The 72,089-nt window shown below is 39.9% G+C and overlaps 2 protein-coding genes across 2 annotated transcripts; both read right to left on the bottom strand.

Annotated features, from left to right (window-relative positions):
- Positions 1-46,794: 46,794 nt before the first annotated feature.
- Positions 46,795-48,450, bottom strand: LOC147887943 (26S proteasome regulatory subunit 10B homolog A-like). Its single transcript, XM_087393931.1, has one exon. The coding sequence runs from the start codon at positions 48,365-48,367 to the stop codon at positions 46,940-46,942; it is 1,428 nt and encodes a 475-aa protein (XP_087250057.1). The 5' UTR covers positions 48,368-48,450; the 3' UTR covers positions 46,795-46,939.
- An 11-nt stretch (positions 48,451-48,461) lies between these two features.
- LOC147887942 (uncharacterized) lies at positions 48,462-64,357 on the bottom strand. The gene is made up of 8 exons (XM_087393256.1): positions 63,051-64,357; positions 52,538-52,615; positions 52,237-52,334; positions 51,712-51,883; positions 51,207-51,366; positions 50,576-50,707; positions 48,590-48,872; positions 48,462-48,494 (listed from the first exon to the last, which is right to left on the bottom strand). The coding sequence occupies exons 1-8, from the start codon at positions 63,832-63,834 to the stop codon at positions 48,462-48,464; spliced, it is 1,740 nt and encodes a 579-aa protein (XP_087249382.1). The 5' UTR covers positions 63,835-64,357.
- Positions 64,358-72,089: the final 7,732 nt, after the last annotated feature.

The following is a 72,089-nucleotide window of genomic DNA, read 5'->3' as shown; positions in this document are numbered from 1 at the left end:
TATTCCTCCCTCTTTTTCGAATTGAAACCATCTTTTTCAAATCAAAACCACCTATGAGTAAATGCAACATGCCACCTCAACATACCATTGCCCCACACTTCAGAGCACTCTCATTGGTACAACTCAAATCTCTCTCTAATCCCTTAAAATTAGGAAACACTAATTCGAGGCCCTTTTGAGACCCCATTTCTCCCCTAATGGTAGACTCTTCGTCAGCATATCTACAGGGTTATCATCTGTAAAGTCATTGTATGCAACCATTGAAATATTTGAAATGTACTACATATATTTCTATTTCAAAATGTACATTGTTTTTGTCACAAATACACATAAACATAACTAAGACATTCTAAAATGACAGTGTTCTCACAATTCAACCTTACTTCTATCTTGTAAAATATACAATGCCATACAGGCTATCCTTCCAATGGTTTGCCAACTTTTCTTGGAATCTTTCTTGTGACTTTGATTGGAGACCTTTTTTTCTTGAGTTGAGGAGCAGCTGAACTCTTCTCATCTTGTGCAAGAGTTGTTGTGGTCGCAGTTTGCTCTTCAACTAATTTGTCGGGAAGGGCCACCAAAGAAGGCTCTCGATTCCTAATGAGCTTATGCTTTCCATAAGCTTCCAAGGAGAGGGGATACTTTACACCACAAGCTAGTGCCCAGGCAGTATATGTCAAAAAGTAGTCAACTCTTGAGCCTTGCTTTCTAACATAACACCCAAAAATAACTAAAGCAGACCGCTTCTCTATCAATATGATCTTATCTGTTTGCCACGATATAGGATGACCACCCAAAACTTTTGACAAACACTTGAAAAAATAAGTAAGAGCAACTCCATCGTTGTTTTGCTAAGCAATTTGCTAAAAATCAGTATCTTCGCAGCAAATAGGTCTTTAATATAATGAGAAAAGCTTGATAGTTTACCAAGCCTAGGAATTCTACTTCCAGCTTCCCTTAGGAGGAATGTGTCATCTTCAACGAAAAACTGCCATACGCAAAACACACTTAGATTTAAAACAAACCATCAAATTGCATATCTAAACTCTAAATGCAAGAAAGGTAGGTTACGTACCTCAATATTCTCATCTTTCTCTAGTATATCATCGTTAAACAAGTAGATACCCATCTCCTCCTTCCCCTCGGAGCTGTCACTGATATCCAAGCTTGGTGTGAGATTCAGTTGTGCTTGGGTTTTTTGGAAGATTGTCTCATCCACCTCTTCATACATTTTGGCTTGCTCAAAACAGATGGACAATGCTTCCGAAGCGTCGAATTTGTCCTCCAGCTCTAACAAAGGATCGTCCTCAATCCTTACTTCCTTGTCAACCCTACAAGATTGTGCAATAAGGGCGATTGCAAAATCTTCTCTCAAATTAAACAGGCACTATACATCATACAACAAGACATACTCTTTTCCCTCAATATTGAATGAGGGAAGAATGGGCATAGTGAGGTCGGAGCTCTTAGTCTCAACATCATACACTATGACTGCATCTCTTAGGGTCTCATTTTTTAAGGGCACTAGGTCCAATGCTGCAACTGCAACCTCCTCCTCTATTGGGTTGATATTCTCTTCCACTTCTAGTAGGTCTGACTTTTCCTATGTTTCTTCTTCCTCATCGCTATCCCTTGGGTCCTCAACTAGCCCATCAGCATAGTGTACATGCATGGCAAATGCAAGTGACTCTTCAAGTATCCTGCAATTGCCCTTGTGTACAGTGTAGATTCCCTTGTGGCAGTCTTCAAAACTGTCAAACAGCTTGTGCATTTGATACCTCATCCTGTCATTTGTAGCAATGTCCTTGACATGTACAAAAGTCTTGTTGTTGACAACTTTTGATCCTTCAACTGTAAGCTTGTGGAAGGATTCAAAAATCTCTTCAAGAAAATATTTTGCTGTGTCAGAAGAGACTGCAAATCCAGCTCCTTATTGAACATCTCATGGTATTTGTGATAATACATTTGGCATTCTGACTTTTGCAGAAATTCAAAGAGGTGCAGTTGGGGTGACTTCTTTTCCTCCTTCTCCTTTCCCTTAGCAACTGATTGTCCACCTTTGTCTAAACCCTTGTCATTGGGCTTTCTTCTCTTGATTGCATCATACAAAATAAAAAATGAGTCCTGCACATATAGCTAAAAAGAAATAAAAGCACTCATAAAGAAATTCTTACAAGGAGATTCCTCCTCCTTTACAGCATAAGCTGAGAGATCAATGGTCTTCCTGATAGGTCTTGGTGCATCACCTGCATCACCTAGATGGTTAGCTCCTCCTCTTTGAAAGTTTGCAAAAAAACGCAATATGACTGTCTTTATAATTAAATACATTGAAATCGCATTTTCTAGCAAAAAGTCCTATTGATGCAAAAACATCATGTCCAAACAAAATTGAGGTAAATCTGCAAGATATTTGTCTTGATCATTCAAAAGATGAAGCAAATGCCTAATAGCTAATGCAATAGAATTAGATAGATCCAACAGACAATTGGAAAGGTAGATCAAGACTATGGTGTATTTAAGTACCTGTATCCTTTCTCTCCATGGCTTTTGCACAAGTATACCTAGGTAGGTGGGGATGATGATGGGAGAAAAGCAAGGTCGAAAGTATTGTCCAGATGAAGATGAGGAAGAAGATGGAGATTCAAAACTGTTGAATGGATGGAGAAAAGTGAAGATAAGAGGAGATGGCAAAGATATCTATTTAAGTCACACTTGTGAGCCACACATGCCAAAACTGGTCTTCAAGGTACTATATTTAGAGTATCTAGTGATTGCATGTACCTATTTTTAGACCAAGGTGCCAAACTTAATCATTCCCTTTGTCATCTCCATCTCTAGTTTCATCTTCCTCCCTACATGCTTGTGATAGACAACCTCAACAGCTCTATTACACTGACCCAATACAGCTCCAGATCCTTCCCCCAGACCCACTACAGCTCTATCTCAACCCATCAAGCTGACATCCATCCAATTGTTATCCACAAACTCACCAGCTCTATCACACTGACCCACTATAGCTCAAGATACATCAAGATGACAACCATCAAGCTTTCACCCATCAAGCTCTTCTTATCTAGATACTAATAAGGTTAGTACCTTTTGTAAACTGGCCTTTCTCAAACATTCTATAAACTCTTGCAGAACAATCTGCTAAAAAACGCTATATTCATGTTTCTTCAGGAAAATTGCTCCAAATCGCGTTTTTTATCAAATTCTTGCACACCTAGCATGTTTTGCTAATAAACGCGATATAGGGTTTTTGTATGGAAAAGAGCCTCAAATCACATTTTCTAGAAAAAAATGTTATCGTCTATGGACCAAGTACTGGCACCTAAGGAAAGGTGAGGTCTACACAATCACTTTTCGAGAAAACACTACTGCCCACAAATATAGTAGATTCCTAAGTGGTATATATGAGTACCTGGATTTTTTCTGTCCATGGCTGGCCCTAGTGACTTGTCTGTGGCTCTTGCACAGGTGCAGTAAGGGGGGGGGGTGTTGGGGGGATGATGGGAGTAAGGGGGGGGGAGGGATGATGATGGTAGTGATGCAGATAGGGATGTGGTGTAGGGATGGAGGAAAGTGTAGATCAAAACTACTAGAGGGATGGAGAAAAGAGTGGATAAGAGAAAAGGGCACAGTTTTCAATGCATGACACATTTGTTTTGTTAGCCACACGTGTGGAAAACGGTCTTCTAGGTACCTTTGCATTTATTTCCTCATGCATTAGGAAAAAAGGGAGCTCATTTTGGGGCCTTTTAGCCAAGAAAGAAAATAGCCCTCTACCAATCAAAGGAGGGCCAACGTAACATTGAAAATTTTAGAAAAAGAAAAACAAAAGAAAGGCAATCGAGTTTGCATTCAATGAGGATACTTGAACTACTTTATTATATCTGATGTACGGTACAGAATTTGGTATTTTTAAAATCGCCGACGCGTTCAGAGTGGGCCAAAACCCTCGAAAAGGCTTTTGAAATGCTAAAAATGAGCCCCTAGAGGCCCGTAAAAGGACAAAAATGCCTAAAAAGTAACCCGTACAAATTAAAGCGATTTGACAATTGGACCAAGTCCAATTGTCAAACCGTTTTCATTTGTATAGGCCTGGTCCAACGTCAAATTGCTTTCATTTGTACGGATTGCTTTTCGGGCCTTTTTGGCCTTTTATGGGCCTTCGGGGGCCTGTTTTTGATATTTCAAAAGCCTTTCCGAGGGTTTTGGCTTGCTCCGGACGCGCTGGCAATGTCAGAAATATCAAATTTTGCACCGTATATCAGTGGGGTTATGTCATATTTTATTGTTTTATAGGAAAGAAAAGTGAAGAAATCGTGAATTTCTCTCAGGGCCCCAAAATGAGCTCTCTTTTTTCCTAATGATTGCTTACATAGATTTTCAGACAAAACCGCCTTTAAGTAGAGTTACTGTTCATTTCATCCCGATCTCTAGTTTCAGTTGCCTCCAACTACACCACCTCTGGCTCCAACCTCAGTACCTCACCACCTCCATCATAGAGTCAAACTGCAGCTTCAACTCCAACCTCACCAGCTCCACCACCCACTGCAGCTCTAGCCACAAACCTCCCCAGCTCCATCTCACACCTCCCCAGCTCTAGCTCCATCTCCACACACAAGCCCAAGTAAGCAATCTGTCACCAGTCAAATGTTGGTGTATCCTATTGTTAAGGTGAAATGACCATTCCATAGCTTTCTCTCAAAGACACTCTATGAAATGTTTTTTTGAGCACATCTCATCTGCATTCTAGTGTTTAAGAGGATGGTGGAGTCCAACTGATTGATTAAATGAGGCTTTTACAAAATTTTCTCAATAACGCGATTTGAGCTCTTTCTTTGTTTTTCTCCTCCATATCATGTTTTCTAGCAAAAAGTCCTATTGATGCAAAAACATCATGTCTAGACAAGTTCAGGTAAATCTGCAAGATAGTTGTGTTGATCATCCAAAAGATGAAGCAAATGCCTAATAACTGATGTAGTAGAATTAGAAAGATCAAGAAGACACTTGGAAAGGTAGATCAAGACTGTGGTGTATAAGTACCTGTATCATTTCTCTCCATGGCTTTTGCACAAGTATAGTAGGTGGGGATGATGATGGGAAAAAAGCAAGGTCTAAACTATTGTCTAGATGAAGATGAGGAAGAAGATGATGATTCAAAACTGTTGAATGGATGGAGAAAAGTGAAGGTAAGAGGAGATGGCAGAGATATCTATTCAAGTCACACTTGTCAGCCACACATGCCAAAAGTGGTCTTCAAGGTACTATATTTAGAGTATCTTGTGATTGCATGCACCTATTTCTAGACCAAGCTACCAGACATAATCATTCCCTTTGTCATCTCCGTCTCTAGTTTCATCTTCCTCCCTACATGCTTGTGACAGACAACTTCAACAACTCTATTACATTGACCTAATATAGCTCCAACTCCTTCCCTCGGACCTAGTTTTATCTTCCTCCCTACATGCTTGTGACAGAAAACTTCAACAACTCTATTACACTGACCCAATACAGCTCCAGCTCCTTCCCCCGGACCCACAACAGCTCTATCTCAACCCATCAAGGTGAGACCCATCCAACTGTTATCCACAACCTCACCAGCTCTATCAGACTGACCCACTATAGCCCAATATACATTAAGCTGACGACCATCAAGCTGTCCCCAATCAAGCTCTTCTTATCTACATACTAATAAGGTTATTACCTTTTGTAAACTAGTCTTTCTCAAACATTCTACAGACTCTTGTAGAACAATTTGCTAAAAAATGCAATATTCATGTTTCTTCAGGAAAACTGCTCCAAATCGTGTTTTTTATCAAATTCTTGCACACCTAGCATGTTTTGCTAATAAACATGATATAGGGTTTCTATATGGAAAAGAGCCGCCAATCGCGTTTTCTTAAAAAAAAAAGTTATCCTCTATGGACCAAGTACTGGGCACCTAAGGAAAGGTGAGGTCTACACAATCACAGATCAAGAAAACACTAGTGGCCACAAATATAGCAGATTGCTAAGTGGTATATATGAGTACCTGGATTTTTTATGTCCGTGGCTGGCCATGCTGACTTGTCTGTGGCTCTTACACAGGTGTAGTAAGGGGGGGGTGGGGGTGGGGGGGATGATGGGAGTAACGGCTGGGCGGGGGGGGGGGATGATGATGGTAGTGATGCTGATAAGGATGTTGTGTAGGCATTGAGGAAAGTGTAGATCAAAGCTACTAGGGATGGAGAAAAGTGTAGATAAGAGGAAAGGGCACAGTTTTCAATGCATCTCACATCCATCTTGTTTCCTCATTATTGTTTGCACATATTTTTAGACAAAACTCCCTCTAAGTAGAGTTACCCTTCATTTCATCCCTATCTCTAGATTCAGTTGCCTCCAACCTCACCAACTCCAGCTCCAACCTCACTACCTCACCATCACTAGCTTCACCACCCACTGCAGCTCCAGCCACAACCTCCCCAGCTCCATCGCACACCTCCCCAGCTCCAGCACCAACTCTACACACAAGCTCAGGTAAGCAATCCGTCACCAGTCATTAGTGTATCCTATTGTTAAGGTGAAATGACCATTTCATAGCTTTCTCTCAAAAACACTCTATGAAATGTTTTTTTGGGCACATCTCATCTACATTCTGGGGTTTGGGAGGATGGTGGAGTCCAACTGATTGATTAGATTAGGCTTTTATAAAATTTTCTCAAAAACACAATTTGAGCTCTTTCTTTGTTTTTCTCCTCCATATCACATTTTCTAGCAAAAAGTCCTATTGATGCAAAAATATCATGTCCAGACAAGTTCAAGTCAATCTGCAAGATAGTTGTCTTAATCATTCAAAAGATGAAGCAAATGCCTAATAGATGATGCAATAGAATTAGATAGATCAAGAAGACACTTGGAAAGGTAGATGAAGACTGTGGTGTATAAGTACCTGTATCATTTCTCTCCATGGCTTTTGGACAAGTATAGGTAGGTGGGGATGATGATGGGATAAAAGCAAGGACTAAAGTATTGTCCAGATGAAGATGAGAAAGAAGATGAAGATTCAGAACTGTTGAATGGATGGAGAAAAGTGAAGATAAGCGGAGATGGCAGACATATCTATTCAAGTCACACTTGTCAACCACACATGCCAAAACTGGTCTTCAAGGTACTATATTTAGAGTATCTAGTGAGATTGCATGCACCTCTTTTGAGACCAAGTTGCCAGACTTAATCATTCCCTTTGTCATCTCCATCTCTAGTTTCATCTTCCTCCCTACATGCTTGTGACAGACAACCTCAACAGCTCTATTACACTGACCCAATACAGCTCTAGCTCCTTCCCTCGGACCCACAATAGCTGTATCTCAACACATCAAGCTGACACCCATCCAACTGTTATCCACAACCTCACCCGCTCTATCACACTGACCCACTATTGCTCAAGATACATTAAGTTGACTCCCATCAAGCTATCCTTATCTACATACTAATAAGGTTAGTACCTTTTGTAAACTGGTCTTTCTCAAATATTCTATAGACTCTTGCAGAACAATTTGCTAAAAAATGCGATATTCATGTTTCTTCAGGAAAACTGCTCCAAATTGCGTTTTTTATCAAATTCTTGCACATCTAGCATGTTTTACTAGTAATCGCGATATAGGGTTTTTGTATGGAAAAGACCCTCAAATTGCGTTTTCTAGAAAAAAATGTTATCCTCTATGGACCAAGTACTGGCACCTAATCAAGAAAACACTCTTGCCCACAAATATAGTAGATTCCTAAGTGGTATATATGAGTACCTAGATTTTTTATGTCCATTGCTGGCCCTCGTGACTTATCAGTGGCTCTCGCAGAGGTGCAGTAAGGGGGGGGGTGGGTTGGTGGGATGATGGGAGTAAGGGGGGGGGGGGGATGATGATGCCAGTGATGTTGATAAGGATGTGGTGCAGGGATGGAGCAAAGTGTAGATCAGAACTACTAGGGATGGAGAAAAGTGTAGATAAGAGGAAAGGGCACAGTTTTCAATGCATGTCACATCTGTCTTGTCAGCCACACGTGTGGAAAACGGTCTTCTAGGTTCCTGTGCATTTATTTCCTCATTTTGTTTGCACAGATTTTGAGACAGAATCCCCTCTAAGTAGAATTACCCTTCATTTCATCCCTATCTCTAGTTTTAGTTGCCTCTAACCTCGCCACCTCCAACCTCACTACCTCACCAGCTCCATCTCCAACCTCACTACCTCACCACCTCCATCACAAAGTCCCACTTCAGTTCCAACGCCAACCTCACCAGCTCCACCACCCACTGCAGCTCCGACCACAACCTCCCCAACTCCATTGCACACCTCCCCAGCTCACCATCTCGAGCTCTACGTCCAGACAAGTTCAGGTAAATCTGCAAGATATTGTCTTGATCATTCAAAAGATAAAGCAAATGTCTAATAGCTGATGCAATAGGATTAGATAGATCAAGAAGAAACTTGGAAAGGTAGATCAAGATTGTGGTGTATAAGTACCTGCATCATTTCTCTCCATGGCTTTTGCACAAGTATAGATTGGTGGGGATGATGATGGGAGAAAAGCAAGGTCTAAAGTATTGTCCAGATGAAGATGAGGAAGAAGATGAAGACTCAAAACTGTTGAATGGATGGAGAAAAGTGAAGATAAGAGGAGATGGCAGAGATATCTATTCAAGTCACACTTGTCAGCCACACATGCCAAAACTGGTCTTCAAGGTTTAGACCAAGCTGCCAGACTTAATCATTCCCTTTGTCATCTCCATCTCTAGTTTCATCTTCCTCCCTACATGCTTGTGACAGACAACCTCAATAGCTTTATTACACTTACCCAATACAGTTCTAGCTCCTTCCCCTGGACCCACAACAGCTCTATCTCAACCCTTCAAGTTGATGCCTATCCAACTGTTATCCACAACCTCACTAGCTCTATCACACTGACCCACTATTCCTCAAGATACATCAAGCTGACAACCATCAAGATGTCACCCATCAAGCTCTTCTTATCTACATACTAATAAGGTTAGTACCTTTTGTAAACTGGTCTCTCTCAAACATTCTATAGACTCTTGTAGAACAAACTGCTAAAAAACGTGATATTCATGTTTCTTTAGCAAAACTGCTCCAGATCGCATTTTTAATCAAATTCTTGCATACCTAGCATGTTTTACTAATAAACGCGATACAGGGTTTTTGTATGGAAAAGAGCCTCAAATTGTGTTTTCTAGAAAAAAATGTTATCCTCTATGGGCCAAGTACTGGCGCCTAAGGAAAGGTGAGGTCTACACAATCATAGATCAAGAAAACACTACTGCCCACAAATATAGCAGATTCCTAAGTGGTATATATGAGTAGCTGGATTTTTTATGTCCATGGCTAGCCCTGGTGACTTGTCTGTGACTCTTGCATAGGTGTAGTAAGGGGGGGGGTTGGTGGGATGATGGGAGTAAGGGGGGGGGATGATGATGGCAGTGATGCTGATAAGGATGTGGTGTAGGGATGGACTAAAGTGTAGATCAGAACTACTAGGGATGGAGAAAAGTGTAGATAAGAGGAAAGGGCACAGTTTTCAATGCATGTCACATCTGTCGTATCAGCCACACATGTGGAAAACGGTCTTCTAGGTTTCTGTGCATTTATTTCCTCATTATTGTTTGCATAGATTTTGAGACAAAATCACCTCTAAGTAGAGTTACCCTTCATTTCATCCCTATCTCTAGTTTCAGTTGCCTCCAACCTCACCACCTCGAGCTCCAACCTCACTACTTCACCAGCTCTAGCTCCAACGTCACTACCTCACCACCTGCATCAGAGAGTCCCACTGTAGCTCCAACTCTAACCTCACCAGCTCCACCACCCACTACAACTCTGGCCACAACCTTCCCAACTCCATTGCACACCTTCCTAGCTCTAGCTCGACCTCTACACACAATCCGAATTAAGCAATCCATCACCAGTCATTGGTGTATCCTGTTGTTAAGGTGAAATGACCATTGCATAGCTTTCTCTCAAAGACACTCTATGAGTTGTTTTTTTGAGCACATCTCATCTGCATTTTGGGGTTTAGGAGGATGGTGGAGTCCAATTGATTAATTAAATGAGGCTTTTACAAAATTTTCAAAAAAATGGGATTTGAGCTCCTTCTTTGTTTTTCTCCTCCATATCACGTTTTCTAGCAAAAAATCCTATTGATGCAAAAACATCATGTCTAGACAGGTTCAGATAAATATGCAAGATAGTTGTCTTGATCGTTCAAAAGATGACGCAAATGCCTAATAGCTGATGCAGTAGAATTAGATAGATCAAGAAGAGACTTGGAAAGGCAGATCAAGACTACCTTTATCATTTCTCTCCATGGCTTTTGCGCAAGTATAGGTAGGTGGGGATGATGATGTGAGAAAATTAAGGTCTAAAGTATTATCCAAATGAAGATGAGGAAGAAGATGAAGATTCAAAACTGTTGAATGGATTGAGAAAATTGAAGATAAGAGGAGATGGTAGAGATATCTATTCAAGTCACACTTGTCAGCCACACATGCCAAAACTGGTCTTCAAAGTACTATATTTAGAGTATGCTTTTGCACAAGTATAGGTAGGTGGGGATGATGATGGGAGAAAAACAAGGTCTAAAGTATTGTCCAGATGAAGATGAGGAAGAAGATGAAGATTCAAAACTATTGAATTGATGGAGAAAAGTGAAGATAAGAGGAGATGGCAGAGATATCTATTCAAGTCACACTTGTAAGCCACACATGCCAAAACTGGTCTTCAAGGTACTATATTTAGAGTATCTAGTGATTGCATGCACCTATTTCTAGACCAAGCTGCCAGACTTAATCATTCCAATTGTCATCTCCATCTCTAGTTTCATCTTCCTCCCTACATGCTTGTGATAGACAACCTCAACAGCTCTATTACATTGACCCAATATAGCTCCAGCTCCTTCCCCCGAACCCATAACGGTTCTATCTCAACCCTTTAAGTTGACACCGATCCAACTGTTATCCACAACCTCACCAGCTCTATCACACTAACCCATTATTGCTCAAGATACATCAAGCTGACAACCATCAAGATGTCACCGATCAAGCTCTTCTTATCTACATACTAATAAGATTAGTAGCTTTTGTAAACTGGTCTTTCTCAAACATTCTACAGACTCTTGCAGAACATTTTGCTAAAAAATGCCATATTCATGTTTCTTTAGGAAAACTGTGCCAAATCACGTTTTTTATCAAATTCTTGCACACCTAGCATGTTTTGCTAATGAATGCGATATAGGGTTTTTGTATGGAAAAGAGCCTCAAATCACGTTTTCTAGAAAAAAATGTTATCCTCTATGGGCCAAGTACTGGCACCTAAGGAAAGGTGAGGTCTACACAATCACAGATCAAGAAAACAATACTGGCCACAAATATAGTAGATTCTTAAGTGGTATATATGAGTACCTAGATTTTTCATGTCCATGGCTAGCCCTGGTGACTTGTCTGTGGCTCTTGCACGGGTGCAGTAGGGGGGGGTTGGTGGGATGATGGGAGCAAGTATTTCATTACACAAATACACTTAGAATTGGGTCTATGTTGTGGAAGATAAGCAGGATAATCTTGTAATACAAGTTCTCGGTGCATGTAGACATGTTGTATCCAAACCTCTCTGATGCATCTTGTGCCTTCCTTTTTTACTTTAAAATCTTTCACTTTGTCCTTTCAAGAAGCCAAAAAAGTGTTAGTTGATTATTGCTTTCTCCACTTCTTGGGTTGCATTAGAACCCAATCTCCTTTCGCCACTGCTATCCTTTTCCAGCTACCATCCACATTCATAGTATTGGAAACTTCTACACATGATATTAGTGACGTAGGTCTTCGCGGCAAAGAGATACTTTGTACATCCACATCTTCGCGAGGTAGAGCGACAGACTGTTTCCTAGTGGCACGACCAAAGTTTTTAGTTGCCATCTGAAATCCTCACTCTAATACCTACTGCAAAGTCAAAGAAACACACACCAAAATAGTAAGACATTAACAAAAATGAACGAAATTGAGAACAAGCGAATAAAAGGTGAAAGGAGCTTATTGTCTTGAAAGTTTAAGAGCATCACAAGAATAGTGATGCAATGAGGAATGCTTGTCGAAGAGAGAATGGAATGGCTTGTCATGGTTAAAGTAGAGGAATGCTTGTTGAAGAGACTAGAGAACAAGAGAAAGTGGATGGTTGTTTTGGGTCACCACACGGGAAGGTTTCAAAATGGAGCTCTGTTTTGATCTTGGGTCCACATCTTTTGATACGATAGGCGAACCGTAAAAGAATAAAAAACAAATCTTCTCATTAATTCCAGATGCTTGTAACAACATAAAGTACTATTTTCTTTTTCATATTTTTGCCTGTTCTTGTGAAATTTCTACGTTATGTTGGCCTTCTCCTCATTGGTTGAGAGACATTTTTCCAAAACCCTAAAAGGCCCCAAAATGAGCTCCCTTTTTTCCTAATGCCTATGGATAGGTTGATGTATAATAGGTATGTGAATATGTGTTATGCCTACATCACGTCAGTCATTAAGCATGAGGAGCCGACATGCTTTAAGGAGGCAATTAGAAAGAAAATTTGGGAAAAAGAAATGGAAAAAGAGATAGATGCATTGAGTGCAAACAAGACATGGAAACTTGTGCTAGTACCTAAAATGAAGAATGTGATTGGTAGCAAATGGGTGCATGAGATGAAATCAAAGCTGATGGGAGCATTTACCACTACAAAGCTAGACTAGTTGCCATGGGACATTCACAAACATATGGTCTACCATGTTGCATTTCTGTATTCTTTTCCACGTTTCCGCATTCTTTCCCACATTTTTGCACTCTTCGGCTTCCCTTTTTCCATTCTTTTCCTCTCCTCTCCACTCTTCTGCTTTCCTATCCTCTCCTCTCCACTCTTCTTCTTTCCTATCTTCTCCTCTCCACTCTTCTTTCCTGCATTCTTTTCTTCTCCTCTCCTCTTTTCTCTTCCTCTCCTCTCTTTTTTTTCTCTCTTTTCTTTTCTCGTCCTCTCTTCTTTTTCCTTCCTATCGGTTCCTATCTTCTTATTTTTGCATTTCTGCAGTTTTATAAATACTCAGTTTTATTTTTGTGTTTGTGTTTTGCCTATCAAATAAAATAGAGTATATATTCATGATTCTTATCTTCTCCTTCAGACAAATCTTCCCATTTGAGGGGATTCCATGGACTAATGAGTCTAGAGGACTTTGTCTCCAGATGAGATGAGTCGAGCTAGAGGGATATTAGTCTCTTATCCAATATCGGATTGCCTCATCTCGCACCTCTTCTGCCGCATTGGCTCTCCCTAGTGTAGGGCCATCATTTATGCCTACCTGACAGGGGTTTCTTACCACAGTCTACAGTAAGTAAGGCCTCAGGCATGATTCCTAAGAGCTGATGGCATGGATCTAGGAAGTTTTAGAAGGGTAGTTGTTGTGGTTTAGGTGCAATTGTAGATGTAGATAAGACGTAGCTTGCCACTGGCCCCTTGTCCACCCTTGTCACGGAGCACTCTACCACTCCTCACTCCACCACCCCTTGCTCTAGGAAGAGTGCTTGTTGTGGTTTAGGTGCAAGTGGAAATGTAAACGAATCTGTACATTTTTGTCACGATGAGATGTAGGTTGCCACTAGCCCCATGCCCACCTACTCCACCACCCTTGGCTCCACCCTAGCTTGATCCACCACCCCTCGCTCCTCTACTACCCTATCTACTCGGGGGGCTCACTCATCATATGTAACCCTATCACGTGAATTCAACAGAAGGATATTTTTTATTTCTAAAATTTACAGAAATAAATATACATGAGGTAGTATTTAAAATAATTTTGGAAAATTTTTACAGATTTGTATAGAAAAGGGGTACATTTTAATAATGAAAATTTTACAGATAAGGGATTTAAGAAATAGGCCTTGAGAGGGTTTATACATAGTGACCCCCCTGAGCCTATCTAATAGCTTAGGCTTTAGGCAAGGGGAGTGTTTATCGCAGCCGAGAACCTTTATTATAATATTAATAACATGCATGAGATTATCGTAGATGAGAAGGGGCTTAAAGTTCTCTCTCATATGAGGCGCAAGATGAGCACGCATAGGATCTTACAAAAAGAATGTTCTCATAGCGTAGCTCAAGGAGAAATTTCCAAACCCAATGGAATACGAGTTTAATGATGAATACATGTGTGTGTGCATGGGCATTGTACTCAAACATCAACTCAGAAATGAGAGATAGGATCAGGGAGGGTAAGTCTAGGCCCACGTGGGTGCATGAAACAGAGTGGAAGATCACTAGGAGAGAGATTAGACAAATGCCAGACAAGTGGGAGAATCAAACGAGGGTGATGAGGAGGCATCTGGACACCATAGGTTCTTCACACCTTGGGAGTGGTAGAAGACTAGGCAATGAGGCATGGGTAGTAAGTTTATTTCTCTTATAATTTATCGTTCTATTTGTTCAATTATCCATATATAGCAATTCATCTAACTCTCTTCATTTGGGTCCATAGGAATCTGTGATTGATCGACGTCCCACAAACGAGGAGTATAGACACACATGTGACATGGAGAGTAGGAGCAAATTCATTCTTCAAAGAGATGGGGCGTCCAGGACACCACGTAAATTCAATCATCATTATTATCAAGCACTACTACACACAGATCCTATTGCGATGTTTAAGTACCGACGTTTAGCATGCACTAATCGTCGGTATTGGAAGCATGCCTCATAAAGCATCGCTATATAGTGACTTTAGGCAAACATCGCTATATAGCGACAATTTCTAAAGTCGCTATATAGTGACGTTTATCAGAATTGTAAGTGTCGCTATATAGCGACACTGAGATACTTTTTTATAGCGACGTTTTATAGAGAGCTTTTTTTTTCATATCGACCTTAAAAGTTATTTTTCTCCAATGGAATTTTTTTTAAAATTTCCATACATGTTTGATCTTTTGAGAGAATAAAAGTATGAGAGCATGTACATTAAGCCTTTGAAGCTTATATATTCATGTCCAAGTTTGAGATGAAAAAAATCAATGAAGAGCATGTTGGGATATCTCAAGGTGTATGCCTCAGGCACACCTTATGTTTCTATGTGTGAGTGCTAGAGGCACAGTTAGGTGCCCACAAGCACAGTTAGGTGGTGGAGAGCCACATAGGATGATTGAGTGAATCTAGGAGCAGATTGAGGAGATGATTGTGGAGCTTTGAGGTCATCAGTGATGTCAGTGACCTTGTATGAGGTGCCTACTTAAGGACCTCACTCTTCTTCATTCTACAACCAAGTAATGCAAGTATTCTGAGTTTGTGTCTACTCTTTGCTTCCTTTCAGTTTCTCCAACATGGTATCAGAGCCATTTGATCCCCCTTGAGCCCATTTTTGCCACATCATCATCTTCTTCTTCATCTTCTTCTTCTCCATTTTCCTCTTTCTTCCCAAAATCTTTGAGAGCTTGGTTCTCCATCTACAAACGACCATTGCCCAAACCCTCTGAGCTGGAAACTCCTCTAGTATGGGCGAACTTCCACCTGGAAGCAATTGAAGAAAAAACGTCTGTGGTGGCTGCCATTCTCCAAAGAGCGAATTTCTTCTGTTGCTCAATACTCCCTGCCTGCTCCGCCATTGCCTGAGCCCTCTTAGGAGTAGATGGGAGACCTTAAGACGAAGATTTTGAGCCATTTTTCAAGTCATTTGGTTCAGTAACGAGGGAGAAATCGTCAAAACTCAGTTTCAGCTTGTAGCAACTCTCCCGGGCAAAAGTGCGCACCATTTCGTCCAACCTCTGTGCTGGACCTTCTCTGGTATATGAGCTTTCTTTTGCTTCAGAAAGACCTCTTTTCTTTGCTTTGAAGAGTGAGCTACAAGCCCTCCAAGTTCAGCTTTTCATTTTTGACAGTTTTGGACAAGTTTTGAAGATGATGCTACATAAAATGCTACTCTAGCATTTCTGGTCTTTTGAAGTTTTCAATAACTTCACTACAAGTGTTGCTTCAGTTTTGTTTTGACTTGCTAGACCTGGTTTTGATGGGAAAGTGTTTATTTCACCCACTTCTATGAAGCATGTAAGAAGAAGCATCATTGTTTGAAATTTAGTCACAAAACTTTGCTACATTAAATGCTTATATTTTGAAGCATTTCAGTTGTTATTCTAAGCCCTGTAAAGAGAGAAGACACTGCCCAATATCTGGGTTAGACCCTCTCATGGCTTGCTTATGCAAAATATGTGAAAAGCCAAAACATAAAGCAATGTCTTGTTATGCTACAAAGGATGAAAATGCCAACCTGACTTCCTTGTTGAAGATTGCCAAAACAATGGTTGCCAAAAAGGAAGCAACTACAGAGATCTACCCTCTCATGGAACTTTTATTTGACTCCAAGTACAAGAAAAAGATGAAGGTCAGATACCTAAGATATGCTTCTCTACACAACTATGGAGATGACAAGATAATTGTTCTCTTGGAGGATATGATTTTCAGATCCACTTGTTCTATCATAGTACCATCTTATAAGGCACTAGACACTGCCCATGTGGTAAGACCTTGCCTTGACATGGATATTTTGCCTCCACAAGATGAGGCATCCCATGAAGATTATGCATTTTAAATCATCTCTATGTATGCTCCAGATCTCTCTTTTTTTTATGTCAAGGTACTCAGCCTGGATAGTCCTCCAAAATGAATGACAATAAACTATTGTGTTTTAAACACCTCTGGTCACCTTATGATGTAGGCCATGTGTATGTTTTGCTCCATGGTACCTCCTGCAGACATTGTGTGCATGTACATGCAAGGGAGATAACCATTGGAAGGTCTGTTTGTATCCCTTTCTGTTTACCTTACACCCAAGGGAACCCTTGCTAGCATGAGAACCTAGCCATAGATTTATCCTTGACCACCATGAGATGGCATGAGAAACTATGAGACTAGATGTATCCTTGACATAGCCTGAGGCATTTCCTTGAGGGGGGGTTTGTTGGGATATCTCAAGGTGTATGCCTCAGGCACACCTTATGTTTCTATGTGTGAGTGCTAGAGGCACAGTTAGGTGCCCACAAGCACATTTAGGTGGTGGAGAGCCACATAGGATGATTGAGTGAATCTAGGAGCAGATTGAGGAGATGATTGTGGAGCTTTGAGGTCATCAGTGATGTCAGTGACCTTGTATGAGGTGCCTACTTAAGGACCTCACTCTTCTTCATTCTACAACCAAGTAATGCAAGTATTCTGAGTTTGTTTCTACTCTTTGCTTCCTTTCAGTTTCTCCAACAGAGCATTTACATCAACAGTTTCATCTTGAGCCAAGTCTAACGTGCCAAACAAGTCTATCTCTAACTCTATACTGAGTTGATCTCCTATATCATCATCGTACTCTAGCATCGTACGTTCACCTAAAAGTACTTGATCATCTTCTTCAATAAAGTGTGGTGATTCTTGATTATCGTTGTCTTCTTCCTCAATATCGTGATCTCCATCTTCCTCCCGTCCGATGTCATTATGTGCATCTTCCTCTTGGCTCATATTGTGATCTTTATCTTCTTCGCTAGATTCATCTGGATCAATTGGATCCGGCATTGGTAGTGGCATCTCCATATCCACATCTCTATCTTCAAAAATTTGCTTACTTCGTGGTGCAACTTGGATCACATACCACCATCTTGGATCAGAACGATCCGGATGAAAAACCACCTATATTGAAGATGGGTGCCAAATGTCGTCAATTATATATATGAAATTATGCTTAAGTACATGTATCAGTGGATCTTTAAAAACAAAAGCTTTGATTAATTAAATCATTAGTATGCACCCACTCACAGTGCTCAGGAAGAACAAAAGTATCACTTTCATTGGTCTAAAGTTTGGTGGAGTCTATTGCAAAGAAACTGCTACTATCTTTTCTCACTGTCACATGGGGAACATTGTAAATAGTTCTAAACCATTTTACATCAAAAATGAAAATACTAAATTGTTTGAAATCAACTTCATAGATTTCCGTATGGTTCCACAATAATCTAACTGTGAGGAGAGACCTTTGGTATCCGAAGCACTTGCTTGGCTATCTTGTGTGAAGTTAGCCATGACTCCACAATCATACGTGACTCTCTTTGAATCAATGCGTTCCACGCGAAAATTTCGTCCATATGACCATAATGCACTGTACTTTTTGTATTGTAAAAGAGCATCATTAAAACAATGAATTTGCATCTATTTTATAGCGTATACTGCCACAAATAATTACTTAATTATGTCAAGAGGTAAGAAACTTTCATGCATCATACATCCAGACGATAACTCTCGCTCGCGCTCGTTTATTGTCTCTCCATCGCGTTCGGCTTTACGTAGAGCTAGTTGTAGCCAATCAAGTGACATGTGAGTGGGGAGAAGAGCCAGATCCCATGGATATGGTTGCGATCTCCTGTACATTACTCTAAATCTCGCCCTTGATTTATTCTTTTTGCTTTGGCCGCTTCATATCTCTCAAAAGTGGACTTGAGTTGTCATAATGCTCAAGGGAAAGTGCTTCTCAAGCTAGCATATGGCTTCGATGGATTCCACCCTAGGCATCTCAATGCTTGATATGGAGATCTCTTTTTGAGATATCCACCTATTTCACATGCCCATGTAAGATATTTTGATAATCAGTCTACAGATTATTCAGCTTAAATTAAAGAAAATGCAATCAATGCGATTTGATAGTAAGCATATCTCACAATACCACTGATCTTGAATATAGAATTTCTAACATCTTCTTATAAGCACCCTTTTATTGTAATTGCGAGGATGAACTATCAAAGCAACAAAGAAGTCATGTCAATAGTATAACATAATCATAATTATGCTAATGCATTACCATTATCGGTACACTAATTCTATAGCTTAGAATACATATAAGACCTTGTGCCAATCATGGGACTTGAGCCCACTAAGCTTATTGTCCTTTGAAAATGCTCCTTTCAAGCAATGCATGTACCCTGTTGGTGTTTGAAAAGAGGCAATGTCCGCCTTGACCACTGCCTCCTCCCTCATAGAGAGGATCCATGTTGTTTTTGGGAGGATAACTTTTCCCGAAGCATGCACTTAGGGCCACAAATGAGACATCCTATTCATAGCACGCAAGTCTTCTCACACTCCTCTCGAGTCTTTGGAACCAACCAAGTGTGCCCAAATAGTAGCCCCCACATCCTTGAAGATATGCATGGGATCCAAGAGATGATTAATTTGTAACTGGCCCCAATAAGGAAGCTCGTGAAAGATCGATAGCCTCTTCATACTAGGAGGAGGTTCCTCTCCATTCACCCTCCAAGCCTGAATCCAGTCACTTGCTTCAAATATGATGGTGGTGGATCAAGCTAACCTCCACGTGCGAGATGGTCCAGCGAAAGGTATCGAGCATGACCTTCATAAAAATTTTTCCTCATATGTTTGGAGTATCGTGCAAGCGATTTCAAACCCAGTTCACAAATAGGACAAGCATGGTACCCACTTGTAACAAGTCCTGCATGCATGCATGAATGTGTTAGTATAAGACATGCGTGCGAAAGAGAGTCATAAAAGCATAATCCTATATTATACATGTAGAGACACAGCCACATACTTACACACTCTCCATATCCTGGGTAGTCATGCATGGTCCACATCAAGATACCCCTGACCAAAATATCATAAGTATGTCTAGGAGCTCTGGAAATATCAAAGACCCACACTCCTCTCCATAATATCTATAACTCCTCTATCAAAGGTGCCATGTACACGTCCATATTTTTTGCCTTGTACTTCCTTGGCACAAGTAGTGCAAGCATGAGGTGTCCCTTTTTATTGTTAGCCATGGTGGGATATTGTAATTCACCACGACTATGGGCCATGTCCACCAGATGTCATGTAACCCGAAAGGATTCATGCCGTCCATGGCGAGCCCAAGATGTAAGTTATGTGGCTCCCTCACAAAGTCCGGCCACTGATTGTCTATGTGCTTCCAAGCTGCACAATCTGCGGGAATCCTTAATGTGTCATTAGTGGACCGATGAGATGCATGCCATGTCATCAACTCCGCTATGGATTTGCATCAGAACATGTGCTGTATTCTTGCAATGATGGGAAAGTGTCTCAAGACCTTTACCGGTATCTGCTCACCCTGCAAGTCATCTCTATATCATTGGTCTCCACATTTTGGACAACTAGCCAAATCTCCATGCTCACGACGAAAGAGAATACAGTCATTACGGCAAGCATGGATGGTATCATAATCCATACCCACCGTTGTTAGCATCTTCTTCGCTTCATCTCTTGATGCAAGCATGGTATTTGGTGTAGGCAACATCTTTTGGAGCAAACTATCACAATTCAAACATACATACGCTTCGAATAATGATGATTCGGTACACTAATCCATACATGATGATTCTCAAAAAAAATAATATCCATATAATGAGTCAAATTAATGCAAGAGCTAACCTCATTAAGGCCGAGACACTTGTATCCGACCACCCATACTTTACTTGCAGATTCAAGATTGAGAGACAAGCACGTAGTTTAGACATCCTAGCACCCTTGTACAACTGTGTTGATTGCAACTCTCACATTTTGACATCTGACATCACGTGTACATGGGATGTAGTGCCCCTAAAAATAGAATCCATCATGTCAACCATACCCTCGTCATCATCTAGGAGACTATAGTCTTGCTTAAAGTGTGAAGGTATATGCATACCCTCGTCAGCCTCCTCATCTTGTTTTAAGATTTCGTGTAAATATAAGATCTTGTCTCAAGGTTTCGTATCATAATGGTATCAATTATTAACCACGAACTTAAATAGCTTTGACTTACGAATAATCCATCAACACGTGCAACACCAATGGTGGGTACTAGTTCGGGCTCCTCCCCATACATTCGCAAGTGGCGCATGATAATATGACGTTGATGTTGTACTTCTCGCTTGCAATGAGTGCAATGACAATACAACCTCTCCATAAGCCACTTTGTGCTCCTGGGCGTTGGTGCATCATCTGACGAGCTTCCACTCATCCCTTCCATCTGCACACTTATAAAATCACAACATAAGTTGCAAGGAAATATATTAATAGTAATAAAATAGCATCTATGAGCTTCTTTTTTAACTTTAAACAATAAGTGTCCTAAAGCGTCGTTATATAGTGACGTTTTGCTCTGTTCTGTTGCTATATAGCGATGATTTGCTCTGTTCCGTCGCTATATAGTGATGCTTTTAAATATAAGCATCCCTATATAGCGACTGACCAGCGTCGCTATATAGCGACGCTGTGGACTAAAACCCGAAACCTCGTGATGCGGCGCTTTCTTTAGCAATCTCTATTCTGAGAAAAGCAATCTCTCCTCCCACCTATATCCGACGACCTCGCTTTCCTCCTTTCTATTCTCCACTCCTCACCACTACTCACCCCTCTCCTAACACTTGTGCTCCCTCTCCACCTTTCTCCCTCTTTGCTTGTGTGAAAAGAAGTTTTTCAAGAAGATGAGTCTCTTTGAGCAATGTACGTTCATTTTTTGTGAGATTTCGTTTTGTGAGTGTTGAAGCGTGTTTCTCCTTGTATTGCTAAGGCTATGTGCTAGTTTTCATGCTTGATTTTCAAGGGTTAAAGACAAAAAACGAGATTTTGTGAAAGAAAAAAGACTCACCTCTTCTAATCTTTTTTGTATTTCTCTTCCTCCTCTTTCTCCTTGTCTCCTCAATCCAATCCCTTTGAGAAGTTGCTTCTTTAGACTTCTCCTTCCTCTAACTAGTTATTTGAAAAATGGTATGTTTCCTCTCTTTTGTAGGGCCAGTCCACAAAACATCGAGCGGGATTATTCCAGGTAAGAAAGTACTTTCTCTTTTTTCCTTTTGTTATTTTTGTTATTTGCATTCGCCTGTAGCTAGCGCCTTAAGTGCTAGCTGTAGTGATGGGCATAGGAACCCTCTCTTCCCCTCTCTTCCCTCTTCTTTCCCTCTTTTATCCTCTTCCTTCTCTTCTTTTTCCCTCTTCTTTTTTCCCTCTTCTTTTTCCCCCTCTTTCAATCTTTTTTCTCTCCTTTCCTTCCCTCTCTTTCAATCTCTTTTTCCCTCCTTTCTTTCTCTTCTTTTTTCCCTCTTTCAATCTCTTTTTCCCTCTTCTTTTCCCCCCTCTTTCAATCTCATTTTCCCTCCTTTCCTTCTCTTCTTTTTTCCCTCTTCCTTATGTTTATGCTCTCTCTTTTTCTTTTATGCTTAAGCTTTCTCTCTTTTTCTTTTATGCTTATATGCTCATGCATAAGCATAAGCATAAGCATATGCTTTGTTTCCTTTCCCTCTTATTCCTCTTATGCATGAGCATAAGCATATGTCTCCTTCTCTTATGCTCATGCATAAGCATAAGCATGAGCATATGTCTCCTTCTCTTATGCTCATGCATAAGCATAAGCATAAGCATGAGCATATGTCTCCTTCTCTTATGCTTATGCTTATGCATGAGCATATGTATCCCTCTTTCAATCTCTTTTCCTCTCTCTTTCCTCCCCTCTTTCCTCTCTTTCAATCTCTTTTTCTCTCTTTTTCTTTTATGCTTAAGCTTTCTCTCTTTTTCTTTTATGCTTAAATGCTCATGCATAAGCATAAGCATATGCTTTGTTTCCTTTCCCTGTTCTTCCTCTTATGCATAAGCATAAGCATATGTCTCCTTCTCTTATGCTCATGCATAAGCATAAGCATAAGCATGAGCGTATGTCTCCTTCTCCTTTCCTTCTCTCATGAGCATGTCTCATTTTCCTCTTTTCCTCTCTCTTTCTCCCCCTCTTCCCCCTCTTTCGATCTCTTTTCATAAGCATATGTATTTGCCTATGCTTAAGCTTTCTCTCTTTTTCTTTTATGCTCATATGCTCATGCATAAGCATAAGCATAAGCATGAGCATGAGCATAAGCTTTCTCCCCCTCTTCCCCCTCTTTCAATCATAAGAATATGTATTTGCCTATGCCTATGCCTATGCTTATGTTTGCTTGTTTTTTTTTTTCGTGTTTGTGTCTACGTTAGACATGGGATCACGTCGCACGTCCGACAAGTACAGACAGCCTCGCAGGAGGAGACATCACAATCTCTATGCTTCAGAGGACTTTGATTCCTCTCATGCGACACCTTAGGGGCCTACCCCTGCGACTACCTGGCCCAACTCCTCTCAGACGTAGCACTGCGACTACCCCTCGGGGAACTCCTTTGCTAGCAACCCATGGCTTTGTCGGGAGTCCCGACGAGTTTGTAGCACAGATGACCGATGAGGATGCAGTGAGATTCTTCTCTTTGCTATCTCAGAGGACCTCAGCAATTCCCTCTCCTACACCGACGGCTGGACCTACTGCCTAGCTGTCCCTTCATGCCCCTTCGACCGAGGGGTCATCACCTGTGCGTGCTAAGAGGGGCCGCTTATGTTGTGCTGACTCAGGAGATGTAGATGAGTCAGCACACTCACATCCCTATAGGTCTCCACTTGGTCCTGAGACACAGTATCAGTCAGGTCCCTTGCCCTCTCCTACTCCCACTACTACTCCATGCTCCAGAAGCGCTCGTACAGCTTCCACTCGCTCTGACTCTGCCACTACCATGAGTGCTCCTTACCTAGTCGAGGACCTCTCCTATCAAATCACGGCTATCGGAGAGATAATAGAAGATAGAAAGGGCAAAGCAAAGATGGCCACCATGAGGTGGTTGATGAGACACCACTTCAAGAGCAGCATTGCTACTGATTGGCGGTATCAAGATGACCAAAAGAAGTAGGCAGTCATCGATGAATTAAAACAAAAATACCCTAGCCCGCCAAATTGGGAATTCAATGAGAATTATATGCGAGAGCGCATGGGTTTGGTCTTGAAGCATCGTAGATCAACCTTGCGTACTTCTATCACAAAGGGGATGGCTAAACCCAGCTGGGCAGACAAAGTTGATTGGAAGTTCTTCAAGAAGCAAAATAGTGACCATCCCAAAATATTCGAGGGTCAGAGGAGGGCTGCGACAAGACGGTTGGACGCCATAGGTACTTTGCACTTTGGTGCAGGCGGACGGTTGGCATTTGAGGCAACCATGGTAAGTCTACTTCTTCTCATTTAATGTATTGTTCTATTTGCTTTACTACATATTACATGCACTTTATCTAACTCTCGTAAATTGGATCCACAGCAAGCTACGATGGGTCATCTTCCTACAAATGTAGAGACATGACGCGCATTTCACATAGGAACAAAGCCGTGGTTTATTGAGCAGGAGGCAATGGGAGCGACAGTCGATTGGGCTGAGGTGGCTGCTCGCATGGTATAAGTCTACTCCTACTTGTAATCTCACTTTTTAAATTGTTTTGTTCTTTAAGTTCCAATCTGATTTTCAATTAATATGGTTTCACTCTTAGGGTCAAAGCTCGGGCGTCCCATCACCAGAGGCGAGCGATCACGAGTGCTAAGGATCAAGCACACCTCATGAGGGTCAAGGAGTAGGCGTAGCTCACGAGGACCAAGGATCTCAGGCCAGCAAGACGAGGATGAGGAGGAGGACGACGACGGTTCAAATGAGTAGTAGTCGTAGTAGTAGTAGTAGTTTGCATATACTTTGCCATGTATATCATTTTGTATATCGGCTTGTTTGAGCGATTTTGTATCACCCTTTTTGAAAGGGTAATTTTGTAATAAACAATGTTGTATATCTTTGACATGTATATGCTTTTGTTGCTCGATCATTTCATTTGAGCAATTTTGTATCACCCTTTTCGCAAGCAAAATTCTGTATTAAAAAACTTTTTTTTGTAATTACAAAAAAAAAAACATTAGTGGGACAAAACAGGGCTTGCTATGGCCTTGTTTAGCCCCACTAATGCTTTTTTAAAAGTTATGTTAATTGTCACTATATAGCGACGTCTACCAGTGTCCCTATATAGCGACGATTATTAGCGTTGCTATATAGCGACGCTTTATAGCGATCGTTCTTTTCCGATGCTTATAACGATGTTTGCGCCCGTTTTAAAAAAAATTAGTGTAAAAAACGTCGGTATTTTTGTCGAAAAAGGGCCTATGCCTTGTAGTGAAGCATGTTTGATCATACCATTGATCTTATGTCAATAAATCTATAAATTGATTTTTGAAATTGTTTCATTCTTAGGCTGGGAGTTTCGACCCAACGAAACCCTAGGCAATGTAGAAGAAGAGGAGCTTGAAGTTGGGGATGTTGGGGAGGGATATGTTGAGTGATACAGGCAGAGGCAAGGACATGGGCCAATAAATTTAGGGTGAGGACGAGTCAATGGTTTGGAGGATGAGGAGGAGCAATAGTTGAGTAATCTGTGTGTCTATCTCCTGAGAATTTGATGTTTTCCATTTTGATTCTTCATTGAAAATTACATCTTTGGAGATAATGACCTTGTGGTTGATGGAATCATACAACTTGTATGCTTTTCTTTTTTCACTATAGCCAACCATGATGCATTTTTGTGACTTCACATCCAACTTTCTATGATGATAGTCATGTATGTGGGCATATGCTATGCAACCAAATATATAGAGATTCCCAATGTATGGCTTTTATTTAGTGAATGATTCATAAGGTATCATACCTTGAATTGGTTTGATTGGAAGCTGATTAAGCAAGTAGTTTACAGTGGCAATTTCTTCTACCCACTATTGATTTGGAAGAAGATGCTTCTCACTGAGCATGCTCTAGCACTGTCTACTAAAGTAACATTCTTCCTTTCAGCTCTTGCATTTTGCTGATTGTCTTTGAATGCCATTACTTCTATATTGTCAAAAGTTCATGAATGTTGAAGACATGTATTCACCTCCTCTGTCTGATCTCATGACTTTGATCTCTCTGTTTGTTTAGTTCTCAACCATGGCTTTGAATTCTTGAAATCTGGAGAACACTTCAGATTTCTCTTTTAGAAAATAGACCCAACAGTATCTGTTGTAGTTGTCTATTTTCTCTTTTAGAAAATAAACCCAACAATATATGTTGTAGTCATCCACGAAAGTCAACCAAGTCCATGTGCAACAATATACGTGATCTATGTAAGGATCCCAGTATGAAGTGGCAGGAGAGGGTCAGCAAAGTCTAGTGCTATAAGATAAATTTTGCAATGGTATTGGACATCGACAAGCCATCTGAAGACCTAGTAGTTGAAGCCTGGACAATGGATTGGCTCACCAGGCCTCCTATGGAGATCAATGAAATTTATCTGTGGCCACCTAGGGGGCACTGTTTTGAAGCTGAGCCACCATGTCCCCCTCGTCGCGCTTCTACCACAAATGAGGCCGATCCATCCTGACAACCAATACATTCCCAACCGCCCCTTTGTCAAAGGCACCATTAGCAACCATGAGGCTTCAACCATGGAGCTTCCACATTCAAGCAGTGGCTCATCCTTGCTAGTCCGTGAGGACATGGCCACGGGTAGTTCAGGCGATAGTTAGCCTCAGAGTTAGGCTAACATGGAGTCACATGCAAACACTGAGTGTCGACCTTGGATGGAAGTGGTGGATTCGACCGAGCACCCGTTTTGTATAGATGATTGTGGCAACATGACTAATCAATAGATGGAGGTTGGCGCACCGAGTGCATACTCTTTTGGAAGGCAGTTCCTTAGGTAGTGATATGGTTATAAAAAGTAGAGAAGAGAACAAGAGAGTAGTGCACCGAGTTCTCTTCCTCTGACGTGAGTTTGCTAGGATAGGAAAGAACATTGGTGGATTAACTCACTGTCACCATTTGAGTAATAGGAATTGGAAGATTAGTTTCCACAAAATATTCAATCTAGACTCATGGACATGCACATTTCACATGTGGGTCTCTCTCTCTCTCTCTCTCTCTCTCTCTCTCTCTCTCTCTCTCTCTCTCTCTCTCTCTCTCTCTCTGTGGTTCTTCCATTGCATGCTCATTTCACTCATCTCCATATGGTTCTCCCCATTTTATAGCGACGTGTGTTTCATTAGATAATTGCTTTCCCTACAACCTAGCATTGGTAGGATGTTGGGGTAGCCAAGCAGTGCATGAGAGGACATCTTGGTGAGCACATGCATAGATCGAGCACCCAATTATTGGTCTACCAAGGAGAGAAAAAAGAGTATCAACAAGGAGACCACCCATTTTGGGTGAGTAAATGAGCGACAACCATTTAATGCTACAAAATTCAAGGAGCTGTGGAAACCCTTAATTTATACTGGGAGCAAGCTCATAGTTTCAAGTATCTTCTTGACCTTGAATAATAGAACATGAAGCACAAAGGATCCCCATAGTCATGAATGACTCTGGAATGAATTAAGGTGGTGTGGTTGTATTGTCCACAAAATATGTTGTGTGTAAATTCTTGTATTGAGTTGGATCGGTATTTATGTAAGGAGTAATTATTGCATTTAGAATGGTTCCAACAATGATGAATGGTTCCAATTGTGAATTTTCATGTCCCATTACCATGAGGCTTACAAGTTGGGCTCTAAAATAAGCTACAATCTCCAAAAGTACTTTTAGGAATAGATTTCTAAACTCTTTCTAAAGGATTGAGTTGATAAGATTGTGTAAATTTATTCTAGTCACAAAATGCTAGCAATATTTGGGAATATGAACTATGAGGAGCAGGTTCCAAATTGGATGTAGGATGTCCTCTGATTCTTCCCAATCTTAAGAGGTACCTCCAATCTCAATTGTAAATGGTCACTAGGAAGAAGAGAAATCTAATGAGGATGATGATGATGATGAGGAGGAGGAGGAGGAGGAGGAGGAGGAGGAGGAGGAGAAGAGGAGGAGAAGGAAGATGAAAAATCTAATGAGGATGATGATGAGGACAAAGATGATGTTGAATATGATGATTGGGTCAATTCTAACCCTAACCTTGAGGGGTTCATGTATATATTCATGATTATGTTTAATGCAACATAGTGTATAGTTACCTATCTTGTGCGCTCCACTCTCTTCCCCAACTTTCCAACATGGTATCCGAGCATATGGTGCTCACACTCCTTTGATGAGCGTTGAGCCCTAGTTCTATCAATACATGAAACCCTCCTTCTGAGGAATTGCTTCTATTCTTGAATCCATTGTGTACTTCACGGCTTGTCAATATTATTTGGAGTTTCGAACATGAAGTTATGATAATTTGAAGTTTTATGATAGTTTGAGAGAGAGGGATTAATAGAACTTTGATTTTTGTACAAGGTTTATTTTTCATGAAGGCTTTTGAGAGATTTGTCAATTTTATGGGTATTTATTTTGTGTAGGTTCTAGCTTTTCTAGATACCATTATCTACAAAAACACAAATCAAAAGACATAGTGTAACAATAGCTATAGCTAGCTTCAACAACATAGCTACAAGCAAGCTATCGGATTCATCAACGTGTAGCTGACCTACAATAAACACAAATGCCTCAACTTGCATCAACTAGTCATGAGATAACACTGACAACAAGCACTAAAGCTATGTGACTCATTAAGCATAATCCAAGAACACGTTACACCACCTTTGTGAATGGAAGTGAGAGACTACTACAAATGCCAAGATAACAAAATGAGCAGCAATACTCAGGTGGTGACTACAGATGGAGTATTTTCCTAGAAGCATACAATTATAATAAGTAACGCCTCAATGAGCACAAGATAAGAAAAGAGCAAAACTTCAAGAAATGAGATTACCACGACAAAAAGCAAGTGTTTTGCAAGTAATGCTTACTATAATAAAGGCTCATATAGTGGTAGAGCACATGAATCCAACAAGGTCTAACTTAGTCATAACACACTAGCAATGCACTCAAGCTTTACAAGAAAAGCACAAGACAACACTCTTGACACAAATAAAAATTCACTATACAACAAGATATGCCACATAAGCAAGATCCGGATGCTATGATGACAACTCGACCACACCAATAAATGGTAAGAAGGAAGTGGCACACAACAACAAGATAGTGACATAGGACCTATGGTAGCAACACTTCTATAATGCACTTCTTACGCCCCACCATTTGTTTCTCTCATTGGTTTATACACTCATACATTTGGCACTAGCTCAATTCTCTTGGAAGTTAGCATGTCACCACATCTTGCAAAGATTTGTGAAACTTGTTAGAGTTCTTGTTGATGCTCCTGTTCCCTCATCCGAATGACTTAGAGGTGCTCGGTGAGACAACCCAAATTGGTGTTGTGCTAATTGAAGACGCTTACTTGCAATCCTAAGGTGAATGTGCTCGGGTGCGGAAAAATGCCAACATATAAAACACTCGAAGGTCAACGTTAGCTATTGTAGGAGAACCGTGTGATGATGGATGAACACTGAGTTGTGTCCACACTTCAAATACTTAGACAGTGGAGTATAAACAATAGAATTGAATAGATAATCAATCGTTCAGTTCTATCGAATCAAAGCAGCTTGATTACAATCAAGCTGCCTCATCAACTAGAAAAAGAAACAATTTCAAATTGTAAATACAGTTGGATTTATTAAAAGATCTTTGCACATGCACAAATTGCACATTTTCAACTTCTTTAATTTTATTTTAGGGTGAATCTAGATACCAATACCAAATAACTATCAATGTTTTAAGACCACCATGCATTTGTCCCACTAGTTTGGATTCCAAATTTTCAATCCGTTTTGGTTTTCAAACAAATAAAAAAAAAGCTATGGAACATGCCCTCAAATAGGCATGCATCACTTTAGCACAACATTGGAGTCCCATTAATCCATGCATAATGTTCTCATTTAGGTGTGTCCTTGGGTTGAGGAGAATCTCATGTAGTGTACTTTTGAATGATTACTTGGTTGTGTGTATGTATAGAACAAAATTTTGATGTTTTTGAATAAATTGCTATTTCCTATAGATGTTTTTGAATAAATTGCTATTTCCTATAGTCTTTAAGATACATGTTTCACATGTAACATAGCACTTGTAATGCTTTAGCAGTCTCATTCCAAATCTTTTTTACATTATTTTTTAATCTCATTTTCAAGTTTGGAATGTGTACTACAACTTGAAGACAAAGTTTGCCGAATTCCGTTGAGCAATGCATAAGTTATGGGTCATGCAAGATACCTATATATAGAAAATTCCCTAAACCTCACCAAAAATGGCTACACCTAAGCAAACAATGACCCTCCACATGGAACACACACTTATTGCCAAGGAAGTGGAGTTAGAATCGTTAACTAAATAAATAATTCCAATGGCCTGCCTTTCTATGGTATAATAGTTCCTTTCTACCTTACATAGTGTTTGATTGGCATAATAGATGCTCAATAGATGTATCAGTAGCATTTTAGCTATTGTTCTTGCATCAACACACTACCAATTGCAATAGCAAAGGCATCAACAAAAACATGAAAAGGCTTTATCTAGTTAGGTGGTTAGACACACCTTTGTACAAAATAGACATGGCAACTTGAACTAAAACATTGGTCGCCTTATAGATTTTAGGCCTCGAGCTCCAATTTTGTGTTGAGTGTAAAAATGGAGGAAGGTAGTGAATAGCATATGAGGATTATGGTAGAGATGACATGCTTAATGGTGCTTAACTATAGTCAATATGGCATGCGTAATCAAGAATATGGGTCAGCAAATGAACTTTGGGTTGCACACTTGTTGCATATGCCTGATTGCTTTTGCAGGATGTGAATATTATTGTTGTCTTCTTACTACAATAGTACTAACATGGATAGTTAACTGACCCTTTTTAGCCTAAAGCAAACAGAGGTGGAACATCCAATAGCCCCTCCTTGTTCTACTTAAATAGTTTCAAACAATGAGTTTGACTATTTTCTTGGGGTGTATCCATAGATAAAAAAAGATTGTGGGAACATGCTATTTGGCTGTTTGGAAGCTAGATGCACCATGTTTCAACAAAGACACCATGTTTGGAAGACATCCAAAAGACATGTATACTAGCATTCAAGTATTGGAGCCCTATGGTGTTTCATATGTGAGAACTCTACATCCATAGAATGTTGAGGGATTACAGAAATTTATGGAGCTATGTGAGTCCAATTACAATAGCTCTAATGAAGATGAATTTCAGTTCTTCACATTTGGTAAGGATAGCATAATGAGATGCAATGTAGAGACAGCTCATTGAGGCCTCATTGAAGCTACCATGTGGGGTATATGGCAAAGGGTGTGCATTACATAAACCATGGGGACATTGGATTCTTATGTGATTATGAAGCTTTCTCAGATAGCAAGGTTTGTCAGGCCTCGCTACAAACAAAATGGATCTCAGCTTCCCTCCTTGATTCCTACCCCTATTCTGGAGCATAATAACACCTTAATTTTAAAAAATCCCTAGCAGGCCTAATGTCCCCATAAAGGGGCTCACAAGTACATAGCACTCGAGGAACTACTCCTTTTGAATAGAGCTATCAACTATTCACAATTTAGCTATACAAAAAGTAGATACAAAATGCTTTGCTATAGCCTCCCACCTTCTCTTTTGTACTAGATACATTTGGCTAAGCCTTGATTCATGACTTGAAGGGACCGTAGCTTTACAAAAGGTGGATAAAAAATGCATTTAAAAAGCCCATAAGTTAGAGACCTATCTATAAAAAAGTAGATACAAAATCCATTAGATGTCTTAAGCACCTTTGCTTCTCAGCTTTGGTCACCTGTGCAACAATCCATACATAAACACCAAAGAAAAAAAGATAATAATCGATCCCACTTTGTCATTTGTACAAAAAACTTATCAAAATTTGAGGCCATTGGAATAGTCCCATCCTCACAAACCACAAGCCATGTTCCTGCAAAAATATGTAAAAAACAAATGATCTCTATCAAGCAGAAAAGATGTTGGAAATGTAGCTTAAAAATGGTTCCTTTGACTTTTGCATAGTATGCTTTAAGAAATGATGCACCTTTTAAGTATCCCTAATGGTCCTTCTTAAAATCATTGAAGACCTTCCAATCATTTTCATTTAGTTCATATTCATTCTTGTTGCAAATATACATGCTTCCATTACAAAAATTTTGGACTAAAAAAGGGGCCCTTTGGAGAATTACTAAAATATTAGAGGCTTGGATAAGGGAATATGGTATCCATGAAGGAGATTATGCCATGTTGACTTTCTCTTTAACAGAGGCTCCCCAAATCTAGGGGAAATTTTAGATTTTTTTCAAAATACCCCAAAAACCGTCATTGGTGGTTCACAATAAAAAATTATCTTTGTCAGGCCTGCCCTGACCATGTCAGACCTCCTTGTTTTCCTCCTAAGGCAAACTATCCCCTAGCTAAAACTATGCTCACGTTTTCCATTTGGTTCAACCATTTGGCCCAAACTTTGACTTCCTAACTAGCTCTCCCCGTGTTCTCTCTCTTCCAAAACGTTTTAAACATTCATTCCCACCACTTTCTAGCAGCTGGTTTCAAAATATCTTCTTTCCACTCTTGCTTAGTCATTCTCTCTCCTCTTTGCTCATGTTTTTCTTCCACATTCGAAAATCTCTTAGAGAAACTTTTGTCAAAGCTCCATTCATCCCTCTTCTCTTCCATTCATTCTCTACTTATTTCACTCTCTCTTAGAAACCAAAGTTGCGACCTAAATCTGCTTGGAAGGAGTGAGAAAAACAAGTGTTCTCTCATTTTCGGTTCTTTCCTCACCTTTTTGGAGTATAGAGAGTCACCTCCTGAAGTTGCGACCTAAATCTGCTTGGAAGGAGTGAGAAAAGCAGGTGTTCTATCATTTTCGGCTCTTTCTCTACCTTTTTGGAGTATATAGAGTCAACTCCATAAGAAGAAACACATACTTTCCAGTTAATGAAATGATTTCGTCTTGAAAGTTTTGTTTGTATTAAGTAGATACGTTTTTGTATCACACTTTGTCTATATGTTTGATACAAGAGACAGGGAAGAGGGAGAGATTGAGGTAGATGATATATAAAACTACAATATGATTTTTGACATTTTTTTCTTCACTAGTATAGGAGGGATAGATATAGGAAGGGAAAGAGAGAGAGAGAGAGATTATTTTGAACTGCTATGTTGTTTTCTATTTGAGGGGATGAGTGAGGGAGAGAGAGACATAAAATAGTCATTTTTTTCTTCAGTAGTATAGGAGGGATAGATATAGGAAGGGAAAGAGAGAGAGAGAGAGAGAGAGAGAGAGAGAGAGATTATATTTGAAACTGCTGTATTTTTTTATCTGTTTGAGGGGATGAGTGACAGAGAGAGAGAAAATAGTCGTTTTCTTCTTTGCTAGTATAGGAGGGGTAGATAGAGGAAGGGAAAAGAGAGACAAAGATTATATTTTGAACTGCTATGTTTTCTTTTGTTGAGGGGATGATTGAGGGAGAGAGACAGAGATTCTATTTCAAACTACTAGGTTTTAGAAGTATTTGAGAAAGAAGGAAGAAAAAGAGATCCTAATCAAAGAGTTTTGGGAGGGAGAGAGAGAATGATATGATATTAATAATATTTTCTTTGTTTGTGGAGAAACAAAGCAGGAAGAGAGCATATCGTAACTAAGTATTTCAAAAAAATTTGATGTTTGTTTGTGTGAGGGGTACCTTGGAAGACAAACTGAGAGAGAAGTATTCTATGTTTTTTGTAATAATATTTTTCTTGTTTTTGTGAGAGGTTTAGTTAAAGGAGAGAGGGAAGGAGGGGAGAGAGAGAGAGAGAGAGAGAGAGAGAGAGAGAGAGAGAGAGAGAGAGAGAGAGAGAGAGAGAGAGAGAGAGAGTGAGAGACTTGCAAAGAAAGAGAAAGAGAGAATAGAAGACATAAATTTGGAGGGTTTTTGAAGTAGAAAGAGCTAATTTTAATCATATGATACAGGGGCAGAAACTGTGGAAGTAGAAAATGATAGATACAAAAGTAGTTTACAATTTGTTGTATTGAAGAATGTTAAGGATGAGCATGGGGAATGGATTCCTCAGCTCTACAGGAAATATTATTGGATCACAATGCAACCCACTAATCGTGGGTGCTACAAAGCGGGTAGGAAGGATGCAATGGACATCCCAAACATTGGAAGGGAAGGATCTTAGATTTTGAAATTTATCCTGGCAGTAACACAATGACACAAGTATATATTCAGCATGTCTTTACCCATGCAAACATAATGTGCATCCAAATGAAGGACTTCCTTATCGTAGACACAATTGTAAGTTTTTCAAAGTGTACTAGTACTTCATTTGCTTTTTATAGTATTTGCATTTATTTGGGGACGTTGACACTACTGTCTTATGCCTTGTATTTGTTTTACAGACTTATATCCATCTACTTACAAAGAGTGGGAGCCTGCAGCATGCATAACTGGGGTGTTGCATGTCCTCCATGTTGAGATCGGGAGTCTTTGATATGAAGGTTGCACACCATCAAAATTAAAAAAGGACAGGATCTTCTTCTATGACTCAATTTTCATTGTGCCAGATGAAGAAGGATAGTATGGTAGATTAGAATCTCTTCCCTTGCCCTCTTTTGATAGTCTAGAATGGCCACTTCCAAGCATGGAGATAAGTGAATCATATAGAAATAGAATGTTTAATGATGTGAGATATGCTATGAAGCCAACTACTGGTGGAAGAAATGCTAGGTTGAGCTGGTTTCTTCCATTTCCATGCTTTATTGATTTCTTTGCAAGTTGTAGGAAATCAAGGAAAACAAAGATTACTTACACTTGCAAGAGCTTAGAAATGGACTAGCTATCTAAGCTATTTGACAATGGATGAACAACAAGAACATGTCATGCCAAAGATTTAGTACAATGTCGATTGAACACTTCAGATGTGACATTTTGGTGAGCAAATCTTACAATTCTTGTTTGTATAAAAAATGATCAGGATACTATGTATTAATAGATCCCAAGTTTTGCAGATATTTCGTTGGAAGGCAAAATCTCTGCATGGCTTTCACATATAGAAGGTTTAGATGGAAGACCTTCAATGGGAAGCAATCGATGATGATTTGCATGATGGGACTCACAGTCCTATTGTCAAGGTATCAATTTATCGGGGCAAGGACATCCTGATCTAATGTTGGAATTGGAAGAGGAGTGGACCATGCGATTTATCAAGGAAGAATTGCAGTTGGCAATAGCAAGCCCTCCCCAAGACTATTATTTTAGACTTAATAATCGCAAAGTTAGATATAGGGATGAGACAAGTATCCTTTGTAAGAATTGTTGCCCCCCCCATAGTCTAGAGATAGTAGAGACATGATGGTAGTTATTTCATATGATATCCAATTTCTTGGATCCTTAGTGCTTCAACAATGCACTTGGCAACGAGGCATTGTTATAGGTATGAACAGAATTCATATATAATACAAAGTGTTGTTTCATTTATTGTTAAGATTTTTTAAATTAAGTATGCACCTCAAGATTGATGGCTCTCTATGGTCTATGAATGATAAAACGATAAATATTTGTAATTTTAAATTGAAGTAACTATTTGTATATCTGTATTGTGCAAGACAGAGAGTGTGTGATCTCAAGATAGATAGCAAATAAAGCGTGCAAGAGAGATTGAGAGAGAGAGAGAGAGAGAGAGAGAGAGAGAGAGAGAGAAGTTGAGAGTACAATAAGCGACACAAATAATGCACCTGGCCATGAGACAGAGTTAGATGTATGAATAGAGAGACGAGAGAGAGAGAGAGAGAGAGAGAGAGAGAGAGAGAGAGAGAGAGAGAGAGAGAGAGAGCAGTCAAGGACACAAAGGGCCTCTTAGAGACAGAGGGAGGGGGAGGGATACAAAGGGAGACAGAGAGAGTTAAGATTGCATTTATTCATTTGCACCTCCAAGTTGAGAAAGAGAAAAATACGAAAGTTAATTAAGGTCTTTGAGAGACTAAGAGATTGAAAACAAAAAACCCAGGTACAACTGATCCAAAGGATGGATCCGCTAACAAAATACAAAAAGTGTATACATGAAATCAATGTTCATGACAATGGAGACAGGGATAGAAAGAGAGAGATAGAGAGTGGGATAGAGAGAGAGAGGTAGAGAATGGGAAGAGAGAGAGAGAGTTAAGATTGCATTTACTCATTTGCACCTCTAAGTTGAGAAAGAGAAAAATAAGAAGGTTAATTAAGGTCTTTGAGAGACTATGAGATTGAAAAAAAACCCATATACAACTGATCCAAAGGGTGGAGCTGCTAACAAAATACAAAGAGTGTATATGTAAAATCAATGTCCATGACATAGATAGCTAAGGGCAACCTGGCAACAAGATGATCATCGGGTGTCAAAGAGAGAGAGAGAGAGAGAGAGAGAGAGAGAGAGCAAATAGGGAGACAAAGGGAGGAAAAGAGATAGAGAGAGAGAGAGAGAGAGAGAGAGAGAGAGAGAGAGAGAGAGAGAGAGAGAGAGAGAGAGAGAGAGAGCAATGAGGGACACAAAGGAAGGGAAAGAAAGAAAGATATATTAACATCCTCAGAAGACCTTGTGGGTCTATGAGAGAGAGAGAGAGAGAGGGAGGGAGAGAGTGAGAGAGAGGAGAGGGAGATAGCTAAGGAGAGAGAGAGAGAGAGAGAGAGAGAGAGAGAGAGAGAGAGAGACTTTCCAAAGACAATAAATATAAAAATATTGTAATTAAGAGCATTTTTAAGGCCAATGTCCATTTATAAAGTACACTTCTAAGGCTCTTCTAAGGTCATTTCCACATTTTCAGTTTCCCACTCTTGAGTATCCTTGCATTCCACAAAATCCTCTTTCGTCTTCTCGAGCATCCTCCTACACTCATGGCTTCCCCTAGAGAGGCTTTTGACTAGTGGATTTCATCCATTGATTCCTATGCCTCTGCAAATCAGGTTTATCTTATCTTTTGCAAAACATTCCATCTTGAGTCACACTTGAGAGCTCTCCTTCCTGCTAATAATCACTCTCTTCAATTTTTTGATAGACTTATCCATGGGCAATTTGTCGCGATTGCTAACTCCCCTCACCAATGGGTTTCATTGGATATTTTGAGCTCTTTTGACCAAAGTGCTAACTTTAAGAAGACACTAGAGGTAGGGCCATGGATAATGTCCCTCTCTCTCTCCGTGAGTATGCTATTCCCATCGAGGATGATTCATCTTCCCCAATTCATTTGATCGAGAGAGATGCAGCCCTTACTGTTCTCCTTGCGACTAGCAAGTTTGATGAGGATGTTGGTGAGCAGCCCAAGGGTCCTGCATCCACAAGTGGTGGAGCAAGTCCATCAACAAGTGGTGGAGGAGATGACCTAAACCTAGACTTGGAGCCTAAGGAGCATACTATTAGCCTAGCCAAGGAGCAAGTTGAAAGCCAGGTCATATTATCTTCATATCCGACTCGTGAATATCCATCCTCTACCTATAATCCAGATGAGCAACAAGCAAGCCACACCTTGCTTCGGTTGATCCAATCAGGATTGAGGGTGAGGAATACCTTACCCTATTGGAAGTGATGGAAGAAACTGGTCTCCGAGAGGACGAGGTGCTTTGTTAGTTCTCAAATGACACTTTTGATGATATCATTGACTTTGATGCTCCAGTGAATCCAGCAATCGATGAGATTGCATTCTTTGATGACTCGAGCCTCATCGATCTGGAGGCAATCCAACTAACACAAAAGGCAATCAAGGATGCCGCACCAGAGTACGACATGTCTGGTGAGCAGTTCATGAATTTGAAGAGGGAATTGTTCGAGGACAAAGATGAAGAAGCTGGCACCTCAGGCCAACATGAAGTTCAAGATCAACCACAAAAGGGAGTCCAGTTGGACACTGTAGCTGATGCACTCCGCGATGAGGCAGAAAAGGTATGTAGCTTTGCCAGCTTCATCATGTGATTCAAAATCATCAGTATAATTCTAGGTTCCATTTCAGGAACAAAAATCATTGCTTTTTCTTCAACTGGGAGGGAATAAAAAATAGGGTTTAGGGTTTAGAGTAGAAAACCCAATAAAATTTTATGACTTTTAAACCCAAGACATCCACATCTTATTTTTCATTCCCTAAATCAAATTTGGGAGGCCTCTAACACCTAGAAACCATGTCCATCATTTTCAAGCCAAAATCCCAGCTGTAAACCCTAAATCCAACATCATGCGACCAGAGCCCTGTTTCTAATGAAAAATAAGATTGAGGGTTTAGGTTACAAAACCCAACCAAATGTTATGATTTTGAAACTAGGACATCCTACCACTATCACACTTGCCCTGCCACTTGCCCCTCCCATTCCATTTGTGTGAATAGGGTTATGGTTTTTTCACATATTAAAATCATATCTTTAAGAAATATTTTTTGGGAGGCCACTGGGACCCTAGCAACCATGCCCATAAATTTTATGCCCAAAAACCCTTGCAAGCCCAAAATCCAACATCATGTGACCAGAGCCCAGTTTCTGCATGATGTCGAATTTTGAGTTTGCAAGCGTTTTTTGGGCATAAAATTTATGGGCATGGTTGCTAGGGTCCCAATGGCCTCCCAAATAAGATTTCTTAAAAATATGATTTTTACTTGGAAAAAAACCCTTATTAATTCTTGAAAAATGATATTTTATTAATTTATATAATCTTTGGATTTTGATGTAATATGTTGGTTGCAGGATATTTTATGGGTTGAGTATGCCAGATGCAAGGGTGGAACCAGAGGGTCTTCTGGTGGGGGGATGGCGTCGATCAGCCACTACATCAACAGAGTGGCTCAACACATTTTGGTGTTCCATCGACAATTATCGCCAAATGGAAAGATAAACATCATGAAGTTTAGGGTCCTCAGTCGGATGGTGAAGATGAGACCCATCCGTCCTACTGCCGATCATGTTGTTCTGATTAGGCATAGTGTAGCTTTATGTTTGTTCTCAGACACATGATCTAGTCCGCTTCATAGTATTATAGCTATTGCAGGGCTAGCTGGCATTACGGATCCCTTGGCTATAGAGAATGAAATTGTGCATCCCTCTCTGCTTCAGAAAGGGATCTGAGCCAAGTAGGAAGAAGCGTAGACTTGAGTAGCTTAGGCATTCAAGCTTTGATGATCTTTGTGATACTACTCAATGTAAATAAAGAATACCATTTTCAAATAATTTTCTCTTCCCATCTACAAAACATTGTTTCCTTTTCTATGTTAAGTAAAATTGAGTATTATTTCCTTTTGCATGTTCTATTAAGATTTTATGTTTATTATTTCATTTTGCTTTTGTATACATTAAGAGTGCATGTAAGTAAATTAAGAGATTGCAGATACATTGAAAATAAATTTAAGATTGCACATGCAAAGACAATTCTAGAAAAGACATTTTATTATATTGATGCCTGTAGGCAGAGTACAAGGTAGATGCCCATAGGCAGAGTACAAGATAGATGCCCATAGGCAAAGTACAAGGTGGAGCATACAAAATCACTAAGTGCCCTTGGGCTTCCTAATACCTATAATAAATTGCATGTCTGCAGCGATCATCGTGACCCTTTTCCTATGGATGGCAGCCAGCTAGGTGTCATCCATGAGGTCTACTAGTAGGTAGGCCTCAGATGCATGCTATAGTGCAAGCAAGGCGTCTCTAGAAATACGCAAGGGAGCCTCCACAACTCCGTGCCTATAAAACCGAGACATTGCGCTAAGGTTGAGGTCCTGCATGACCTCGCGTGCCACCCTTGCGAAGCTGGCCATTGGGATCAACAGATCAATGGACTTCTAAAACTTTCTGATCTCCCATAGTGCCACTGTCCCTGGCTTGAATCTGTACTGCCTCACTGGAGGAGGGCCTCCTTGCCCTTGATGTGGAGGGCCTCTTCCTAGATGTTGAGGGCCTCTTTGACCTGCACTTGAGGCTTGGGCACCTCTCCCCCATTGGCGTGGACCCTGATTGTCTGTTCTTCTCTTGGTCCTCTACTCTGTCCTTCGTTGTTCCTCTTCCACACGCTCCTCCTCTGTGCTCTCCGAGTCATCTGTCTCTATCAGAGGATCTTCTTGTGCCTTCCTCTGTCCGTGCTCTTGTGCCTTCCTCTATCCCTCTTGCTCCTTGTTTGGCAGTTTCTCCCTTCAACGGGGATCATCGAGGGGAGAGGGGGGGGCTATCAGTCTTTGTCTCTGAGTCTGGAGGTGGGTCTGGCTATGCCAGTCTCCGTGGTGCCTTGATCTTGGACCTGGACCATGGGGGATGGAGAGAGTGTGCAAGAGAAAGGGTGAGGGTGCAAGAGATAGGGTGGAAATCTTAGGGGCAAGTGGGAGGTGGTGTGGGAGTGGAGAGCTCTTTAAACAGTGAAATGAAAATGAGGGTGCATTCTCTTATATAGGGACAAAAACCCTAATTTTTTAAAAATACTTGTTTCAATAAAAACCCTTAAAAAAGTAAAATTAGTGCAACCTTGAGCTAAATCCTTATAATTAACATCCCATAACACAAAATTTCTCATTTATACTGCAACTCACGTCCATTATACGTTGGCTTTACTACAAATCACATAACTAAAATTACAAATAAATTCTGAAACTTATGCATGGGCATCCACATTGGAAGAGTCTACACCATCATTTTCATCTGTCTCCACCCATATGCGCCCTTGTCTTATGATGGGTTGCACGCTAACTTGCATGATTCTGTCTTGCATTCTATGAGTTGTATATTCTTCTTCAACATTCTGCGTTAACATCTTGCACTGCATGGAACACTAAGGACTCTTTGAATGCTAGTGTTGCAGAGCTGCTCTTATTTCAATACGCCTGTACCACCATTGAACCGATTGAACCATTGGGCTTGACTTAGTTCTACCACCCCTGTGTTGGATCGCTCTATTATATGCACAACATTCTTGCCAATGCGATCTTTCCATGCCCTAAGTAGACCACACTCCGATGCTTCCATAATTCCATGCCATGTATGGTGCATGAGCATATAATATGTGCTACTAAATAGAAAAACAAATTAGTAAATATAGGACCATTCAATATCCACATCTCAATGTCCAAGTTAGAGATTACCATGTACTGTGTGAAATGATTCTTTCCCCAAGCTATCTCCATATTCCGGCTAAAGTCATTCACAACATTGATGGAACACTATGCATCATCTTCTTCGAATCTTTTCTTTTGTAGTAAAGGTACTAAGCTATCAAGAGCTAACCACACTCGTGCCTTTTCCAATCTTTTTTGTCCCTTCCCCCCTCGTTGACAACAGGCATTGTGTAACTTTCTCCATACATCAAACTCATTAGCACGTTTGAGCTTGTCATTCTTCTTCTTTGCAGAAAGGAATTTTAAAGCCTTGACACCACCAAACCTTGGCTTACAAGGAACATTGCCTCTTTTTCCATATCTTTTCTCATCTTTTGTAATCTTTACTTGCCCAGAGTGTTGCAATCATCCTCTCACTCTCTCGTTGGGGCTTCAAGTTATATGCATCAATGATGTATAGATGCACCAACTTTTCAAATTATTCTCACAATAGCATGGAGCGCACAAATGTGTACTCGCTCAAGAGGAATTTCAAGAATTGGGCTCCATGATGGATTTTTTCCTGGAGCATCCCTATCTGGTGCCTTAGTTTGATCTATCTCTGCAAGTTCAAAGGCCCAATGCTTTTGATTCTTTTTACCACCCTTTGCAGGTACTCTCGTTTGCATGCACAGTGGACAAGGATGGCTTGTATTTGCTCGATGTGCCACATTAAACATACATTTAATAGTCTTGAGGTCAACAGCTAGATGCCATTCTACACAGTATGATCCATAGCCCTCAACTTCAAGTAGCTCACCATTGTTATGACCTTTGATCACACTTGGGATATCGGTTTGGTCAAAAAACCACTTCAAAATTGAATGTGACTCTTTCAGCACCTGCAAAAAAATCTCACATGTTATTTCAAAATATTCTAAGTCTTTTGTTATTATTGCATTAAAATACAAATTTCCATCATACCTCAAAGGCAGCCAACCACCAAATCTCATGTTCTGATTGCACACTGAACTGTCTTGCATCATCAAGCTCAACTTCAAGGTCCAGTATTCTATTCATCATTGTCAAACTAACTCTTTCCAATTTTTGACCTTTGACCACCTCACTTTCATCAAGCTTTAGTACAATCTTCAGAGTACCATTGCGTCTTCCATAGGCATATCATAAAACTTTACCATGGCTTGCAGAACTCTTTGAACATCCATCACAAAGTTATCATTGACCATCAATTCCAATTCTTTAGTCTCTCCAACCTTTTTTTTCAAAGTTAGTGTACTACATACATGCTAGGGCTCACCGACTAAATCAAGTATGCCCAAATTGAGTGCATGCCTGGCCTTATCAACATCAGTCAGTTAAGGAAGTGGGACTTTAACTTTTGCTCCCATAGGAAGATATGCTGTTTTTAAGCTCTTAAATATGAGCTGATATGCCCTTGTACTTATCCCTGTAGTATCACAAACTCCCTGTGCACTAGTTGCATTGAAATGCTCCACAACTTTGTTCATTGACTCAGATGTTATCTCTAATTTTAGACTTTTGAATTTTGGATGTTGTATAACAGACTCCAACATTTTTTTTGTAAACACTTCACCCATAGCACCATAGTGTTCATCATGGATAGACATGAGTTTTGAAACACTCCTACAAGCTCTCACTCGACGCTTCCAATGACCACTTTTCTTGGATATTTCATCCATTGGACACAATTTCCTCTTACATAGTCTTGGACCCATTGGAGTATCCTTCATGAATGATAATGTTTTCTCTAATGTCTTGATCTCATCCTTCAAAGCTGTGTTTTGCATCTGTAAGTGAATTGCATTTATAGTGCTCTCTCCCAATTGAGCATCTAATGTTTGAACCTTTACCTATAATTCTTGATTTTTCTTCTCTATGCCATCATATGCAGACATTTGAACACTTGTAGCTTGCATAGATGATACCAAATGTTGATTCCAAACCTCCAACATTGTGATCCTTTTGTCTCTTTCACTAAGCAAAGATTGATATTGCCTGTGAAGGCTACTTGCTCCATGACCAATCAACCTTCAACAATATCCTAATGAACCATTCTCACCCTTACATAGAAACTTTATTAAGCTGGTCAATCCATGGAATTGAGGAGTCTGACAAGTTTGTGGATCTACTGGATATATTTTTCCTTCTAACCACAAATCCATATGTGCTTTTCCTTGATTTCGAAGAGCTACTAAATCACTTTCACTTGCTAATAAGGAGGATTCATTTCTCTTTAAAAATGGTGCATTCTCTGCATCTATTTGAAAATGGATATCCACCTTTTTTTAATTCCGAGCAACTTGCATGATTTCATGCACTTTCCACCTAATATAATATAACATTGACATCAATAAATAATATACAAACATGACATGTTTCAGAAAAGTATCAAACCAAGCAAAAATGAAAACCCCAATTGCATGAAAAATCTAAATCTATAAATTCAAAAAAACATTTACTTATCAGCAAACACTGTTAAACGATGTGAATGAACAATACCTCACAGGAATCTTTGAAGAAAAATGATCAAACTTGTCCTCCTCAATGGTCCCTCTTGTAATCTAGGATGCTGAAATTGATGGATTTTTCTCCAATACTAATTATATGCTTCCAAACAACTCCAAATGTGTTTCTAACCATCTTCTGTAAAAAAACTCAATAGTAAGAATGTATCTTTTAAAATAAAAAATCTTTCTTCCTCTTTAAATCATGTATTAAAAGAAAACAACAAAATTACCAAAACAAACTAAAATTACTTCAAAGTTGCATCATAAAATCTTATTATTTTCAATGTCTTGCATTATTCTAAAGGTTTTCTCACCTGAATCTACATTTAAGTTGCTCTGATAGACCCTGATTTGAGTTGAAAACTAAAAACATTCTAAAACTACATGAATGAACAGTACCTAATTCTTGGAGCAAGATTCTTTGAAAGAAAAATGTGATCAAACTTGTCCCTCCCAATGGTCCCAAATGTGTTCCAGGATTGATGAAGTTGATGGTTCTTTCTTCAAAACAAATTATATGCTCCCAAACATCTCAAAATCTATTTCAAGTAATATTCTGTAGAAAACCATTGATAGTAAGAGTGAAAAAGACTCATTTCTCAGGGAATTTCTTACAAAACAAATAAAATTTTCAACGTTTTCAAACCATGAAATAAAACAAAACAACACAACTACACAAAATGAACTATGAACTAACTGTCTCTTCAAAGTTACATCATTAACAAACAAATATCGTCATAATCACTCAGTTGCATCATTCCAAAGATTATCTCACCTGAACCTCCATATAAGCTATCTAGATCGACCGGACCCAAACCTTCACAAATGGTTCAAAACCATGCACCCTTAGAGATTGCAGCAGGGAAAGTAACTAGTATTGAGAGATGGGCAAAAGAAAGATTGATTCTCATGCATCATCAACTGTAATGCCTGAAAGTCAATCTTCTTTGATCCTTTCTCAAAGAATCTCGTCCAGGAGGAGGACGGAAGGTGGAGTTTGAGGGAGAAGGAGTAGGAGGATGGAAGGTGGAATTTGAGGGAGAAGGAGTAGGGTGTGCGTTGGGAGGAGGAGCAAGGGATGGGGGAGCCAGGACGGGAGGGAGCGTGGGGCGGCATGGTGTTAGGGTTTGGGAAGGAGGGGGGGAGGGGTGTTAGGGTTTCGAAAGAGGTTTAGGTAGGTGACAAAATATGAAGAGGGGAGAGGAGAAGAGTGGAGATGAGGAAGTAGCTCCTTCTAAGCTGCAAACACCTTGCATCATTCATGGCTCACTTAGAACATTGATTGTCTTGTCTTCCTTAATGAAATGATTTCAGATCGTGAGAGAATCTCAGATGAGAGACGAAGTGGCGAGATTTGAAGGAGAAGCGCCCAAAATAGAGAAAGAAGAAGGTAGGTTGAATCTCATTCAAAAATCTTGAACATTTTGAAAGAATGAGAGTGAAATGGGAGGGAAATATAGGTAGAGAAGAGAACTGATGAGATTTTGGCATGAGAGTCCATCCCATGAGAGGGAGAATAGAGAAAGAAGCTTCCTACTCAAGACCCAGCAGGAAATTTGAAAAGAGGGCTGGAGCAAAGAAAAATTCGAAATGGTGCTCATAAATGAGGGGGAAGCAAGAGGAATGAGACAAAATGAAAGGAGTGTGGTAGTTGGATGGGAGGATTTGGTTTCAGGCCAAATGGCTCAAGTTTGGTTGAGAAACTAGGTTTCTCAGTTTGGTTATAGTTAAAAAACGTGATGGGAGAGTTGAGGCAGCAAGTGGGTGCTCCACCTCATTGTTTGGGCCATTGAATAAAGAAATAGAGAAGTCAGGCCACTTTCAATATTCTATTGCCCTCCACCAGCCAATATTCTATTGTGTTTTATTCACCTTATTCTTCCATGTCACCAGCCCAAGGGCTCCCTTACAGGGCCCTTTTTGAGTCCAAATTTTTTGTTATGATTACCTTTAACTTTCCATTTGGCAAAAATTGCCCATGGAAGACCAACATGTGTGGAGCTACTTTGCTGATGTAGAGACCAATTGAAGGTATCACTCCCCTAGCAGATCATGTGATTCCACTCTCTTGTAGGAAGATCCCATGGCTATTGAGAAAAGAGGGACATTTTCATCTTTATTCTAGTGTTGAGAAGAGGAGAGAAGATGAAGCAGGTCCAAGAAGCTTGGGCACTAAAATTTTCATCAAAGTTGAAATCATTCAGACCAAAGGCCAGCCTTGTCAAATGTTACACATTTTCCATGTTATGCGATTCGAATCCACTAAGCCATGCTCTAAGATTTCCACCCACGACCTAGGCCATGTTAAAATGGTAGGAGGAAGCCTACAAAGGCATGCCTTGTAGAAGGTTATGTTGTGAGGTTTGAACCCATGGGGCAATATTCTGAGATTTTAACCTACGACCTTGGACATGTTAAAAATTTTATGATCATTGAGATGAGCAACAATGCCAAGTCATTCTCTTGCTTCCTTTTTTTTGCCAATCGTTTTCTTGCTTTTAAAGGTGCTAGGCAAAATATATAAATAAAAAGACCCTTCTATAAGTGCATCAAAGAGCTTCTAAGAGCGAAATAGGTTTAGTATTGAAAAAAGGTTCTACTATTGTAAATGCTATAGCTGTAGGAGATCTAAGCTCTAAAGATGGATCCTGCATGCGCGTCATGGCTCCCAACGAGCTTTTCTCAAAACGAGGAAGGTGGAGGTTTCAAAAGTGAGAGTTTTGCATATGTTGAAGGAGCCTATAATATTCTCTTACATGCCATATTTGTTACGAAGGAAACATCTTGGTTTTCCATTTTGATCCCGATAAGGAAGCTACTCATTTTGAATCTAGGGTCAAATGGATTCTTTTGAAGCTGTTTATGTAATCTATCTTCATAGGGGTAGGATTCGAATTATAAGATGGTATAGGTAATGAAGGAGCAAGATTAGAAATCTTGGCACCGAATTTAGTTGAATTGAATTATTCGATTCGTTGTGCCACATTCTTGCATGCACTATGAAATTCTTTTCTAGGATAAAGTCATGGCCATAAAAAGAATAGCTTGAGGTCTTCAAACATGTTGCAGCAATCAACTCGGAGGAGCAAATGCATCAGCTTGACACCGAATTGTCTATTGGAAGTCATCGCAAGTCTTGATCAGTGTTGCTAAAAGAAGCAGTGATTATATTAAAGGTGAGTACCGAGTGCTTTCGTAATGTGTTTCGAGGGAGACGATTGTTCTGTGTTTTCATGCTCCAACACAACATCTCCACAATTTACGTAACGACTAATGCTGAGCAACTAACGGCAACTATAATGAACTGAGCAGAGAATGCAAGATGGACACAACGATCGATGAGAGAAATGCCGTCGAGCTGTTCCATGTAGCAGCAGCGTCTTGCTTTATACAAAATGATCAATCAACTCCAAACAGCTCCCTAACCAATTCATAAACATCAGAAAAGCTCAAACAACGGATTATGGGACCTTCATGACCTTAACTTGGCGATTCGATTAAGTCGGGATTCAGACTCCAGAGAGAACCTCTACGTATCAGTTTGTTGATGCAGCTCCTTGGAGGCAGCGGCGATAACATCCATAGCTTTGGAGACATGGCGGATGTTGAGCACCTCCTTCCGACTGCGAGCGCATGTCTGTGCTACCCTCACGATGTTCCTGATCTCTCGACCATTGAATTCATGCTGCAGCAGCGCATCGCACGTCACTCCTTGCAATCCCACTCTTGCCAGAAGAGGCTCCCAGATCTTGAGCCTTTGCGCGTCGTCCAGCGCTGGATAGCTTATGGTCAGCGACATCCTGGACAATATCGCCTCATCGAAAGCTTTCACCCTGTTTGTCGTCAAGAACATCACCCCGCTGTAGTACTCTAGCAGCCGCAGAAACACCCCCGTCATCAGATTTCTTGTTACGTCTAGCCCTTCTCTCCTCTTCTCCAGATACCCGTCTGCTTCGTCCAATAGCAGAATCGCACGCCACTTCCGCGCTGTTTCCAGTATTTGGCCCAGCATTCTTTCCGCATCTCCCGGAGAGCTTCCCAACTCAAACGCACTCATTGACCACAACGGGCGATGCAGTGTTTCCGCTAGAGCCTCTGCCGTCAGTGTCTTGCCCGTGCCTGGCGGTCCGTGGCACAGAATTATGCAGCCGTCACCCTTGCTGTTGATTGGGTCCGTTGCTGTTGCTGTTTGGCCGTCAGGATCGACATATTGCGCCACCACGCTCATCAACATTTGCTTTTGCTCATCTGATCTCATCACTAAACCTTCAAATGCAGCGTCGTTAAATGTGATAGGTCGCAACCCGCAAACTTCGAAGCACCCCCATTTCTTCAAACGAAACGAGAATCCATACGCGATGGCGGGAGCAAACCTCAGTTCCTCTATGCCTGGCTTTTTCCTCATCTTCGTGAAATAGTCGGAGGACGACGACCCTGTCAGTATTTCGCATGGTGGCTCTGCATTGTCAAGGGGGTAGTCGGGGTTCATCCTTGCGAAGCTAAGCAAGTCGATCATGACACGACCATCTGCATTCAGTTTCTTCAGCTGCCAACAAGAACCAGTCCAAGACATGAAATTTATGGATCCCTGGAATTGCATGAAGCGGAAGGGTTGCTCCATCGCCACACTGTAGAACTGCTCACCCATGTTGCGAAACTTTGTTTCCATGTCCTGCCTTTGAGGAAAGAAAGACATAGGGCACACCTGTAAAGAAGTGAAGGGCACTTCGCCGTCGTACATATGCATAGGATACATCAGCGTGCACTTGTGGTAACTCTCGAGATTGTAGTCCATGACATGGAGCTCCAAACGAAACTGGTCGCCTCTGGTGTAATCTCCTCGCCTAACTGTGGCATAACATTGTTGGTTCGAGATTTGACACCTTCGGCATACAGGTTCATCGGGAATAAAGAAGGTCCAAAGCATGTCCCAAGAAACACAACCCTCCCTCTTCATCCGTTCATATTGCACCAATGTATCCTCGAACTCTCTCTCCACAAACCGTAAGAGATGCCTGGCATACCACTGCCCTGCCTCAATATCAACTGCCTCACTCGATGTGCCTTCTTTTGTCGACGAGTAGCTGCGAAGACCTTCACGGGCCAGAAACATCTGTTTGGAATCAATGAGCTTCCCTTTGGAAATCCTCGGGTTATGAGGCAAGCACTTCTTGACAACTTGAATAAGGCTAGAAGAACGAATCCTGACAAATTCCGACGTTTGACCATCTCGATGGACACGAGTAACTACTTCAAAGGGTGGAGTCTCCAGCGTCTTCTTTTCTGCCTCTTTAATTTCGTAGCGCGTGCGCCACACTCCTTTGGACAACCACTGTTGATAACAAGGCCATTCCCAGTTAGGGTCGGTAACAGGCACCATCACTTGGGAAGATTGCATGGCCTCGATAGCCAGCCTGCTAGCAACTTCATCATCATCGGTTCCCGACTCATCATTTTCGTCCCTAAAACCATCCACATAACGACATAAATAATTGATTTTTAAAAATAAATTTCCGGTAAAAAAGAATTTAGTTTAATCATCAATAGGATCATTATTTTTATTGATCTGCCTACGGCCCCAAATTGAGAAAATGTATTAATTATTGGGGAAATGAGGAGAGAGGGGTGGAAAGGATAGGAGAGGGGAGTGATTAAAAAAAGCAATCCTTCAATTTATAAGGGAGGGGGCCCTCCCTCTTATCATACTCATATTTGACAACATCTTTATTTAGCCCTATAAATTCAATTGCTCCTCATTTTCTGGAGTATAAAATGAAATTGAAGGAAGAGAATGTGGACCACTTTTTGACTACCCTTTGCCTTTAATGCTAACCTTTATCGTGGATGAGTCTGTCCTTTCAATCACGAGTACTCACAAAACCTCAATATGAAAACCTTTGTATAAAATGATGTTGAAGTATCTGTGGGTGTATGCATGAGAGCATATGTTTATACTATGGTCTACATCCACCATGGATCATTGATGATGTCAGTGGGAATCTTATAGTAGCTCGTCCCTACTATGCATATGCTGGAGTTCATGGTTTCTGATCTTGTGAGTGACTATCATGAGATTGACACTACACTATGTGTTTTGTTTATAGAGGATGAATTTGGGCATGTTCTTATATTCATGCCTATTTTGTTTTTAGCCCGGATGAGCTTGGGCATGTTCTTGGATTCATGTGTGTGACCTACTAAGACAGTTATATTATCTACTTTTTCCCTACTACATCCTCTTGATTCCTGTGTAAAAAAGCCTTTTCTCCCAATGCCTCTCCATTCCCATGTTTTTACTGCTCCTCTTGCAATCGATGCATGAGGGAGATGCATTTTGCATTTACAATTGGTGTATTCATACCATTCCACTGTGTGCACTTAGCGTTGTGTCCTAGGACCCGGACTGTGTGCACTTAGCGTGGACGCTTTATGTATTCAGACTTTGAGGGCCAGTAATCGGTGATCAGCACGGTTCCTATGAAGGAAGTATGGAGTTGCAATTATATGGATTGTCACATTGATGCTTTCTGTGGAGATCATCTAGAGTAGTGGAAGGGAGATAGTAAAGTGGAGAGATAGTGGGGAGAGCTGCAACAGGAGAATGTAGAGTGAGAGCGGTGGCGGTTGCAGGGTGAGGACGTAGAGGGAGGTATAATCTGCTTGAGGGAAGAAGAGGGAGGGGAGGTGCAAGTGCGTTACGTAGGTGGGTAGTCCCCGAGATGCACCGGGGTTGTCATAACGAGGACTAAACAACTCCTAGGCGTAACAATGGGAGATGGAATCAGTTTCCTCCCCCTTAGCTTACCCGTATTATTTTCTTGAACTATTTTTATGCATCTTTATCGTGCTACATCAGCACTCCGACGTCTTCTTTCAGGACATCTAAGTCCAGCAGTGTTTCTAATGCCTTTCCTTTACATGGAATCATGTGCGCTCACTACTTGGATCAATAAGCTCATTTCGCCTTACATTGCACTGTTATCACTTGAACACATATCATATTTCTTCAAGCAATTCTCAAGGGACAACATTAATGTATATTCAACTAAAAGAAATTGAGCTTTAATTGAATTTATTACATTTTGACGTTTAAAAACACCATATCACCTTTAATTCAATTTATAACATGTTGACAATTTGATGTTTTGGATACTAGCAACCTAACCTTGTCCTTCCCATGCCAGTTCTATTTTCAAAAAGATGTGTAGCAGTTATCACTGGCACTTCTGTGGTTGGAGGATCTACTCTTGATAGCTTTTGTTGATTAAGCAACCAGAGATTGAGATTGTGTAAAATCCTGCTCAAACATCATTAGAGAATATTTAGAAACTTAGGTCACATAACAGATTCCTATTGTCACTCAAAACACATGAAAAATGGTAGGATTTCTATTAGACATTGCAAGTATAATTTGATATTAAAACATCCTAAATAAATAGATGATGTTCAACTCTACTAGCTTCAAATTGATCCATAAGATTCAGATGCATAGGGTCTCAAAGAAGTTCCAATGATCTTGACTCAAAATTTTTTTTTAAAAATCTTGACTCAAATTTTAATTTCATTGTATGGAAAACCTAAAGTTAGTGAAATAATTAAACAACGTCGGATAAATAATAGCATTATATCAATGATTGTAAGATTCAATTGACACTTGAGACACAAGGAAGGGAAGGACCTTCATGAGTCTCTAGGATACTACTTCACATTCTCAAGGGGAAAGCCTACAATTCAAGGAGGTGCTAAAGAAGGTGGGTTTTATACGATTTTATAATAGAACCAAGATGTAAGAATACCATGGACCCAGCAAACGTTCCACAAAACACCAGCTTAGGGTCCAAATTATCAATTGATAGGTTGTTGCAAAACCAAATGGGCGGCCTGGCCGCAATAAAATAACTTGTAGAATGTTGAACCCAAGTATAATCAACCACGTGACTCTTGCTGAAATCCAACCTGGATGATGCATGAAAAATTAGACAACTATATCATTCATAATATCCATTGTAAAATAACCTTGGAAGCTAGCTAAAACTATGATGCAAATGTTAAAAGGGACAGATAAATTTTACAAGCATGAGGAATGCTTCACAATGCATATGGATGCTAAATTAATTATCATTATGGAAATGACTACACAATAAATAATCCAAGGATATCCAATACAAACATAGATTAGTAGATGCAAGATTTATTGAGTAAAGTACAAGAGGTGATTGTAAAACAAATCATTACCATAAAGCAAACAATCATGGTCCACTATTTGCTCTTTCATATATCAAAGTATTGAAGCAATCATACCAAAGAGAGTAGCTCGATGATGGTAGGGCTCAATAGATTTCCCCTCGCTTCGAACGACCAACGAATGCTCTCCTACTTTGAATTCTTTGGTGGCATATATAAATGTTTCTTTCTCATAAAGAACCTCATGACTTGGTATTCTTGCAAACAAGACCTCTAATCCATTTGAAAGCTGTATGTCATATAAACTTGCACTTTGTCATTTCCTAGAGCTTCACTATGATGAATCCACAAGTATAAGGGCTTATTTTATCATTCCATAAAACATGATTATGGTTCCTCTATAACATTGAAATTCTAGTCTTTGAAATATTTGAGCACCACATGTTAGAATCTGTATGGAGGGCTCTCAATTCTCCAATACTATGATGTAAAAGAAATATATTAGTTCAAGCTACTATAGCTATATGCTCAACTTTTAAAATTGGGACTTTTTAAAGAAGGCCAATACCATAAGACACAAAAATATAATAAACAATAAACTTAGGAGCATTGTTTCTTCCAAGACAACTTATGTCTTAGTACCTTTCTTTCTTCCAAAACAACTAAGGTTATGCTCTTATTGCCCGTTATTGCTTTGATCTCAGCTCCCACTATGTGTGCTCCCTTGATCACCAACACTCCTATACCACATGCAACAAATGCATAAATAGTCAACCAATAAAAGAGCTAACAACAAAGCCTCGACCCAAATTTGGAAGTCCTACTATACTAGCTCCAATTCCTTGCTAAAGTGCTAATGAAGTTGTTTATCAAATAGCTAATTAAGGCCCCATTAAGACATTTTGTTCAGCCATATTACATTGAAATTTTGTCACGATATTACCTTGAAATTTTGTCACGCTAGTAACGATAGGAACATCATGAACACCCTTTTGAAACCACAACATCTCCACATGTTCATCTGCCCAAAAGGAGCCATAATCAATATTGAACTTGAGAATAAGAAAATTGTATGCAATGCAATATGTCCTCCAAATTGAAAATGATGTAAAATGTATTAATTACTAGGAAAATGAGGAAAAAGGATTTCAAAATGTATCAATCACTAGGAAAATGAGTAGAGATAGAAAGTCAAGAGTGAATAGTGAGGAAATCACTCTACTTATGAGGGAGAGAGGCCCTCCCCTCTTATCATACCTATATTGTACTTCTTTCACATCATCCTTATTTAGCCTAATGGTAAGACCTTAAGAGTGCAAAGTGGATGTCTTCTGTTTAAATCCCCTCTTTCCATGAAGTTTTGAAGCTATCCCATAGACATTAGCTTTTAATTAGCCCAATAAAATAGAGAAAACAAAACTGAGCCTAAATCTAAACTTAACCAATGTGGGCCTCTATATAGTCTTTTCACCTAAGAAATTGATCGAATTTCTCTGTTGAAAAATAAAGATCTTTTCTAAATCATTTCTTGAGATTAAGTGCCTTTACAATAGGTCAATTAAAGTATCTAGATTAACAAACTAATGGAGATCGCCAATGACAAAATTCATCTTCTAATGTAAAGTTCACATTGTCTTCACTCTCATTAAGACCGCCTATGAGGGTTGCTTGCATGTCATGGGGCTAAGAGTTTCGATAAATTCAACGTCTTACTCAGGTTGGAAGCTTTAATCTTGCATACATTATTCATTAAGACATCTAAAGTAGAGATCACTCACAACCTTTAGGATCCCTTTAGGATGAGAGGCTTACCATAGTATTTGGACCTATGACCTCCCAATAGGATATAATCACAATATAAGATTGTTGACCTTTGAAAAAAGATGGCTAATAAGGTTGCTAGAGCACTTATATGCTTGTCTAGGGTCTCAATATTAAGGTATGCTTAATATAAATATATATAACAATGTGATGACCACCCTCTTATGAAAAGAGTAAAGGTGAGAACCATTAAAATGAGTTATAAAATAGTGGGGGATAAGTCATCTACAACTAGCTTTAAAAAGTACTGAAAGTTGAATATTTAAGTCACGCACACACACACTTCGTTTTTTCAGAAATACTATATATTACTGTGTGGGAAACCTTATACAAGGTCATGTGATGGGGACATGAAGATAACATGATCCCTTGGTGTACCAGAAAACCATTGAGTGAAGTAGTGGTACCATCAATAAAATGCACCTTCTTCTTGACATAGCCAAGTAAACGAAACTTTTGAATCACCGAGTCAAAAATTTGTTGGAACATAGGATGCATATCTTGAAGTGAAAAAGTACTCGTAGGCTCATGAGAAAGCACATGTTTATCATGCTCTTGCAAATATTCATCCTCGTTACTAGCATTAACTACTTCTAAAGTAGATATATCCACATGTAACTCAAAAGGTTGCAATTCAATGACTGGAGAAGGTGAGCGAGACTCCACTCCTTGAAAATGAGACTATTGAACTGAAAAGTGCCCTAAGGGTCTGAAACATCCACACGATAGGATGTGGAAGCACCAAAGAAAGAAGCAACATGAAGGGGAGCCATCGGGGATATCAGTAGTTGAGATTCAAGAGTTAGGGTATCCTAAAATAAAAGAGCCTGAAATGGATATCATATGGCAACCAAAGGAGACGCTATGAGAGAAGCTTTGCCTTGAGGATGCACCCACCGCCATTCCGTTTTATGATTATAACGGTCCAACTTATCAGAATGGAGAGCAGGAGAACCCTTAGGAAGAGGCAAAGTGTCGTTCACATGGAGAGATTCACATGAGAGCAACGGGCAACAATGAGTGAAGTGACCAATCTGCCTACATTTGTAACATGCATTTAGGAAAGAAGAAAAAATATAAAATGAGTGCGAAAAGGATGCACCATACCATAATCAATATCCAAGCATGAAGTTATGGCTGTTCCATAACCCAAAGTATGTGAACTTGGATATCTATGCTCAAAACTAGGAAATCCTGCTTGGGAAGATGCAGTTCTTTGCCCAACAAAGTTGCGATAAAAGAAATGTGGGAGAAGAGGTACCGACAACACTTTCAAAGTGACCCAAACTGGACAAAAATGAATGAGATTCTTTGCTTGGTCAAAAAGAGGATCCCAAGGCATAACATATGCAAGAAACCCGCACCATGGACCCCTGCCATATATACCAACTTGTACATTGTCTCCACATTAGGACAATGAGAAAAGTAGAAACCTTTGCCTTAAAAAACAAAGGAATCAGTTTAATCAAGACCAACTATTACAGACAACTATGCACGCAACTGCGAATGATTCATGATATGACCCATAAAGTACAAGCAAATTCCATTTTTCTATGCTTAAGAGAGACTTTGAAAAAGCGATTGTAGAGAAAGAGCTAACAGACTTCGAAATAGATTCCTCACACAGCCATCAAAATGAATCCCATTGCAACAATGAAGCAAAAGAATTGACAAGATCAAGAATAATTGCTTTGTCAAGCTGAGGGGATTTAAAGGAGATAGAAATCCACACACATACACACACATGTACGCACGCACACGCACACATATACACACACACATGCACACACGTGTGAAGAGAGTGGGAGAGAAGAAAGGAGTCTCACTTGCAGCTTTCTCACATACACAATGGGGGAATATACACAAAGGTGTAGGCTGAATACACTTTTCCTCTTCTTAGTTGTAAAAGCCAAAAGAACTCTAAGTACAAAAGAATAGGTGAACCCTATATGTAGGTCTCAAACCAAACTCAACTAACTAAGGTGGCTTACTAACTGAGCCACTAACTAGAGTACATAAAGATAGCTGTCATCCAACTATTATTCATGGGCGATGTACCAATCGCATCTACAACTAACAAGTCGGTGACAAATGCACAACAGTCACCCTGGCATATCACGAGTGGAGCTCGATATCTCAACAATCCCCCTTGAGCTCAATCCCAATTCCTACATATCAAGCAGGTCTCTGAACTTGCGCAGCTTCTCTACACCCGATGCCTTCATAAATATGTTAGCTACTTGATCCTCTGTGCTGACATAAACTAGATCAATAAAACCTACTAGAACCTTCTCCCGCACATAGTGATAATGCACCTCAATGTGCTTTGTTCTAGCATGATAGACTGGGTTATTTGCCAAGTGTATACTTCTCATGGTGTCACAATAAATGACAACTGGCCCATCTGTAGACTGATGCATATCATAAAGTAGCTTATGCAACCAAGCTACCTCACATGCAGCCATTGCTGCACCCCTGTACTCAGCCTCTGTGCTCGACAAGGCAACTGTAGGCTATTTCTTGCTGCTCCAAGTGACTACAGCACTCCCAAAAGAGAACATATATCCACTTGTAGATCGTCTATCAGAAATACTACCACCCCATTCAACATCAGTGTATCCATACAACTGTATCTGAACCCCATTCTCATAAAATAGTCCATACTGCAATGTGGACTTCACATACCTCAGTATGCGTCTAGCCACATCCAAATGCGGTTTCCTTAGAGCTTGCATAAACTAACTTACCAACCCAACAGCATAGCTCAAATCTAGCCTAGTAATAGTCATATAAATCAAACTTCCTACTATGCATCTGTACATAGTAGGGTCTTCCAGAAGCTCACCTGCATTTGTGCTCAACTTCACATTCTACTCCAAAGGAACTGAAATAGGCTTACAACCTGTCATCCCATATTTGGACAGCATGTCCAATCCATACTGCCTCTGCAAGAGCCATATCCCACTTGTGGATCTAATCACCTCAATCCCAAGAAGTAACACAGCTCTCCCAACTCCTTCATCTCAAACTTCTGCTTCAATAGCATTTTCACATGAAAGATATCTTCATCACTATAACCTGTGATGATCAAATCATCAACATAAATCACAAGCAGCATAATGCCTTTCTCTGTTTTTCTAAACATAAAGTGAGAAATCTCCCTTGGAAATTTGAAAGCCAATAGTGACAAGATACTATCCTATCTGCTCAGACCAGGCTCTGGGTGCTTGCTTCAAGCCATACAAGGATTTCTTCAACCTGCAAACAAACTCAAGATGAACAGCACGAACATAACCTAGTGGCTGCTCCATATAGACCTCTTCTTGCAAATCACCATGCAAGAAAGCATTCTTTACATCCATTTGATGTAAAGAGCATCCCTTTGATGCAGCCATAGCAATGACTGCTCTTACGGTTGCCATCCTTGCAACCGGACTAAATGTTTCTTCATAATCAATGCCATATGTCTGTGCATACCCCTTGACAACTAATCTTGCCTTCTATCTATTCACAGAACCATCTGCATTGTGCTTCACCTTATAAACCCACTTACAGCCAATTGCATTCTTGTCTTTAGGCAAAGGCACCAATTCCCATGTAGCATTTGCTTCCAAGGCATCCATTTCTTCATCCATGGCTTTCTTTCATTTTTCCATTTGCTCAAAAGAAGTGGCGGAGCCTATTATGCTATATACTGGCCAGGACTAGCCAAAGGGGCACCTTGTGCATTTATGGTTCATGTATCCCTATGACCGTATAGGCATAGTGAATGGCTATAAATCCATCATATTTCAGCCTATCCACAGGATACCTAGCTCTGGTACACCTGCACAAAATAGGCTCACTACCAGGTGCTCTCAAAACATCCCTTGTCTTCCTTACTCCCAGTGTAACAACAGAAGGAATACCCAACTCATCATCAAGGCTTTGTTATGAGCCACTGGATTCACCATCCACATAAGAGTGACCTACATTCACATCAATCATGGGCTGATCTACTTTCTCTTTTCCTTTTCGTGATACTTGCATACCACTATCTACATTGCTTTGAGAAGATCCTCTTGATCTCAATCTACCTGTCCATGGCGAAGTATGTGAACCACTGCTAGAGGACACTAGAGGTCCACTAATATTTTGTAATTGCTGCTGTGAATTCAGTGCAACATTACCATTTTGTGCATCTACATCATCAATCGCATTTATTGGTTTATACCAGCTGCTCATCTCATCAAAAACATCTCCGCTCACTGTAAACTTACGAGTAGAAGGGTTATAGCATCTATACCCTTTCTACTTCAGAGAATAACCAATAAAGATGCACTTCTATACTTCTGGATCCAACTTGGATCTCAACTCATCTGGCACATGAACATAGGCAATGCAACCGAAAACTTTCAAATGAGAAATATCTGGTTTCCTACCAATATACCTCTCCTCTGGCGTCATGCCATGTATTGCTGCAGTGGGAGTCTTGTTCATTATGTAGACTACTGTAGCAACTACTTCAGCCCAATAATAATCTGGCAAGTCTTTTTCGTTGAGCATGGCACGAGATGCCTCTCCAATATGCCTGTTTTTCCTTTCTGCAAGTCCATTTTGTTGTGGGGTATGACTGCATGAATATTGTTGCTTTATGCCATGCTCCTATAGGAAACTTGCAAACTTATTTGAGAGGTACTCTCCCCCTCCATCTGCTGACCTTAGGCATTTTATTTGTAGGCCTGTTTCTTTTTCAACCATAGCTTTAAAAGCTTTGAAATGCCCAAAGACTTCGCTTTTCTTTTTCATAAATTACACCCAAACTTTTTTGCTGTAGTCATCAATAAAAGTGACAAAATAATGACAGCCTCCAATAGATGCAGCTTTAGTAGTCCACACATCAGAGTGGATTAATTCCAATGGGCTCTTACTCTCTTGAACATGTCTAGGAAATGGTTTCCTTGCCTATTTTCAAATTGACAGGCTTCACATACCTTATGCATTTCAGCAACCTTGAACTTAGGCAATCCTGCAACAATATTTTGGGCCTGTATTAATTTAAGTCGTTGTACATGAACATGACCAATGCGTTTATGCCAGATATCAATATCTGCAACTACACCGGTCCCGTGTGCAAACATTGCTGCACTCAATTCAGGCATGTCCACATCTAATGTAAACATCATGCTCTTCTTCTTCCCTTTTGCTATCAAGCAATTTTTATTTTTCATATCCTCAACAAAGCATCCATGAGGATTAAATCTGACCTACAAGCCCTGCTCAACCATTTGACCAATAGAAACTAGGTTCTTGGTGATATTCGGGACATGAAATACATCAGATAGGTATTTCTTTTTTTCATCCTACATAAACAAAGGAATTTTACCAATCTGCACAATAGGATGTGCAGTATCATCACCAGTCTCCACAAATCCTAGTCTTTCCATTTTCCTTGCATCCTGCATCCATTCTGCATGACCTGTCATGTGGTTTGATGCACCTGAGTCAACATACCACACATCATTGCCTTCTTTTGCACTTGTCACAGAATTAGTCATGTGTTGCACCATAAACAGATGCTCATTTCTATCATCACCCTGTCTACTAGAGAATGCATAATTGCCTTGCTGTAATTTTTCAGTCATGATGTCATTCTACTTTTTATAGCAATCTTTAACCATATGACCCATTTTACCACAGTAGTAGCATTCAGCATTGTTGTTTGCATTTTGGCCTCTCTGCCATCCACCATGACCTCTTTGGCTCCCCCTTGCCTCTAAAGTTACCACATCCTACTCCATAGGACTTGTTTTCTTGAATTTGCTGCATATTCTGATTTCTACCACGGCCAACTCTACCTCTACCTCTACCTCTTTCAGCATTTGAGTAGAAGACAGCTTCTTTTGAAGTTCCTCCTAAAGAAGATGCACCACCATTTCTCTGCTCTTCAGAAATTAGAAGAGCAATCAACTCCTCAAAATCAGAAAAATTCTCACGGATGGCAATGGATGTCTAGAATTGTGCATAATCCTTTCCTAGACCATTCAAGGTCACAAAAACTAAATCATCATCTTCCACTGGCGACCCAATAGAAGCAAGTGCATCTGCAATCTTCTTCACCTTCATGTGGTAGTCATTGATGCTCGTATTTTCTCTCTGTACATTATGCAACTTCTACTTGAGTTGCATTTTCCTGGCTTACATATTTGTGCTATACATTTTTGTCAAAGTATCCCATGCCTCTTTCGACGTGCTTACATCCTAAATATGCACAATCATAGAATCTGAAATACTAATAGACAGCCAGTACATAACTTTTCTGGATCTCTCATGCCAACCTTTAAATGCCTGCAACTCCTATTGATTGGGAAAATTAGGAATAACTGGTTCTTGTTTAGCTCCAGTAATGAACCCCTCCCAATAGCCTTTTTCCTTAAGGAAATTCGTCATTCTAAACTTTCATGCTTGGAAGTTGTTCTTGTCAAGCTTTTCAGTGACAATCTATGAAAGAGCATCAAACGCCATTAAAGAACACTACAAAATATTCTATCACTGCAAAAAAACACAACTTCTGTCTCACAAGGGTAAATCTGCAAAATTGACGAAAGTGGTATTTGACCACACACTCACTTCCTAGTGACTATTATGTATCAACAAGCAATAAGAATGATTTTGTCACTCCCAATATCTCTGTGCACAGGCATACGATGTAATTTCTGCGATAACTTTTCACCGACCTGCAGAACAGTGGTCGCACAACAAAAATAGGGCACTTTCTTGAGTGGCTACGAAAAACTTCCGCCACCAAAATGGGCCCCAAAGTAGCATATACTGCCATTTTGCCACACTGCGAAGGGCGTCCCAGTGGACTCTTGCACTTTTCGGCTGTGCTACCTACAGAGATTTGCTCTTAAACTCGAAAAAAAGAAAAGCAACACTGATCCTCTTACTAGGACACCGCGAACTTGGTTTGCTTTCTTGAGCTCCTTACCACGAACTGAGCTCTGATACCATGTGAAGAGAGTAGGAGAGCAAGAAGGAGTCTCACTTGTAGCTTTCTCACATACACAATGGAGAAATATACACAAAGGTGGAGGCTGAAAATAGTTTTCCTCTTCTTAGTTGTGAAAGCCAAAAGAACTCTAAGTACAAAAGAATAGGTGAACCCTATATGTGCGTCTTAAACCAAACTCAGCTAACTAAGGTGGCATACTAAGTGAGCCACTAACTAGAGTACATAAAGATAGCTGTCATCCAGCTATTATTCATGGGCGGTGTACCAACCGCATCTGCAGCTAACAAGTCGGTGACATAAATGCACAACGGTCACCCTGGCATATCACGAGTGGAGCTTGATATCTCAACAACACGCACACATGCACACGCACGCACACACACACACACACGTGCGTGCGTGCATAATAAGAGTGACCCAAACTAGACAAAAATGAATGAGATTCTTTACTGCATCAAAAAGAGAATCCCAAGGCATAACATATGCAAAGAAATCCACACCATGGACACATGTCATATTTACCAACTTGTACATTGTCTCCACATTAGCAGAATGAGCACCCTTTGCCTAAAAAAACAAAGGAATTAGTTTGATCAAGATCAACTATTGCAGACAACCATGCACACAACTGCAAATGATTCATGATATGACTCATGAAGTACAAGCAAATTCCATATTGCTACGCTTGAGAGAGACTTTGAAAAGCAATTCTAGAGAAAGAGGCCGACAAAGCAGTAAGCCTTAATCATCTACCTTCAAAATAGATTCCTCACACAGCCATCAAAGTGAATCCCATTGCAACAATGAAGCAAAATAACTAATGAGATGAAGCATAATTGCTTTGTCAAGCTGAGGGAATTTAACGGAGACAGAAACCCATACACACAAACACACATACAGGCACGCACGCACGCGTGCACACACACACACACACACACACACACACACACACACACACACAAAATATGTCTTTTCTCTCATAAACTCACGATGTGACTATCCATAGCATAATGAGAAGAATGCATATTGTAAAGGAATAGCTCATAATAGAAGACAAGGAGGGAGCATAGTGAGGCTAGGAAGGCAAGGTCAATTTTGAGATGAGGGGGTTAGATCTCCTTGTCTTCCCATGTACTATGTATTATCCCATGGCAAATCCTTGGGTTTGGAGTAATGAGACCAATAGACATATTCATTATGCTTGCATTCCTCATCTCTCCCCCTAACAACATAATTGTGCTAATTAAAGCACCACTCCCCTTAACATTTCATAAAGTAGTTGCAATTGAAGTGCTCCTCCCCCTAACATTTCTCTATAATAATCATTAGTGGCACCCCATCTGCATATGCTGATGTGTCATGATGATATGCAAGGTGCTCTTTTTTTTAGCTTTGTTCCTTTTATTAGTGCCAAACAGCACCCTATATGGGATGACCAAGACCATGTCCCAAGCTGCCCCTAGGACTTGAACTAAGAATCGGCCCAAACTACCCATACATATTTGCCACTCAATCTACATGCTACTAGCAAGGTGCCTCTTGTTGATAGACAATAGATTTGGATGATTTTCCCAACTTGATACTTATGAGGTAAGCTAGATATCTCTCCTTTCATGATACGTTTTGAGCCTGCTATGGAGAACCTTTTAGATTTTAATGTAGACAATCTGAAGTTTCAATGATAGCATTCCAGTAGGTCACAAGGCCACTATGTCCCACCTTCGAATAAAACTCAAAAACTTATTAGTATTTGTTTGCCCGCCCCTTATGAAAAATTAGGGTAAGTAGTTAGTATGGTTACGGTAAAATTAATGCAGACGAGTCTGCTCATATTTGTACAATCGCTCATGCGCAACCTGCTACCCCTTGCAATCTCTTCCGCCCCTTCTCTCAACTCTTCCTCCCTTCTCTCTCATCCCCTTCCTTCCTCCCTCTCCCTACTGGCATCTATCTCTCCCCTTCCCTCCGTGTTTCTCCCCTCCCCTATCTCCCTGGCGGTGGCACCCTCCATCAAGCGTCCTCGATTCTGGAGGCTACAAGTACATTGAAGACTCATTGAAGATCCTCCCCTTTCCTCGCCTCTCCCCTTAACCCCTCTCCCTCCCCTTGTCCGATAATCATTGCCCCTATCCTTGCCTCCCTTCCCCTCGTCCCTCTCGTCACCTCTCCCCTTCCCCTCTCTTCTTTAAGTAACAAGCTGACTGCTGAGAGCACTCTGACTTCCCCATTAAGCTTGCCTTGGAGACAACCCCTACATGTGCATGGTCGGTTTTGCCTTTTCTATCCTGAGATTAGGAAATGTGATTGCTAAACATTCATTCTTGTGTATGCGTTTGCTAATGCTTTTGATTTGCCTGAATATTGCAGACAAAGGCTAGTTTCTATGAGGGAAGCTAAATTTGCACCTCAACAGAATCTAGTTGTCACAAATGGGCCGAGCACATTCTCCTTCTGGAAATGCTTCTATGTGACAGCTCAGATTAAATTTGAGGCGACCAAGGCCGTTTAGGTAGATTGTGAGTTAAGATTTTTACAAGCAAAGGTATCCATTTAAGAGTGCAGAGAACAAAAATGAAGAAACAAAATCATTTAAGAGTGCAGAGAACAAAAATGAAGAAACAAAATCAGGAACGACGCTTACTTCTTTTGTAAAAGATGGCCGCTTCTCCAACTTGAAGCGTGCAACCGGCATCGACTTCGATACCCCGCTCTGCAAGATTCTGTAGCCCCGATAACAGATTCATGCTTCCATCCCGCAGACGTACAGTGGTTGACAGTATTGTAGACCCCGGCTCTACACGGATTTCTACTTTTTCAAGCAAAGCTTCTGTGAATATCTTCTTTTTCATGGTATCGGGATTTTCGGGTAGCTTCGTCGATGGCATTCGCATTGTGATTGGTAGTGCAATCTCAGCATTTGACCCACTCGGAGGTCTCTTCCATGAAGCACTGTGCTCGGGCAATATCGTTGTCTTGGGCGGATCAAGCGCTAATTTTGTACAGCGCTCCTGCAGTGGTACCGCTGGAGGAAGACAAAACTTCTGGATCTCTGAAAGGATCTCGCGTCTCAACTCAGCGTCGCGCAACCTTTGTTCCTCTAGAGGATCTTCTCGGGATAGTCCTGGATTATCGTACAGCTGAATTGTATGCAACTCAGCCTGAGTAGGCGTGTCAGCAACACTCATCTTAGAACCTGTATACATAAGCGATCTTACGAGAACGTGCCTATTCTTAAAAATTTTCACACAAAGTGCGAACAAAATAGTGCAAAAGAGATTTGATGCACAAGCTAAGACGAAACTCCCAGAAACTGTCGAGAGAAAAAATTTTGTAGATTGTGTTTCCCACTGTTCTGACAGCTTCCTGTCCATGGCGGACGTAGCTTGGAAGACTTTACTTTCCATGGGGACTTTGTGCGATTTCATTTAGTGAGAGAAACCTCAGGAAAAACGAGAAGCAGCGGTACAGCTTCAAAACGCTAATCCCACGAAAACATTATGCCAGAAAGGAAGTCTGAAAGCTAGTTGTGTTGCAAGCATATCAAATGGTGATAATTGCAGAGAGAAGAGTGGCAAAAAATACGATTTGATGAATGCAACATCCTAGCTAGGCGGAGAAGAAAGATAAACAGAGGGCCGGGAGGTAGCAACAAATCGGCATCAACATTGCGTTGGGGAAAGGACTTGCAGAAAACGCCTTCTTTATAATTATAAAGCTCCTCCATGAGCCTCCTTCAGTGCAAAGTTGATGAGACCAAATAAGGTGAGTGCTTTCTGTGAAAGGTTGATCGCAGCAAATATGCATGAGAGAACACTAGATAATGATTCAAGGAAGCCACAAGCACATGCCTAGAGAAGGAATAAGAGAAATGGATGTAGGGAAGCAACGACATGGGAAGGACTTCAGAGTAAGAGAGAAATGAAGAGGGAATTTCTATGTACTAGTTCTCTTTTGGGCTTCAGTCTCTATGTACTAATTCTCACAAAAATGAGTCCCTTTCGGGCTTCAGTCTCACATGGGAGCAAATTCCCCATACAATCGTGGCAAGATTTGATTCCTCATTGGGTGGTCCCATCCACATTCAAAGATAAATTTTCTATCCTATTCCCATCCCCATTAGTCAGTGGAAGAGTACACACAAAAATGAAGAGGGAATTTCTATGTACTAATCCTCACAAAAATGGGTCCCTTTCGGGCTTCAGTCTCGGGATTAAATTCCCCATACAATCTTGACGAGATTTGATTCCTCATTGGGTGGTCCCATCCATATTCAAAGATAAATTTTCTATCCTATTCCCATCCCCATTACTCAGGTGGAAGAGTACACACAAAAATGAAGAAGGGATTTCTATGTACTAATTCTCACAACAATGGGTCCCTTTCGGGCTTCAGTCTCAGCACATGGGGGCAAATTCCCCATACATTCCTGACAAGATTTGATTCCTCATTGGGTGGTCCCATCCATATTCAAAGATAAATTTTCTATTCTATTCCCATCCCCACCACATGTAGGATTAGTCGGGTGGAAGAGTACACACAAAAATGAAGAGGGAATTTCTATGTACTAACTCTCACAAAAATGGGTCCCTTTCGGGCTTCAGTCTCAGCACATGGGATCAAATTCCCCATACAATCTTGACAAGATTTGATTCCTCATTGGGTGGTCCCATCCATATTCAAAGATAAATTTTCTATCCTATTCCCATGCCCACCACATGTAGGATTAGTCGGGTGGAAGAGTACACACTCCATTCAACCTTGTGCTAATAATAGAGAATTTTAACTAGGGTATGGCAGAGTACACTCGTCATCATTCCATGCTTTTCAATCCCTAAAAAAGAGATTTGCATTCTAGTTCTTAGGGTCTTTAGGACTTGTGGCCATCCCAATTCTAAGCCCATCCCTAACCACTTGTACTAATTTACCCTTGATGGGAAACAGATTCCCATCCTAAACCCATCCTAGTCCCATCCATGTGTTGAGGCCCTTAGCAGTAGTGTTCTTTGTTTTACCTTTGCTTAAGCCTTATAGTTGATCTTGACCTTTAGACATAACATGCTTGTTTAAATGTTGTGGTAATGCGATATAATGTTGTTTAAATATTACAACTATAAAATAAGAAAGCAATGAGGGATGTATGCTCGATGTATGCATGAGGGATGTATGCATGCTACCATGAAAACAATGAGAAAACAATGAGGAATATATGCATACTACCATGAAAACTGAAAATGAAATTAAAGAGATTGTATGATGAATGATGCAAGCCTAAAAATGTGAAAATATGAAGAACTAAAACTGACAATTACATGTATCAACTCAAATATTGTAACACCTAAGGATCCTTCAATTTTGCTATCTAGCACATGGAAAACTACCCTCTTCCACTTTGAACTATTCCATCTTCGTACATAATGCCTAATCATAATTGTCTTAGAAAATTGCATAGTTAAAGTGTGGTTTTGCCTCGATTTTGCACAACTACACTCTCCACCCTACACTAATGCAAACATTGCAAATTGAGAGTTTGCAAAAATTCTACCAAAATTAAGAATTTATAATCATATTGAGTTTGAAATAGGAATATCAAATTGGAGAAGGGTGTTGAATCCATCTGATAGTCCATGCTCCGAGGTGAGAAAATAAAATTGTCATAACTTTGACCTAAGTAACAGGATCGGCACTAGAATTTTTCATTATATTGAGGTGGCAAATTTAAGCAAAGAAATAGTACAAACAGTTCGAATCCATCAAGTAGTCCAAGCTCCGAGGTCAGGGTCTACTTACTTGCCACCATCCAAACCAACTAGTTGTTAGAACAATGAAGTTGAATTTGGATAGACAGGTAATGCCTGTATCCCCTGGCTTGTTATCGCTTTACCAAAGAACATGAACAAACCTTTCAAAATTCTGGGATAAAAAGGAGCCCTAAAGGAATCTAAGAACATAGCAGGGGTTTACATTCTAAAGAATTCTGATAAAGTAAAAAATACGTAAGGGGGGTAATCCACACCCATAAAATAAATACAAAGGATTAATCAACAAGGGGGGAATTCCACACCCTTGGAAAACATCCACATACATTACCAAAATGACAACAAAGTTTAAGTAAATGTACATAAATGTCAAACTTAAGGTCCATTATCTTAATCACACAAAATAATGGATGGGTGTAGTCCACATCATCATCAGAATCCATTATTCTAAACTTACTAAAGACAATACGGATCAAAATAAATAGGGTAATCCTTCAATTTAAACACTAAATAAATTCAGTGAAATAAGATGAAGATCAAAGGATTAAGAAATCAAGGCTTAATGGAAAAAATTAAACACAATTTGTTTAGTAAAGGGGAAGCACTTAATTTCATGAGGGATATATATAAATATATATATATAGAAAGCTATCACACCCCTTTTCTTGAGTAAAAAAAACAAGAGGTGTAGTCTAAGCTCACACCATAACCATCAATATTAAGAAGTTGCTAAAAGAAACAGAGGTAAAGAAAAAAGTTACCTCTAAGAAACTAATAAAATTTAACTAGAACATTGGGAGTGAATAAAAATTCTTGCCTATGTTGTGTTACCTCTAGTGACTTAAGTTAAAAAGCTCACTTATGTGGTCTTTAAAGTTATTCATTTTTATTCACTCCCAATGTTCTAGTTTATATATATATATATATATATATATATATATATGTATGTATGTATGTATGTATGTATAAATATGCAAAACTATATGTAAAAAGAAATAGTTAAAATTTTAATTATTAGTGAATAACCAAGTTTATTATATGTAAATAAATGAAAAATTAAGAGTAAAAACCATTAAGCAAAAATTTTTAAATTAAAAAGAACATGAACTAAGATAGTAACCTAAGGAAGCAAGCCACTGGCAACATGCACAAATGCAATGTGCGTGGTGACTAGCAATCCGTTAAGGAGGGTCTAAGCATAAAGCGAGGTAAGAGAGGCAAAAGAGGGGCTTGTGATCACTGCACAAGGTTTTCATGGTGGCCCAGTGGTGGCCCAGACTGTAAGCTACCAAGCTAGGCATCCACTAAGGGCCGAAAGACAGAAAGACATGCAAGTAGAGTTGGTAATTCGAGTTCATAGTTTAAGAGGCCAAGGTTAGCGAAAAAGACAGGCGACCAGCTATTAAACAATGGTACAGTAAAAGGAAAAGGAAGGTGATCAAGGCAATAGTATGTGACTACTTGCGAGGCATCCATGGTTCCAAGTGGAGCTATCTTACGTACTTGCTTAGAGCACTAGTGTTGGAAACAATGAGCAACAAAGCCCATAAGCTCAAGGACATAAGGGTGCTAACTAAAGCAAGAAAATGGCAAAGAGACGGAATGGATGTATTTTCTCAGTAAGGTAGAAGTTGACGGAGTGGATGTATTTTCTCAATGGCAAGGCATGAGATCAAGCTGAGGGAAAGGAGTAACTGATAATGATTCAAGGAGGGGATTCTCCATAGAACAAGGTGGGGATCCCACTACAGCCCTGCCTTTTGGAATGTCATTATCAATCTAAGTGTAAAGTGGCTTGGGGGTGTTGAGAAATGTGGTGCCATATAATACTAAGAGAAATTATGTGATTGGTAGAGTGGATTGCGTCAATGGATCGATGACATGTGTACTGAAAAGGTTGCCCGGGAGATAAGGATTCTACCAACTCAATGATTGAGGTGTCCTCTGATATTTAGTAGTCTCTAGCAGTAGCTTTAAAGCACAAACCACTATCCGACAAGTAATAAGGCATGCATGAATACCTGTATTTGATAATCATTAAGTAGTAAGGCAAGGATGAACTATGGTTTGCCAATGAATAAGGCATGGATGAATACCATTGTCTGGCCAACAATAAGTAATAAGGCATGAATACCACTATTTCGTAATCATAGTACTAAGGCATATATATATAGAAAGCTATCACACTCCTTTTCTTGAGTAAAAAAAACAAGAGGTGTAGTCTAAGCTCACACCATAACTATCAATATTAAAAAGTTGCAAAAAGAAACAGAGGTAAAGAAAAAAGTTACCTAAGAAACTAATAAAATTTAACTAGAACATTGGGAGTGAATAAAAATGAACGACTTTAAAGACCTTGTAAGTAAGCTTTTCAACTTAAGTCACTACAGGTAACACAACATATGTATATATATGTGTATATATATATATATGTATATCTTTATATATATATATATATGTGTGTGTGTGTGTGTGTATATGTATATGTATATCTTTATATATATATATATGTGTGTGTGTATATATATATATATATAAAGATATACATATACACACACACACACACATATATATATGTGTGTGTATATACATATATATACATACATATATACATATATGTATATATGTACATATATATATATATGTGTATATATACATATATATATATGTATATCTTTATATATATATATATATGTGTGTGTGTGTGTGTGTGTGTGTATGTATATCTTTATATATATATATATATATGTGTGTGTGTGTGTGTGTGTGTATATGTATATCTTTATATATATATATATGTGTGTGTGTATATATATATATATATATATATATGTATATACGTATATATATGTGTATATGTATATATATGTGTATATGTATATATATATATGTGTATATATATATATATATATGTATGTATGTATGTATGTATGTATGTATATCTAAATATGCAAAACTATATGTAAAAAGAAATAGTTAAATTTTTAATTATTAGAATAACCAAGTATATATGTAAATAAATGAAAAATTAAGAGTAAAAACTGTTAAGGAAAAATTTTTAGTTTAAAAAGAACATGAACTAAGATAGTAACCTAAGGAAGCAAGCCAGTGGCAACACGCACAAACACAATGTGCACGGTGACTAGCAAGCCGTTAAGGAGGGTCCGAGCATAAAGGGAGGTAAGGGAGGCAAAAGAGGGGCTTGCGATCACTACGCAGGGTTTTCATGGTGGCCCAGACTGCAAGCTACCAAGCTATCAAGAGAAAGACCTGCAAGTAGAGTTGGTAATTTTAGTTCGTAGTTTAAGAGGCCAAGGTTAGCAAAAAAGACAGGCGACCAGCTATTAACCAATGGCATAGTAAAAGGAAAAGGAAGGTGATCAAGGCAATAGTACATGAGTACTTGCGAGGCATCCGTGGTTCCAAGCAGAGCTATCTTATGTACCTGCTTGGAGCACTAGTGTTGGAAATGGTGAGCAATAAAGCCCGTAAGCTCAAGGACATAAGGGTGCTAACTAAAGCAAGAAAATGGCAAAGAGACGGAATGGATGTATTTTCTCAGTAAGGTAGAAGTTGATGGAGTAGATGTATTTTCTCAGTGGCAAGGCATGAGCCCCCTAGGTCCCCAGACGAGAACGAAATGAAAGATCAAGCTGAGGGAAAGGAGTAACCAAGAGGTGCTAAAGGTGAGCGACCCAAGGAAAGGTCGATACAATCAACAACTGCACACGAAGCTTGGGCACAACACGACCAAATACAAGCGAGCTTGGGGGAATACATCAGGTGCACCAACTAGTTGAAGGAGCCAATGTAGAGAGGTTGCCAAGTGCAAAGATGTTTGAAGGCTAGGAGATGAGCTTGAAAGGTAAGCAAGGAAACCATAAGTAAGCGACCACACTCTGTGGAGGCAGCGTAGTTGGAAACAGTCAAGGCGCTGAACTCAAACGACTTGTGGCAAGATGAACCACGAGAAAAAGGTCTTATAGAGCATCTAAGAGGCAGTCAAGCAAGGTGGTGACCTGAGAGAGTAGAGAACAACAAGCTAGCACTGCAGCAATAAGAGCTTATAAGCTGCTTCAAATGGAACTCAAAAAAGAGGGTGTAAGTAAGAAAGAAACTATGGGTGAGCGGAGTCAATACCAGTTGTGGTGAAGGAAGTCGAGGTCGCTGCTCACAAAGTAGAAAGGCACTATACGACAAAGGCATATGAGCACTCTTTTAATATGTCAAGGTAGTGGAAAGGTGGTCGAGGGAGTGGCAAAACGTGGAGATGAAGGTGCTAGGAAGTGAATAAGGGTATGTTTAAGTAGCTTGACAAAAAGAAAAATGATTATAACGAGACTAACATGTCCAAGGGACGTTATAAAGGTACATGGCAGTTAAAGTGGAGAGTGTATGGGTAGGTACAGTTAAGAGACTCCTTTCCACTTGAAGCTCTCTCTACTAATTGAGGATCGCTTGCACCTTTGCATGATTTAGCTGGTCATCTAAATCTACCTCTTGATGCACAAAACCCATGGGCACATTTGGCATGTCCTGGGGGGCTTTTCATTCATGCATGCAATGTCTTCCTCTACACTCATGTTAGAACTTGAAATATATATAACACTTTATTGCATTAGGACCGTGCAAAAGTATTTAAGAAACTCTAATTAATAGTTTAGGCATGCTCACAAAAACAATTTGATTAAACTCTTAAGCAAGGAAACACTTTCATTAACAATTTAAATAGGATGTTGCATTTAAAATGTAAAATTTTTCACAAATTTAAATTAACAACATTTAAAATTTGACAAATTGAAATTAATAATTTAACTAGAACATTGCAATTAAAATTTAAAGTACAAATCCACAAAGAAATTAACATTTAAGATTTGGTAAATTGCTCTCATCAAGGATACAAAGAGTGTCGTGTTTCAAATATTCATAAGAGTCATGTGGCAAAAATATACAAGAGACATGTTTCAAAAATATACAAGTGCCATGTTGGCAATATACAATGAATATTCACTCATCCACAGGTCTGAGCTTCTCGTTAGGACTAAGTTGTAGACCTACACTCTAAGCTATATGAAAAACATTGTAAAACTTTATTGTGGAAGGTTGTTTGCTTGGATTTACAGGCTTCCCATGCTAGGCTAGTCCGTGAAGCATGTCCAATAGAGCTTGTGTGGTATCAGTATGAACACTTGGTGGTATACATACATCCATTATCTTCATGATGTGATACAACATTGTGTATACATCTTGCTTAATACAAAATGGAGGAGGGTCCGTGCTATACTATTCTAGTGCCATGTCATGGTACTTGAGCTAAAAAGCCTGCACACTATCTAGACTTGTCTTCCTTTGTGCCAGATAACACTTCTTAGTGCTCGTTGATGTCATCATGCCCCAATCACAAATGCCTAAGTACACCTCTAAGGTTGACTCAGAGAAATGTAACAAAATGTTTTGCGCGTGCAAACATTTTATAGATTGTGACGGTGCATGAAGTGGACCATGCACACAAGGGCATGTAACGAAAAAAAACATCATTTATAGAAGTTGACGTGCTTTGAGGAAGGCAGTCTCATTCTAGTCTAGCAAAAATTAAAGAGCAAACCATATATTATGCATGTCACCACAAAATACCATCATGTTGGGTCTTAAAATTCTTGGAATTAGCTTGATCTACAAGATTCCATGGGGCGATTTCCAAAAGGCATTCTATGAAAAAGGCGATGTGCTTTGAGGGAGGTAGTCTCCTTCTAGTATAGCGAAAACAAGGACCATAACTTGTGCATGTCACTTTGACAGAGGTAGTCATAGCAAAAAAATGTAGCATAACTGGTGCATATCGTAGTAGAATATCATCATGATGGCTCTTCAAATTCTTGCAATTAGCCTGGTCTACAAGATAACATAGATCGGTTGGCAAAAAG

Source organism: Dipteris shenzhenensis, chromosome 22, assembly GCF_047967505.1.
Source record: "Dipteris shenzhenensis isolate YYH24624 ecotype China chromosome 22, Dip_SZ_1.0, whole genome shotgun sequence".
NCBI lineage: Eukaryota > Viridiplantae > Streptophyta > Polypodiopsida > Gleicheniales > Dipteridaceae > Dipteris > Dipteris shenzhenensis.
The sequence above is the reverse complement of the archived record's forward strand: the minus strand, read 5'-3'. Positions and strand labels throughout refer to the sequence as shown.

Excerpts from the sequence above, each read along its gene's own strand:
- LOC147887943 (XM_087393931.1), bottom strand. The coding sequence starts at position 48,367 with ATGAAGAGGGAGGGTTGTGTTTCTTGGGACATGCTTTGGACCTTCTTT.
- LOC147887942 (XM_087393256.1), bottom strand. The coding sequence starts at position 63,834 with ATGAAATCGCACAAAGTCCCCATGGAAAGTAAAGTCTTCCAAGCTACG. Across the intron at positions 52,335-52,537 it reads TAGCGTGACAAAATTTCAAG|GAGTGTTGGTGATCAAGGGA; the intron begins GTAATATCGTGA and ends CATGTGGTATAG. Across the intron at positions 51,367-51,711 it reads TCATCGAGCTACTCTCTTTG|GTTGGATTTCAGCAAGAGTC; the intron begins GTATGATTGCTT and ends TGCATCATCCAG.